The 70,961-nt window shown below is 35.5% G+C and overlaps 9 protein-coding genes and 1 long non-coding RNA gene across 13 annotated transcripts in view; 5 read left to right on the top strand and 5 right to left on the bottom strand.

Moving 5' to 3' along the window:
• The window catches only part of LOC129579548 (uncharacterized), a 4,352-nt gene extending 3,996 nt beyond the window's left edge, over positions 1-356 (bottom strand). Inside the window, exon 1 of the mRNA XM_055469698.1 lies at positions 1-356. This exon is cut by the window's left edge and continues 473 nt beyond it. Coding sequence (XP_055325673.1) covers positions 1-23 — 23 coding nt within the window. The 5' untranslated portion in view covers positions 24-356.
• A 1,906-nt stretch (positions 357-2,262) lies between these two features.
• LOC129579557 (cytochrome P450 4d2-like) lies at positions 2,263-4,101 on the bottom strand. The gene is made up of 5 exons (XM_055469707.1): positions 4,095-4,101; positions 3,504-3,963; positions 3,037-3,358; positions 2,727-2,967; positions 2,263-2,603 (listed from the first exon to the last, which is right to left on the bottom strand). The coding sequence occupies exons 1-5, from the start codon at positions 4,099-4,101 to the stop codon at positions 2,263-2,265; spliced, it is 1,371 nt and encodes a 456-aa protein (XP_055325682.1).
• A 4,115-nt stretch (positions 4,102-8,216) lies between these two features.
• LOC129579552 (uncharacterized) lies at positions 8,217-11,052 on the bottom strand. The gene is made up of 2 exons (XM_055469702.1): positions 9,140-11,052; positions 8,217-9,044 (listed from the first exon to the last, which is right to left on the bottom strand). The coding sequence occupies exons 1-2, from the start codon at positions 10,466-10,468 to the stop codon at positions 8,808-8,810; spliced, it is 1,566 nt and encodes a 521-aa protein (XP_055325677.1). The 5' UTR covers positions 10,469-11,052; the 3' UTR covers positions 8,217-8,807.
• Positions 11,053-24,376: 13,324 nt separating this feature from the next.
• On the top strand, positions 24,377-26,220 carry LOC129579554 (uncharacterized). Its single transcript, XM_055469705.1, has 5 exons — positions 24,377-24,530; positions 24,602-24,718; positions 24,829-24,956; positions 25,082-25,151; positions 25,730-26,220. Exons 1-5 carry the CDS (start codon positions 24,498-24,500, stop codon positions 25,799-25,801), a joined length of 420 nt encoding a protein of 139 aa, XP_055325680.1. The 5' UTR covers positions 24,377-24,497; the 3' UTR covers positions 25,802-26,220.
• A 3,473-nt stretch (positions 26,221-29,693) lies between these two features.
• Positions 29,694-32,158, bottom strand: LOC129579553 (cytochrome P450 4d2-like). Its single transcript, XM_055469704.1, has 5 exons — positions 31,964-32,158; positions 31,150-31,603; positions 30,675-30,990; positions 30,322-30,562; positions 29,694-30,246 (listed from the first exon to the last, which is right to left on the bottom strand). The coding sequence occupies exons 1-5, from the start codon at positions 32,115-32,117 to the stop codon at positions 29,906-29,908; spliced, it is 1,506 nt and encodes a 501-aa protein (XP_055325679.1). The 5' UTR covers positions 32,118-32,158; the 3' UTR covers positions 29,694-29,905.
• A 720-nt stretch (positions 32,159-32,878) lies between these two features.
• Positions 32,879-34,720, top strand: LOC129579556 (uncharacterized). The gene is made up of 2 exons (XM_055469706.1): positions 32,879-34,463; positions 34,549-34,720. Exons 1-2 carry the CDS (start codon positions 32,968-32,970, stop codon positions 34,601-34,603), a joined length of 1,551 nt encoding a protein of 516 aa, XP_055325681.1. The 5' UTR covers positions 32,879-32,967; the 3' UTR covers positions 34,604-34,720.
• A 2,569-nt stretch (positions 34,721-37,289) lies between these two features.
• LOC129579549 (uncharacterized) lies at positions 37,290-39,067 on the top strand. The gene has a single exon (XM_055469699.1). The coding sequence runs from the start codon at positions 37,431-37,433 to the stop codon at positions 39,006-39,008; it is 1,578 nt and encodes a 525-aa protein (XP_055325674.1). The 5' UTR covers positions 37,290-37,430; the 3' UTR covers positions 39,009-39,067.
• Positions 39,068-39,854: 787 nt separating this feature from the next.
• LOC129579559 (uncharacterized) lies at positions 39,855-41,715 on the top strand. The gene is made up of 2 exons (XM_055469709.1): positions 39,855-39,905; positions 39,975-41,715. The coding sequence occupies exon 2, from the start codon at positions 40,039-40,041 to the stop codon at positions 41,413-41,415; it is 1,377 nt and encodes a 458-aa protein (XP_055325684.1). The 5' UTR covers positions 39,855-39,905; positions 39,975-40,038; the 3' UTR covers positions 41,416-41,715.
• A 10,299-nt stretch (positions 41,716-52,014) lies between these two features.
• LOC129579555 (uncharacterized) lies at positions 52,015-59,494 on the top strand. 3 transcript variants are annotated; one of them, XR_008689259.1, is made up of 3 exons: positions 52,024-56,659; positions 56,746-56,916; positions 57,720-59,494. It is a non-coding gene; the product is annotated as an uncharacterized LOC129579555 (long non-coding RNA). The 3 variants fall into 3 exon arrangements; XR_008689258.1 differs by lacking the exon at positions 57,720-59,494 and having other exon boundaries at positions 52,037-55,032; positions 56,513-56,659; positions 56,746-57,315; XR_008689257.1 differs by lacking the exon at positions 57,720-59,494 and having other exon boundaries at positions 52,015-56,659; positions 56,746-57,315.
• A 5,948-nt stretch (positions 59,495-65,442) lies between these two features.
• On the bottom strand, positions 65,443-68,020 carry LOC129579551 (uncharacterized). Of its 2 annotated transcripts, XM_055469701.1 has the most exons (3): positions 67,988-68,020; positions 67,053-67,916; positions 65,443-66,982 (listed from the first exon to the last, which is right to left on the bottom strand). In XM_055469701.1, the coding sequence occupies exons 2-3, from the start codon at positions 67,899-67,901 to the stop codon at positions 65,936-65,938; spliced, it is 1,896 nt and encodes a 631-aa protein (XP_055325676.1). In that variant the 5' UTR covers positions 67,902-67,916; positions 67,988-68,020; the 3' UTR covers positions 65,443-65,935. The 2 variants fall into 2 exon arrangements, with proteins under 2 accessions (XP_055325676.1, XP_055325675.1); XM_055469700.1 differs by having other exon boundaries at positions 67,053-68,020.
• Between the last annotated feature and the right edge of the window lie 2,941 nt (positions 68,021-70,961).

Below are 70,961 nucleotides of genomic sequence, written 5' to 3' on the forward strand. Positions count from 1 at the left end.
CCCATCGTACTATGCTTGCGCATACAATTATTTTCACACCGAAGAAAACCATCAAAACACTCGTTTTGAATTATCAAACAATTGGTTCTCGTTTATCCTTCAATGAATACGCTTCTCTCGTTTATCGGCCGTCAATAAATTTATGGCCTTTTGTTCGAGCAACACCGTCTTTGTAATAAAATGGATTTGGATTTATTTTGATCGAATTTTTTTGCTCTGTACTGAACAACAAATAATTGTGGTTTCTCCGATCTGATGTGAAACTTCATTGATACACTTTATTTTGGCGGTCGAAATGTCAACAAAATATGCGCTTCACACAAGCGTTCTCACTGAATACAAACAAAACCAACATTGTTGTTGTTGTTGCCGAAGCAACAGGTTTTTACATCTGTATTTTGTGACGTTTGGCGCTGTTGTAGAGGGTTTCTGCTTGGAATGAACATAAATAGCGCACAGTTTGAATTTTTTTTTCAATATTATTTTCATTGAATGGACAATGGACATTTTTATTGAAATGTATAGACTTAAGCTCAGAAGATCAATACAATAAAAGAAATTGATTGATATGGATGGCAATTGCTAAAAAAAAAAATCAAACAACAGAAATCAGAGTTTTAAATTGACTTCCCTTTCATTTTTAAATCCCACGGAGAACAGCTGCTTTAGATAATAAATGTCAAGTTTTATTGCTCGTGTTTACTTTGCAAACAAATAAACTTGTAATTAAGCGATTAACTCTAAAGTAAACTCGGTTTATCGCAATCGTGAGTCACGATTCCGGGTTTTGTTGATTAAATTCGTGAAAAAATTATCGTGTTTATTTAAGAAAAGAAATTTATCACATTACCTCAGAAATTTTACTCAATTTTATTTCATGTGAAACTAAACAAGTTCTTATCTTTAGTTTGCACATCGCAATTTGTTTGCTCACCTGTTCCCAAGATGTCAATCATTTTTACCAAAGTAGAAAATAAACATGATCGCAAGCCGGGTTTTATCCACGGTGCTGCCGGTATCGTTCGAGCCAAAAAAGATCCAAAGACCACAAGTCAGTTGGCTCTTCCAAGTGATTATAAATATTTGTCGTGTTTGTTGCCACGAAGGAGTGTCGATTGGTTCGAACGTTTACAAAGTTTCAAAGTTCGTCCCGAAGACGTTTGAATCATTGGATTTATCGAAACTGGTAGGAAAATTTCTATAAAATTTTGAAATCATCAAACGAAAAATAAAAATTTACGACAGATTTTGTTCATGAGGTGAAGAGTGAAGGCAAAGAATTTACAAGAAAAAATGACGAATTTTGTGAATGAATGTTCTGGCGCAAATCAATTTTCTAAATTAAAGGTATGGACAAAGGTGTTGTTGCATTAGATGCGTTACCGTCTCCGCGTATGATAAAGTCACACTTGCCGGCCTATTTGCTTCCAAATGAGATATGGACGGTTCAAGCGAAAATCATTTGCATGAGTCGAGATCTCAAGGACGTAGCAATTTAAATGTTACACATGGCACAAAATCATATAAACCCGTTCCTCGGCGACGCACATGAATTCTTCTATGGATTTTATAACGATTATGTTGTTTTTGGTCCATTTTACGCACACAATCAAAGCTATTTTCAACTCCGTAATTTGGATCATCTTTTGTTTATAAGTTATGAAGAAATGTCGGCTGATACGCTGACCGTCGTGAAACGGGTGACTGAGTTTCTAGGGTGTTCGTACGGCGATGTAGATTTACAGTGATTGATTCAATACGCTATATTCGAAAAAATGCGAGAAAAAATCGATTTGGATCAAACGAAGCTATAGGTTACAAATAAGTATACGCACGATGTCTATAGGCTTGTTTTGTATAAGGTAAGGTTGATTGGTTGGGTTATCTTAACGTCAATCGATTCCATAGGTTCTGTCGCAAAGGGACTGTTGGCAGCTATCGAGATGAAATGAGTGAAGAGGACATAACCAATTTCAATGAATGGACGATAAGAAAAAAGAAAGACTGGATGATGGTTTAAAGTAAATTATGGTTATGAAATGGAATGGAATCGATACAAATGTCTATGAATAAAATTAACCAATCGAGTATGGAAATTATAACAGTAAACTTTCTTTTCTAAGTAAATTTAGATTATGTTTTATTCTTTTTATTACGAAAATTGATAAAGATTATAATTCTAGGAGTAACAATTGAAAATGCACATATATAAAAAAAAACACTTAATTAAAAACGGATTATTGCCATTCTATTCAACTCGCCTTAACATTGCACATCGTCCCTGAGCTTGAATGCCATTTGAAATCCATTGACCGACCGAGAGACGAGTCCATTTTGAATAATTGGATCTTCACCCATTTCGACCAATTCATACTGTTGCAACACACGTGCGAGGACCGTTTTCATGCTGAACATGGCAAATTTCTTGCCAATACAGTCTCTTTTCCCCGCACTGAATGGAGCATAGGTGAAGTGGTTAAAGTTCGTCGAAGCAAATCTCTCCGGGCAAAAAGCATCCGGATTAGTGAAATATTTCGGGTTTCGCATCATCATGCCAAGGTATAATCGAACGTCTACGCCAGCGGGAATTATACGGCCGTCATCTGAAAATGTAAACGAATCGTAGAGATTAAAGGTCAAGATCAATTACAAGATAAAAAAAAGTACCAATAAAAGTAAAAACCGAAACTTAAAACGGTTTCATTCATCAAGATAAAATTGCATACCTAATTTCAAGTCACGATCTATATTTCTTCCAATTATTGTTACTGCTGGATATAAACGCAACGTTTCTTTCAGGACCAATTCCATGTATTTCAGTTCAAGTAGTTGCTCATAAGTTATCGGGCTGTTTTTTTCACCGCCAAAAACATCTTTTATTTCACCGTAGACTTGGTCTTGGACATGCTTGTGTCGCGATAATAAGAACAGCGCTATCGAAATCGTGAATGCAGTCGTATCTTGACCCTTCAATAAAAATGACACATTCCATGAGTTTTCGATAATCATCTCGGAAAATAATATTTGAACACCTACCCCAATCATTAAGGTGTGCATCTGATCCAAAATGTCTTCATTTGAAAGTGGCTCACCGTCGATAGCCGACTGTAAAAGTGTATCAACAAAACACATCGCCTTCGCCTTTCCGCCATCCTCTTGATCCACGCTATCACTATTATTGGCCGTGTTCTGTTGTAACAAGAATTTGCGCCGATTTTCGATGACTTGCATTGCAAAATCGCGTGCAATCGCCATATTTTCGTCATGAAGTCGTTTCTCGCGCACAGCAAATGTTGAGAATAGAATATCGAACCGTTTCCAATAGCTGCTGATACGTTTGACGCACAAACGCGTTAATCTGCAAATGTATGTAGAAAAAAGTGTTATCAAATTTACACGCAAAACTACAATTTTAAAAAGACAATCACTTATTCGATAAACTAAAAAGCATTTCTATCTACAATCTAATGAAGAATAATAAAATTCGATTCACCATCACATACGTATTATTAGCTTGAATGTATGCACTATTGTGTGTGACTTGATCGTTGGACTGTAAACCCATTGACGTCTCCATGAGTATATCACCGGCGAGCCGTTCTATCGAATGATTGATATCAATCAATTGGCCATCGCATCGATCTTTCATCAATCCAACGAATATCTGTGACTTTTTATCGAATATGTCAACAAATCCTTTGAACATATTCATGGCGGTGAACGCTGGCTGTATGATTTTCCGTTGACCACGCCATTTATTCACCGGACTGCAAATCAAACCGTTGCCAGCCACTGCCCGAAGAATTGAATAATGGGTCGCTTTCTCCAAGTAGCTCGTTGAATTACCCAAAATTTTCTCGCACACCTTCGGGTCCATCGTAGCCACAATATATTTTGCAAGCCCTTTCAATTGAAACGTTTCTCCGTATTTTTCGAATGCTTCCACTTCACGACGCTTCATTTCTGAATGGAAAACGGGAAAGAAGTTCATGTAAATCAATAAAAAAATCTTTTTATAAATTATCAACTCAATTTGAATAGTATTTTTAATTCAAATGAGCTTCTGAGCATCTTAAAAAATTCAAATTTCAAACCTTCCATATCCGTAGTGAAGAAATTGAAAATATTCCCGACAATTGGACTGGGCTTAGGGCCTGGGAAACTCTGAAAGGGAATCGCCTTTCCTTTTTTTTCCTTCGGAATCCAATACTTCACCAACCACAAATATATCGCAAAGACCACCACGTAGAAGAAGATCATTTTCACTAACTCTCTGTAAGACTTTTACTTTCTTCAATTCTTTCAACTCTGTAATGAATTCATCTGCCGACTTGCTCCTTTTTATATACATTTTATCGGAACACATTCATAAAATGTTTTTTATCTGGTCGTATACTACTATCATCATAGTGAGGCTGCAATGCGTAGCTTCTCAGGAAAAGAGATTAAATTTAAAAACATCATAAACATTTTATGAACCGAATTCTTTTGCGTATGTTCACTCAAAGCAGACGTACTCGCTGTAAGGAGACAGTTGAATGTTGTGCTTGATAAGTACCCAGACACTAATGACGCGAAGGCGTAATTTTGTTATTGGAATCATTGTGTTATGTGCGACCACACAATATGGCCCATTATTTACCTAAGTCAAAATGCTTACCAAATTCTGTGTTTATCGTAATTTCTGGAAAATGGATATAACTGAAATGATTTTTTGAAATAGCAGCTAGAACTGTACTTCAGTTACTTGGGAAAAAATCAAACACCCTGAAAATGTTTATATACTCAATACAACCTCCCCTCCCCTCGAGAACAAAATCGAGATTTACAGCTTTATAGCAAATCAGATTTATTTATTTATCTACGCAAAAATCACGATTTCAAACCGTGCGCACGTTTCGCTGTGAGTATATGTGGTGGCTTATTTATTATTGCTGTAGCAGGCACCTAAACATGTGTATTCAGTGAATAAATAAATCTGATTTGTTATAAAGCTGTTAAAATAAATATAAAACTTTACCATGTGCGGTAATTGCGTAAGTTGTTCTACAAAACAAATCATAATTATTTTTCGGCTACTGACGCAAGAGAGACTCATATCATAGCGTCACTTATACGATAACAATATTTGTGCAAGAAATTTTCCCACAAGAAAATATGTCTAATTTTAGATATGAAACAAACAGTTGATATTTGTTCAAATACGTAGGAATGTGAACAAAACACGTGCGAGGACCGTTTTCATGCTGAACATGGCAAAGTAGTTTGATCAATAATCGACTATATTGGAGTCATTTTTGTGGCGTCTTCACTCGCATTTAACGTCCATTGTAGAAGCTTACTGGTCAAAGTTCAAACATCAATGCAAACATATGGACGTGGAGGAAATGACACCAAGCTGCACGAGGTTATTTCTTGCCAAATGTTTACGCCAGTAAACAAAATTGAAATAGCAAAACATAACATATTGTTATTTAACACTATGACTGTTCTTCGTATTTGCAACATCCCAATGAACCATTTACGTGCTTAAATGTGCCTATACATGGTATACAAATTATGCCTAATTTTTACACGTTTTAAAACAAATAAAAAAATATATAGTTAGCTTTTTGTTAAATTGTGTAAAATTTAACTAAAATTTTGACATAAAATGTGCATAATCTAGCATGCACGCAGTATGCACATATATTGCACACAGTTTGGACATATGTTCAAATATAAGCACAATTTTGACACATAATTTGAAATTCTCCTCTATTTAAACAAAGACGATTTACGCACACCTTATGCACGTAAATTACACACTATTTTTACATAATCTACCTATATGCAATCTTTCAAATCTATGCATAATCAGTGTGACGCTCTAGTACATATTTTCTTTCACTTGGCTCATTGGGATATTACTGTTCTTGGGGGACTCCAGGGCCCCCAAGATATTTCATATGAAATCTGGACTGTGATAAGAGATAACAAATTAGTGTCTGAAGCAAAGTTGTAATACTCAAAGTTTGCTATAATTTTGGTGCAACAAATATTGCTTATCTTTTATCAGTTCCGCGAAAAACGCGAAAAAACGCGAAAATCGCAAAATTTCCCGACATTGTTTTAGTGAAGCTGATAAGAAGTAAGAGACTTGCCTCTTCGACAGAAATGTAGAGCAGGTGGAATACTACAACTTTGCCACAGACACCAAGTCGTTATCTCTTATCAGTTATGCGAAAAAATGATAAGGAAAAATTCGCGGTTTTCGCGGTTTCCGCGTAACTGATAAGAGATAACGACTTGATGTCTATGGCGAAGTTGTAGTACTCAAGCTGCTCTACAACTTTGCCGAAAACCATCTTGTTATCTACTATCAGTTTCGCGGAATACGCGAGAAACCGCTGAAAACCGCGAAAAAAACGCGTTTTTTCTTATCATTTTTCACGGAACTGATAAGAGATAACGAGATGGTGTCTATGGCAAAGTTGTAGCTCTGGTCGAGTACTATGATTTGCCACAGACCCCAAGTCGTTATCTCGTATCAGTTACGCGAAAAAATGATAAGAAAACATTCGCGTTTTTCACGGTTTTCTGCGGTTTCTCGCATATTCCGCGAAACTGATAGGAGATAACGAGATGGTGTCTATACCAAAGTTGTAAAGCAGCTTAAGTGCTACAACTTCGCTACAGACCCCAAGTCGTTATCTCTTATCAGTTACGTGAAAACCGTGAAAAACGCGAATTTTTTCTTATCATTTTTTCGGGTAACTGATAAGAGATAACGACTTGGTGTCTGTAGTGAAGTTGTAGTACTTGACCAGAACTACAACTTTGCCATAGATACTATTTCGCTATCTCTTATCAGTTTTGCGGAATACGCGAAAAACCGCAGAAAACCGTGAAAAACGCGATTTTTTTCTTATCATTTTTTCGCGTAACTGATAAGAGATAACGACTTAGTGTCGTAGTAAAGTTGTAGTACTCGACCAGAGCTACAACTTTGCCATAGACACCATCTCATTATCTCTTATCAGTTCCTTGAAAAGTGAGAAACTATGAATTCGCGTTTTTCACGTTTTCGCGGCTTTTCGCGTAACTGATAAGAGATAACGACTTGATGTCTACGGCGAAGTTGTAGAGCAGCTTGAGTACTACAACTTCGTCATAGACACCAAGTCGATATCTCTTATCATAGTCCAGCTATAATATAAAATAGCCATGGGGCCCTGTGGTCCCCCAAGAACAACAGCGTAACATGTTTTGCGGCAGGCTGTATTTTACACATACTCACACATATGCATATGTTTTTTTTTTCATTCGTGTAGAGAAATGTTCAATCTATACAATGAGACTTAACTCCGGTTGGTTTATACACTGTTTAGTACTTTTATTCAACTTTAAAGTTCGCTGGGGGCCCTGGGTGCCCCAAGAACAATCATAGTGTTAAATAAGCTTCGAATTTATAAAACATAAAATAGCAAAAACATCGAACATTGTTAGTCAAATCACCTCCTCAATTGCAAACAAAAAATTCATTTCCGTATATGTATTCATATTATTTCCGTATATCTTTTGGTATATAAACTCAAAGTACAAAGTCAATAAAGTTAGTAATGAAACACACTCGAAACCCAACGAATGTCTTTTGTTATTCCTCAAAATCTATCTTTTTAAAAGGTTCCAATTTGGAAACTTTTCATCAACACAATCTCTTTTTATATAAAAATATGAAAGTGTTATATTTTCAAAGAAAGCTAGGAAGTGAGAATTGACATTCAATTTGGATTATGACGTCTTTTAAATTTCTCTTCACATTCATTATCATTCTGAAAACAGGTGCATGATTTCCGCAATTGTGGATAGAAATTTACTATATTTTTATCTGAATTTGATACCCTTGATACTGCTTTTTAATAGATCAAAAAATCTGGGGTGAACGCTATTCTTCTTTTTTGCGTACACCTTACAGCGTACAGTGTGTCATGCACAAACCCTACGACCATAAAATTATGCTGGATTTCGCGATTTTCAGAGCTCGAAAAAAAACTGATTTTAAGGGGGACAAAAAATCGTGGCGATCCTAATACTTTTCTTACTCGACTTTCCATGGTCGTGTGGAAAAGTAAAAAATCACGTAATACATTCTATTTGTATTGTGTGCAGTTTAATGTTTGTATTCTCTTTTTAACAAAATTTTCCGTAATCTATGTAATAAAAATGAAGCCGGCTTGCGTTCTGCTTGTGCTAAAGAAGCAATGGGTTTTTATTCATTTTTGTTATAAAGCAACCAAAAGATCGATTGATAAATATAACGCATTTCAGTTTAAAAGCACGACAAGACTGTGAGATACATGATAAAATTTAAGGAGAAATTTTTTTATTTTGAATCAGGTCGAAATTTATTGAAAAAACATTTGACGTTCATATGATGAGTAATTTTTCTGCTTGATAGAAAGTTCTCATTTTTTCTTTTTTTACATCTATTCGGAAGATGAATAAAAGTGAGAAAATTGTTTTAATGATAACACAAATGTTCTGGATTACAATCAATGCAATTTTCGATGTTTGTAAATTGGTAGCTTATTTAAAGATGGAAGATATTAAAATGCCGATAATAACAACTATTAAAAGAAACATGGCTTTGTAGCTTAAATGGGTTCCATTGCTTTTTTGTAACTGATTCACTAAAATCGTTTTCGACGAACAATCAAAGTTGACGGATTTCGAACAATTTGTACTTTTTTTGTGTAAATTCAACCAGCCTCTGATCAAACGTTTTCCACAAACGTCACATTGTTCCACGGGAACAACACCACTCTCTACGAAAATGCCGATTTGAATTTCGCTGTGTTCCCCAAATGATGCACAAATCGTTGATCATCGATAATGTCTTTGGCACCACAAATTCGGCAATTGTACAGCTTCATAATGAAATCACTCAAGTTTGGTTCGATTTGTTGACATTGGTTGCCATTGGGCAGTGAACTGGCGGATCCATTTTGATGTGTTGAAACAATTTTGCACCCGTTCCATTCGATCCTTTCGTGACCTAGGAGCTGTAAAAAATTTAGAATATTTTCTAAATGACGCTATTTGGGCTAAATAATTTTTGTTGTTACAATTTTAATAAAATGACTTCTTCCAATCATACCTTCTCCAATCCTGTAGCAGATATACGACTGTTGTTCCCCTCCGGAATGTTGTTGTTCTTCGTTGAACCGAGATCTTCTGTCGGAAATTTTGTTTTTTCGCAGGACGTGTAACGCAAAAAAGTGTATCGTTCGACGTCTCCATTTTTTGTCGCCCTTACCGGTGTCGACGGATGGAATTGTTCGATGTGCTCCTTCAATTCTTTTCCACTGACATTTTCCTCACAAACTGAACATTCACCATCCAGCCTAATGGCGACAAATCGGAAAATATCGGTTGTCTTTGGAATATTTGTGTGCCACTTTGAATGATGTTCCTCTAGACAATATTCGGTGATGCTACTACAGCCGCAAATCGTACAAATGTACATTTTTGTGTTCGGGTTTTCCAGTTCTTGATCGGCGGTTGCCTTTTGTTTAGCTTTATAAACATGCTTGAGGTAGTAACGCTTCTCGTGATATTTGGCTACCTTAATTTGGTCAACCAAAAACTGCTCTTTACATCTACCGCACACATTCCGAGCTACAAAATCAGCACTTTGATTTGATGATTTGCACTGCTTGAAAATGCTGTCTTTGACGTATTTTCCACCGCAAAAATCGCATTCGCACCGCTTGAGGTAAATGATTTCTTCGATAATTTCAGTACTCGGACACACTATGACTTTGGACATTTTTTCCATATGACATTGTTTCACATGTCTCTCAAGTCGACCATCACCAAAATGAAACTTACAAAACGGGCATTGTATGCGTGCTTCAATTTCAAAGCTAGCAAATAATGTGTCTTCAATCGGAATATCACTGTGTTTATTCGCGTAGTGACTTCTCAACGAGTCTTTTGACACATCTTGTGTTCCGCAAACAGTGCATTTGTATCGCTTTACTTCCACCCATTTGGTTGGCAAATTCGGATTATGAAGAACATTTTTATGGACATCGAAATGTTGTGCTGACATCGTTTTGTTACAGGTTAGACAAAGAATAGAATCTTTAGATTGTACGTATGAATTCACAGTGAGAGACAGCGTGCTATGCTCATCTGAATGTTGTTCCAAATCACAGCCGTCCACTTTATCGCCACAATCATAACACGTGTAGCTATGATTTTTTATCACTTTATACTTTGCGACATCACGATTCGGCTTCCTTATCTGTATGGGCCTTGTAGGTGGTTCAGACATAGTTTGTTTATTGACATCGCTATTTCTTATCTCAGAATAATCCGCATTGCTTTTTAGCATTTCTTCTACAGCCGTTGTCGCGGCTGCCTCCGCCGCTGTCGCTGAAACCGCCTGGCTGAAACCGTCGATGTGTACAACTTTCTTCATTATTGTTGGTTTGAAAATATTTTGATCAATTGGAATGTTTCTATGTCGCTTCAAATGATGTTTATTTGTATCTTTTTCCGTGGCGAATACACCGTTATACTCAGTATAATTGAGTACTGCTATCTCGGCGATACAATCTTGTTGGGTGAGTTTGAAAATGTTTTGTTTGAAGGGAATCTCACTGTGCCGCCTCTTGTGATGATTTTTTGTGTCTCTTTCGTTGATGTTGTTGGCATTGCACACGACACACTGAAAAATCTATATTCGGACTTTTTGTGGTTTGACGTTTGCTTGCCGAGTGGCACTTTTGCCGCCAATATCATCCATTCTAATATTTTGGTTTACACAAACTAGCTCAGTTCAGAAGATAACTCTCGGAATGTTATTAAAAAAATGTTTTCAGTTTTTGCTTGGATTAAAAATTGTGTATGTTATGAATCGAAAGCGTGTTCTTAGGCTCCAAACCATTCGAAAATACAAACACTATATTTGTTGCTGTACATTGAAAAGTCAACAGAGCGCTGATTTACATACAAGAGAGCCGGTTGTTCCACTGCAACCACTGTACTGTATACATGTTCAACGGATTTTGACATTTCCATTATAGGAACCGTAGTTCCAGTGCTGTTGTAATGATTTTTATTATTCCACTTGGAATGATGTTGGAAGCGGACTTGGAAACAACATTTAAATTTGCTTGCATTTGTATGGTTTTTTTTTGTACTCGGTAAGGTTCGTTGTATTTTTGAAAATAAAATAATCAGTTGGTATTGAGTGTGATTATGAATGTTGTTTAAAATTTGAAAAAAAAAATGTCGATACTCTTTGTGAATTGTGAAATGTTACAAAGAAGTGTTCCTATTAAGAAAAATTTTTTCGGAAAAAATATCGAGTTTCGTAGTCAACTCACTTGAAGTAAATCATCTATTCTTCTATATAAAAAGAAACATTTACCAAGAAAATAACTAGGTTTATTGGTAGCAATTATTTTTGTGTAGAGAAATCGATTTAGACCTATCTCAATCCTGTCTGATGGGTCTAAAAGGTCGAAAGATGGCTATATTCCAGCTTATGTTTTCATATTCTGGATTCCATCGTAAGGAACTTTTATTCTTTAGCGAAACGAACAAAAATAAACAAATTTCTCTACCATTTTGGCCTCAATTCAGCGATACGAATACATGTCTCGCTCGCTTCTTCTTTCAACTCTTTTCGTTCTATGTATTTGTATGTATATCAGTTGTGTTGTCGTTCGTGCTATATTCATGCATTACACTGAACACAACGCGTGAAAAATATCGGATATTTTTATGCGATATTTCTATCCCATTTGAATAGAAATATCCCATAGTATTCTCTGGTTTGATGTTTGAACAAGGTTACCGGCTTCGTTTTATATACATGTATTTGTTAATGTATATGTCGCTGAATTACTCGCAGTCTCAAAGAAGACTTAGATGATTTTTTGGAATGAGCATCAATGTTATATGTACTCTCACAATTCGAATTAGGCAAACCGTCAGAAGTAGTACGGCAAAATAACAAATTGCCGAAGTAATTTTTTCATTGGAGGTAAAATGTTGAATTACCACCAATGATTTTATTCGGTGTGCGGAAACACGATTGTGCATGAAACATTCAGTGTGATGACAACCGATTGTCAAAAACTGTAAACAAAATCAGAAATCGTTGCAAATCGTATCGTGTAATAGCCGAAGAAGGCTAAACAACAAATTCAATTAACCTTTTTTCGTGTTGCAAAGATGATTCGAGATGATTGTTTTAAAGAATTCAATGTTTTGTGCCATTTGGAATTTAGATTCAATTCACTGTTCACTGCTGCAATACACTTGATTAAAATTTGAAAAAAAAAAACAATCAAAAAGATTTATTTCTCACTAATTATTCGTGTTTGGTGTGTTTAATCACACTTCAAATGCCCTGTTAGCGGTTTTTTTCCACTGAATTCAAATTTACCTACCGAATAAAAACATTGGTGGTAATTCAACATTTTACCTCCAATGAAAAAATTACTTCGGCAATTTGTTATTTTGCCGTACTACTTCTGACGGTTTGCCTACTTCGAATTGTGAGAGTAGTACACGCCGACTATCCGCAATACGATTATTCGCAAATTTCTTGTCGGGATACGCTGGCATTGGTACAAATTGACTTATTATCTGAAAAAAAAGCACATAACCGAATGTCATACGAAACCATAGCCCTATTTGGTAACATTTTCCATAGAGATATAAGAAAAAGTTTCTTAACTATTTTGAAATTCCAATTAACGTATCAAGTTGATTGCAATGATTTTGGCATGATCTTGAAGAACTTGAATTTTAAATTATTATCGTAGAAGATGTAAAAATTTTCACATCCAAATAGCCACTTCACATAGTAACACACACTCAGCACTACAAGAGTGAAAACATTTGCTTGAATTTGCAATTCAATGTGATCTACATGCGTTATTTTTCAAACCATAGGGAAGGTGATGAAGGAATGAACGCAAACATCTGGTATTTTCGATGCGATATATTTGATATGAAACGAAAAATTACGCAGAATTCCACCAATTGACGTCAATTGTTCTAAAAAAAATCTTTAAAAAAATGTGTGCGATAATGTTTTGTGCATTCGAATTAGAACAAGGCATTATGTACCAAACAGCCAACTATTTGTAAATAGCTCAGCTCAATATGCAGCCATACGGAATGTCTGCAATAATTTTTTCTTCAGAGAATGCGTCAATTTGTAGCAATGCCAGTGTATCCACCATAATGAGTGATGTAAAGCAAATATGATTACGTATATCCTTCCGTAGGTATCGAGCAAAACAACGCAACCATGGTACATGAGCCCAAATGTAATTTTAAGGTATATAGTAGTTTGGAGCGAAAATGTCATACAGAAATGTTGCACGGAAAAATGTCAAAAATAGAGAAATTATCAAATAGAGAAGTTTCTTCTTGTCATTCATATTCATATTTTCCGTAAAAAAACAACGATCCATCTGTGGTTGTTTTTTAACTTTGGGACGACTTTGAAGCGGAATGTGTTTTGTGCATACCGCGAAGATGAAAAATTTTCATATTCAAATATCCACGTCAAATAAACACCACTCAACGTTTAATTTCAATATAGACCAGTTTTCCACGCGAAATTGCAAATTTGGTTCAAAATCATTTGAATTTGAATACCAATACCAAGTTAAATTTCTTTTACAAATGAGGCTGTGAGAATGAAAATGGCAATACAGGAATAAATATTCTGAAGATCATCAAGAAAAAAAAATTCGCAAAAGTGAATTATGAACCTCCTATGCTGCCCATGTAAATTCATGTTTCACTTTTGCATATTCAGAACTCATGATTCATTTTTGCGAATTTTTTTTCTTGATGCGTTTCAGAATGTTTATTCCTGTATTGCCATTTTCATTCTAACAGCCTCAAATGAGTTATATCACGATTCCAAAAGCTGATCCTTAAAATGATGGATACGATCCCAAAAAAGCAAAACAAAAAGAATTACATTCGTAATCCCGAACTTTTCCGTACCGTTGTCCGTCCTTTTGGTTTGTTCTGTGAATTTTCTTGAAATAAAAGCATCGAAAAATCGGCCAATTATAGTCAAAATTTCGACAATTTTTCATGGAAGGTACCCATAAATCGACTCCGATTGGCTCAAAACTTTCAGAATCTTATTTTCCTCCCAAAAAATGAAACTCCAGAAAGTTGGAATTTCCAACTTGGAAAACATTCGGGGTCGATTTACGGGTACCTCCCATACAAAATTGTCATTTTTCGAGTTTTTTCTTTGGGCAAGTACCCCAGGATAAAATCGAAAATGGCTCATCTTCGAACTTAAACTAAGTTTTTCGGATACAAAACTTTTGGCGTTTCCAGATTTGGATTATCTCAATTATTTTTCGAGTTATCGTGTTAACAAACACCAACGACGACGACGACAACGACGACGGCACACGAACGGAAAAGTGTCTCAAAAAGTGGTGTTCTACGCGTTTCATGAGTTTTTATGATGATCTAAGCTAATTTTGCGAAAAAGGTTTTCGGGACCAATTCCTTTACTTTCCCTTGACACGGTGTGTACGGAAAAGTAAAAAAGGTTACAAAGTTGAAATGTGAAATACTTTTAAATGGGAATAAGGTCCAAACATTGTTTTTGAGATAAAATGTTGAATGATCGCAATCAAATGTACGAACCGAAAAAGTCGTGATGCAACGATGCGTCAGAAACATTTTTCTTCACTTGAATATAAATGCAATTGACTTTTTGTTCGAATTGATTTTTAAATATTATCCCACGCCCAGCAGATGTAGTCGATTCGTGAGTTGCCGAAGCATCATATATACAGTGCATTCGATATTTAACGTGAAAACCTATATTCGGTACATCGAAAATGGCCGAGGTATGATTTCGTTTGCGCGTCGCGCGTAAGCAATTCACTTGAGATATATAGTACATAGGGATTCACGTTATATCGTAAGTGAATTGCTTACGCGACGCGCAAACGAAATCATAATAAGCCAAAGCAAGTGAAATGCTAAATCCACGAGTGTGCCGACAAGTCCGCTGCTTCATTGAGTAAAACCACCGTATGGCGGCAGAGTTTGGAATTTGTCTCTAATCCAATCAACATTCTGGTAATACGTTATTTTACTCAGGATTTCGATCATATTGGTAACGGTCAATGTTGCGATAATAGTGTTGATTGCGAGTATAATCCAATAATGCGTTGAAATACGATTGCAATATTTTCAAATTTTAAGTTTATCAGTCGATCGGTACATTTTACGATAAAAATACGAACGATTTTTGCATCGATGACAAACTGAAATATGACTTTGTACGATCACAAAATTATTCCAACTCATTTGAATATATTAAATTGAGAATTTCGAAGAAATATCCCTGCTTGAATATTCAAATTGGATATTTTTTCAGGCAACGACAACTGTTTTTCGCTCAAGACACTTACACCTATAGGTATATAGATATGATTTTGTAGAATGTATAATACTAAATAAAGGGTGTTTCAACAAGCACGCAACAAGTTTTTGTTAACCCTGAACTGCATGAATTTTTCCCAGAGTTGGGCAAAAAAATGGTTTATTTTGATGAATAATTAACGAAAAAAAATATTGGTTTTTCCGAAAAATGAAGAAAAATGTGAAAATTTGGTGGAAAACTGTTGCCCGCCAAAAGGCGGTTTCATACAGGAAAGACATAAATCGAAATTTTGTTTCTAATTTTTCAATGAAAATATCAAACTTGATTTAGAAAATGAATGAAAAAAGAACAAAAACTGAATGGAAACGATCGAAATCATTCAAGATTGCATTGATTGGGTATGAAAATCGTGGAAGGATGATGAGGTTGAGGTTTATTTAACATTGTGTACATCACCTTGTGTTTCAGAAATTGCATGTATTTTTGCCGTCCCAATCTAAAAAAAGACACCAATGGCCCATTGCCCCAAATTGTCAAACCGAACTTTACCTTTTAGTAGGTTCGTTTTCTTCTGAGGTTTTCGCGAAATTGGCTCCAGCCTGGACACTTCAGAGCGTCTATTCCCATACAACACATAACTTTGATGGTCATTGCAAGCAATGACAATTTGGCACTGTAAATGCGTTGTAATAACGCTTCAGGCGCCTGAGTTAGCAAATTCAGCTCAGCTTAGGTCAGGAAGCAGTGAAAGCACTCTCTGATTGAATGTGTTTCGTCGAATCATGATTGAGCTATGAAAAATTGTATGCATATCGAATATTACCACTGCAATTCGAGTTCTAAAAATTTTCAATCTTTGAAAAAAATACGTCTTTCCTACATGAAACCGCCTTTGGGCGGGCTTCAAAAAATGAGGGAAAACCCTCGTGAAAATGGAAAATTCTGGGAAATTTTGGTTGATTCGTGGAGAAAAAACTCAAATTTTATAATAAAAAAAATTCCCGGCGCCAGGAAATAACAAAAAGAGGGTATCTCACTCACCGGCGTTGGCGTTACTCAAACAAAATAATTAATTTCGGAAAAACCGCTTTTCCGAGCCACTCAAACGACCCTAGATCACTACCCGCACGACTCACACTGATCAAGTATGTATCACACGATAGCGTACGACCATACGAATCAAACGATACCAGGCATGTGGATTTGTAGCGTCGGGTTCATATTTTATAGCTAATTTTGTATAGCCCGCCAAAAGGCGGGCTCATGCAGTTGAGGGTTTAATAAAACACCGAGTTTCGATTGGAATTGCTCAAACACATCCATGTGTTAGTTCAGTCCATTACAAATATGTTTTAAAGTGAATATTATGCAAACGGCCTGTATGGCGCATTATAATTGTAGCCTCTTAAGAGGCCAAATTTCACCAAAAAATGTTGAAAAATGTCATATTTAATAATGATATAAAACGAATTACATACGTAATCCAAACTTTTCCGCTCCGCAGCAATTTAGTTTACCTCCCGCTTAATGTTTCCAAAACTTCAATGGACCCTTTTTTCATAGCATTTTTGGCCTTAAAATATAACTATTTCGACCATTTTCCATACAAAAGTGTCATTTTCGAACAAAATTTCAAAAAATTCAAGAAATGTTGATTTCGGACCAAATTTATGGGCAAGTAGGTGTTCGGTTGTTTGAAGGCTCCCATTATTTTTGCAAAAAAACATCAGTTTGCCTTGACCAAAACCCTAAAAAATAGCTTTCTGTGTGATTTTTCATACAAAAGTCTATTTTTCAAGGAAAATTTCAAGAAATGTTGATTTCTGGGCAAGTAGGTGTTCGGTTGTTTGAAGGCTCCCATTATTTTTGCAAAAAAATGGCAGTTTGCCTTGATCGAAGCCCTGAAAAATGCTTTTCTCGACATGCCAAAACTTTTGGCTTTTACAAATCTCAATTATCTTGTCAACTTTTTGAGATAATCGGCGGACAAAAAACTTGGACGCGAACGACGCCATACGCACATCGCTATTTTGCACATTTTTCATAGTAAACAACATGTTTTTGGAGGCAGATAGGTCTTGATCGATAGGATTTCATTCCATCTACATTGCCTAGTGTACAGATATGTGCTTTTTGAAGTTTGGCGTGACGTTATAGTGGTCCGAAAGAGGAGATGTCATGAAATTTTGGCTAGTAAAACCAATACTTTTCCATACAAACAAAGTTTGCGGAAAAGTAATAAAAATGCAACAAATATGGACTTACTAACCTGAAAACACAGCTACGGCACTCGCGATAAACTAATGTATAGCCAAATAGCCAAAATAATGGTCGAATTTTGGAAAATTTGTGAATTGAGTGACCATGTGACCAACCTATGAATTTGGCGCACAAATTTGCTGACATTTTTGAAGCTCAAAGTAGAACTGTAAACATGACAACAATTCATATGCGTGTGCTGTCAAAGTCACTTTGTCATACGTCATTCACATTAATGCTTTGACTGATTGTGGTGAACAGTGGTGAGATTGGAAACGCCATACATTTTATATACATTATTTGTTTGGGAATTATATTCATTTATTTTCTTTTATTGTTGATATTCGGGCTCTGCTAAGCCTAGGCTTCATCCACGATTTGTTTTCCAAAGAAATATTTCGAAAAAATCGTGAGTTTGCACTGTCAACACTTGTGTGGTTTTTCATATGATTTTGAAGTCATCGAATATTGCCACCCGTTCACACATTCAATGAACTTGCTACACCAAGTGATAGTTTAGTTCATCGGTGGCGTTTTTCAATCCGCCATACGTTCTTTTATGTGTGTGTACATCGAAATGTCAAAGTTGTAAAGAATGCAACCGTTCTCCTCGTTCTTTGATTGAGTTTTCATTTGACAATTTTTCAAGAACTTTTCATTGTTGAATCGACCTGGCTATACAATCAGTGTCCCCACCTGTCATTTAAAAGTATCAAACTCAATAATTATCAAAGCCATTTTCGTGAAATTGGCCAAAGTCGGCCATGATGGCCAAAAACGGCCTATTGGCTATATCTAAAAAACGGTGCGGAATTTGGCTTTTGTCATTGAGGCGAATTTTCGGCTCAAGCTAAGATAAAAAATTTCAAGAATAAATAAAAAGAGAAAAATTTGTTTTTAAGGGGTAAAAAGCCAAATTTTAACATGACATGTTGATTTTTTGGAAATTGAAAAATGGACCTATTTTCGTGGTGAGATTTCACGATTTGAACGCGCTGATATTTTGTTAATGTTACCGTGGTAAAATTTGTCATAGATTGGGGCTTTCAAATGATGGTTAAACTTGACAGTTCTGAGCAGCCATCATGGAATCCCTATCGGAAAACTTTTTGCCTGCTTCTTGAAACACCCTTTACTTGGACGTTTTCCCCTATAAATACCGTCGAATCCAGAAGGAACCGTACAGTTCAACATTTGCTTTTGAGTGGTGTAAACAAGCATTTCACCCGAAAAAGATGAAACTTCTATTCTTCTTGGCACTTTTTGCATTGGTGTTGGCCGTTCAGGTAAATACACTTTTGACAACACTTTCTCGAAGATGCCAGAAAAAAATTTCTTTTCCCAATTGACTTATATCTTTTTCCTTTCATTTCACCAGTTCATCAATGGCAGTCCAACTAGAGACGAAAACCAGATGAGTGTGCTGCAAAAAATTGGATTCGGACGGACGACAGAGCAGAAATTGAAGAAATTGTCAATAAAAATGTATAACTTAGAGGCAGAAAGTCATAAGGATATTGCAAGAACACAATTTACAGCTAAATATTTAATTGCTGCTGTAAATGAATCAACTGATAAGAAAAAAAAAGCACTACAAAAGGAGATAGACGATCTGAATAATACTAAAAAATAAAAATACAAGCAAAGAAGATAAAAACATGTGTTCCCTTGTGCATAAGGGAAAGATGTGTTATTGATGAAGTCGCAAAATAAAAATCGCTTCATATTCATACGAAAATTTTGTTTTGCTTTGGAAATACTTCAAAACTTGGAACACTTGGTCGATGCAACTTTGTAACCATTTACCTTCTATTTCTTACAATGACTTCTATTTCAAGGCCATTTCTCTAGGTAAGCTTTTATCTATATTTTTCACATAGAAGCCCTTTATTCATTTCTCTCAATTGAACAAAATAAACTTAAAATTTCTATGTTTTTGCAAGAAAGTTTTTTTTGCAAAATATTTCAACAAAGTAATTTTGAACGGAAAAAATGTAAACCCTTTGGCTTTTCAATAAAGAAGTGCTTCTTTCTTGAAGTGAATTGTCATTTAGGGGTTCCCTGCCCATGCTTTCCGACTCACCATAACAGATTTGCCATATGGTTTATCTGATTCATTTTGATTGCTTTTAGTCGCGGACGCAGAGCCTTTATTCTATGCGGCACCACTATTGATTCTTGCGACTTGGCCTTTTACAAATGCCTTCTGCGCAGCTTTTGCCGGCGCTGGAGCATTTGCTCCTGCTTTCACGGTCTTAGAATCCGGGTTCATCATAACAGGTGCGCCATAAGTTTTTGGCGAATCTCGTTTGGGTGCAAGTAGAAATTCTCTACTCACATCCACGATTAAGAACTGTGGAAAATAAATAATTGCATATCATTATAATGGGAGCAATGGATGAGGTTGTAATGGTTTTCAACTATTCGAATAAAAGTTTCCGAGGGACATTTTATTTGGAATGGAATATTTCTTCATTTTTTCAATTGAAAAACTTCAAAATGAAAATTTTTTGGCAATGAAATTAGTTTAGAAAAATTAACTTAAATTTTCGACTAAAAGGATCAAAGTATACAGTACGCCCCGCAAATTAGAAATGAAATGTCCCGAGACCATTTCCAATTTGCGGGGTTTTCTAATTTCTGAGGTTTTTTCAATTTCATCCAAAAACGGTGTATCAAATGAAAAACTGATAGGGGGAATGATTTGCTTCATTGAAAACAATATATTGAACACTGTTCAATCAAGTATTGTATGTAAATAAATGCTTATAAGCAGTTATTTTAGTGATTATAAATATATAGTAAGTCTGTTAGTTTATTTTACTGGATAAACTACTCCTCGGAACAAACCGAAATAAATGATGACCGGCTGTTCTTATTATATCAAAACGTTAGCATTCTATATACAATTTTGTATATGCAAATTCTCTTATGTAACAAATCGGTTTCGATTTGTTAATGATTGATGATTGATGATTGACGCAGACAATATGGAACAGATTACTTCTTGACTTAATTTTTAACTTCATGGTAAACGTCGAAAATCTCAAGCTGATCTGCTAATATAGTTATTCAACGAAATGGAAAAGACTTTCATTACGTTCTTACATTAAAAATGAAGTAAATTTCCCTTTGTCTTGAATGAAATGATTCGAAAACCCCGTAAATTAGAAATGAACCCCGGAAATTAGAAATTTTCCATACAAATTTTCAAACCTGAATTTCATTTCTAATTTCTGAGGTTTTCTAATTCTCGGGTTTCTAATTTGCGGGGGCGTACTGTAGAAGAAATCGATGCCTAATTCGCAAGTGAAAAATGGCAAACAACATTAGAATTACAAAAAATTCGACTGAAATGATGTCGACTTACCATGGATACCACCAACTCAATGAGCAGCAGTGTGAAAAATCTTAGAGTCAGCATTTTTCTAGCGTTGAAAAGTTTACTGTAAACGTATCAATTGATGAACTATTTGATGGACATTCGAATTGAACGCGGCGTTTTATACAGTTTTCAAGTATGGTCAAATCAGTAAGCAACACATTAACGGTATAATTTATCCACGCGCAATGACAATTCTAATTTAAATGCACAAAATATAATGGCACATTTGAATTTTAATTTTTGGAGAGAAAAATTCAAAATAATTGACGTGAATTGGTGGAATTGCAATTCGGCCTGTGCACGTGCACATAATTTTACGCTTAACATCAAATGGATCGAATCGAAATTACCAGATGTTCAACTTTATTTCTTCGTCACCTTCCGTATGGTTTGAAAAATAACGCTTGTGGATCACATTGAATTGCAAATTTCAGCAAATATTTTTCACTCTTGAAGTGCTGTGTGGTGTTTAATTGACGTAATCATATGAATATGGAAATGTTCACATCTTAACGGTTTGCACAGAAGACATTCCGTTTCAAAGTCGTTTCAAAGTTAGAAAAAACATCCAGGTAGATTACCGATTCATACGGTAAATATGGATATGAATATGGATGATTAAACGACATGACGTACTCCTATGCGTTAGACTCAGGCTCACGTACCATGATTGCGTTGTTTTGCTCGATAGCTACAGTGTTAGTTAATGCAAGAATATATGGAATCATTGATGCTTCACTCAATATTGTGAATACCCGACGAGAAATTTGCGGTGAAATAGGTGTCCGCCGACACTCCGTCGCATATCCGTTCTAGAGTGCGGATACTCGCAATGCAAATAGGAATCCACAATAAAAGTTGCCGCAAAATGTTATCGCTGAATATCAGCCAGGTGACGTGAAGAAACTTGCAAAAAGCGCCGGTGTACTTCGTAGTGAAAAAAAAATGAAGCTTGCTTGTCACCAATATTGATGTTCACGGACATCAAATTGTTTATGCGTTATTTCGCCCACTTTATGCACTAAAAATATTAAATTCCTTGATTGGTATCAAATTTCACATATGAATTCATCATAACATCAGGAAAACACAATTTTTTTTTTAAATAAAAAGCAAAAGCAAGATGATTTTTTCGTTGATGGTTCGATCCTGAATCTTTTGTGATTCATTAATGATTTGCAACACATACATTTTTTTGTCGATAGTCCAACTGAATACGATGTTTTATTGATTAAATAATTATATTTATATATGACAAATGCACGAAATTCTCGAAGAATGGCCGTAATAAGTGTTCTTTTTCAATTCAAACTCAATCAATTTCAAGAGATTATGAATAGAAAGAAAATAATCATCTCCGGCGTGATTAATTTAAAATTGAAACTCGATTTTTAACTAAAAACACAATGTAAGTTATAAAATTGTTCCACTTCACTGAAATGACAGTTGACTTCACACAAATTGCATTCAGCTTGTGATACGTGTTTGATGTGTTTTATCACTCTTCAAATGCCCTGTTAGCGGCTTTTTTCCACTGAATTCAAATTTACCTACCGAATAAAAACATTGGTGTTAATCCAAAATTTTACCTCCAATGAAAAAATTACTTTGGCAATTTGTTATTTTGCCGTACTACTTCTGACGGTTTGCCTACTTCGAATTGTGGGAGTATGACAAAAAATGGATGCTTTTTTTCTTTTAATATTAAAATAAAATCGCATTGAAAATGAACGTTAGTACTTGGAACCCATATGAACCATTTGCGGAGAAATTCAGTGTACAGTGGAGCTGTGCGGAGTTCGGCGGAGATGCCATACATAAGCTATATCTGAAGCAGTGCGTTCATGGCTACTTAGATGTGTATTGAACAGTGCACTGTATTTCTCCGTAAATGGTTCATTTGTGAAAACTTAAAAAAAATGTCAACGTAGAAGGGTCAGTGTTTTTATGATATAGTTGATATTTACATATCCCATCAAACGCTTTAATAACCCATCAATTTCATGTTATAAGCAAAACAGCTCTTTTGAATTGCTGTATATTATTATCATTAACTAATGTAGAATAATTGGATTATTTACCAATTTCCTAAGCTAGCCACGTATCGTTCGAAGCAGTCCGAGTCAGCTTGTAAAAACAAACACATAGATAATCATGTTATGCCCGTTTCTTTGTTGACATCAAATATTTTCAGGAATTTTCTTAAAGCAAATTACTCGGAACCAATTCCCCATTTTTATCGCTTGAGAATTGAATAATTTGAACGTACGCATCGGTAAAATGACAGTCTATATACGTAGTCATAGATATAAATGACGGCCTGAGAAGAAGAACCTTTCCTACAAAACGTGTGCGCAAAACACAAACACAGAAATTTTTTAGTCAAAAGGCGAACAGCAAATTTGCGAGCGCAAAAACCTAATATATTAACAGCGAGCGCAAAAGTACAACAAGCCTACTAGCATGCAAAATCCGTATAAGTAGGCCTGTTATGCTTTTGCGCTCGCTGTAAATATATTAGGTTTTTGCGCTCGCAAATTTGCTGTTCGCCTTTCGACTAAAAAACTTCTGTGTTTGTGTTTTGCGCACACGTTTTGTAGGAAAGGTTTTTCTTCTCAGGCCGTCAAATATAATATAATTTCCTAGAACTTAGTTACTAAATTTTTTCCCATATATGAACTATAGATTCATTTTCTCCTTTGGGAACTACTCAAAGCTAATCTGAAGGATACAAGTTAAAAGTCCTTTATAATAATACCACAATCAAAAATTTCTTATCATTAAGGTTATCTCAGAAATTACGAGGATCCAATGATGGTTACTATGAACTACAGTTGAGCCGCGATTGTTTCAACCATTTCGATGCGTGGCCAAATCGAGTTCTCATTACCTAAACAATATTTAAAAAAAGCTTAAAAATTGTCGATCGTATCAAAAAGTTTTACGCACGCGTGTGTTTTGACAAACAATGACTCACAACATCGAATCTACTTGGATGGGATTTGTTTTCTTCAACTAATTCGATTTGACCGATTGACCGTTTGAGTTTTTTTTGTTAAAATCAAAATGCTTTGTCTGATCTAATCTATAAATTGATAAGAAATATTCATTTCGTAATAAATATGTTTTCTAAATGCTTATCTTTTCGGTCATTTGTTCTCGATTCATATCGTAAGCGATTATCAAGTGATTGCTTCCGATCTGTTTTGTTGTTTACTTGTTTCATTTTCGTAGTAAAATCGTATAAATACCGCGGTAAATCAGCGTACTCCAACAAAAGCTATCGCAGTTTCTACCATTCGTAACGGTCTTCTTTCTCGTTGGATATTCTTTCATTTGCGTGCATTATTTCAAACTTAAATTATTTTAACGACACGTTTTTTTTAGAGTTAAGAAATTGTTTGACTCAAAATGAAGCTATTTTTGGTTTTTTGCGTTGCAATGGTATATATTTCTGTTTTCAAAGTGAATTTTTCGAATTTAATTTATTGTTATACTTTACTCGTTCGATTCAGGTTTCCAGTGTCGTTGGATTACTCACACATACAGAGCATGTGTCCAATCTTCAGGAGTTCGGTATTAATGCCATATTATCGAACCGAGGCATTGAAGATAGGTTCAATTGTCTTAAAGTAAGATTAATTTAAATGTTAGAAATGACGTGGTTTTTTCTGACAAAATTCAATTATTATCATCAAGCACTTTGAGATCAAATAATCAAGCATTGCATGTTTCTAAATAGGATGGAAGCCAAACGATTTTTAACGACAATTCCGATTTGCATTGGTGGTTCGATGAAGCTAGCAAGACAGCACTGAAATTGATTGAAGCCTTTGAAAAATGCGAATCACTCTCAGGAATAGCACATGCGTGAGTAAAGTCGCCTATGTCAAAGTAGACTAAAAATCAAGAATTATTATTTAAAAAAAAATTACGAAAAGCATTTGAATCTGTTGCGAAATGTAATTTAATTTGATGTTGGGTTTCGATTACAGGAGATGCACATTGAAGCTTCAAGCTACTGCGGTACAGGAAATACGTCAATTGCTCAAAAAATTGCCAGATGTAAGTTTGGCATGTCTTAAAATTCTAAAAAAAAAATCGGTATAGATTGACAGAGTCCAAATGTTGAACAATTATCAGTGAACATAGAAAAATCGGTTTGAATATTTCTTTTTGATCTGCCTTAATACTTGGATTGCTAAGAAAAGGATCACATGACTTTTTGATTTTGACCTAATCAAAAAAGACCGTATTTAAACCTTGGGGCGTGACATGAATTTTTGTAGAGTCTAATTACATTTATTTGATATATTTTTGACGATAACTCTCCAATCTGTCTATTTTCGGTGCAAACATGCAAATATGCTGCTAATATTTCTGGTTAAATCGGTTGCCGAAGATATCACACTGACAATATAATGCTTGTGGAATTCTGTAAACAGAATTTCCAAAAGCGTTTGCATTGACAACACAATCTTTATGAACAAACAAAATTCAGTAATTTCTTCTATTTTTCTATTATCGTCGACTAATGTTCTAATTTAACTTAATCAAGTACCGTGTCTCCCCTAGATTCAAAGTTATAATTAAATTATTTTTGATAAACTTACAGATTTTCTGTCTTTACGTTTCATTTTCAGGACAAAAAGGAATTCCCAAGTGAAGTTAAAGATTTTGTGAAAAATTGCTTAGCAGACAGCATCATTGTGTAGAAATCCTAGCACAAAATAATGCCTACAAACATAGAAACTTAAGTTCAGTTCTATATTAAAGGGAATGACAATGCTCAAGAGATACCAACGAAAAAATCATTATAATTAACGTTTGAATCTAATCAGTTGACGACTTGAAAAAGAAGAAATCGAAACAATTTTTTTGTTGGGTAAAATGTAAAACCACTGCCCCAAGTCAATAATTTACGTACCGAAAACATATATTATAAGCATTATACAGGTGTGTCGAAATTGTTTCAATTATTTCGATGCTATAATTTCAACTTATTTATACGTGGGGTTTTCATTATTGATGACTGAAACAATCAAGATTCACCTGAATTTTTTTTCCAAATATTTTCTTTTGCTTTTAGTTTATTTTGAAAGTGGTTAGATGTCATTTAATAAAGAAAGGGTTATAAAATCTTAAACCTTGGCCTTTTATCGTAAAATCTGTGGAAAAAATCAATACAAATTCAATGGAAATTAGTTTACGCTAATTTGATACAAACTTTGTAGCATGAATTGTTTCGTTTCATTCGTTGAATATGACTACAACTACTATGTCTGAAATATGCTATATGAGCTTAAAATAATTTAATGGGCTCGAATAGATTAATCGTCATTTGATTTCATCACATTTTCGATTTCTTTATCTTGTTTCAGCATCGTTACCTTTTCTACGCATAACGTGCTTAGATCAAGCGATGTGATCAATAAAACCAATCGCGAGTGTAACAATTGTTACGATACGATAATAAAATGCGTATTTACTAGGCATTGAAACGTAATATTTCTACCTATTATTTGTGATTGATTGCTGTTATCAGAGACAATGTGACATCAGATTTGTAAATAAAAACTTAGATTCCAATGCGATTGCGATTGTTTAATTTGAAAGGAAATCGTTGATTTACTGAATGATAAAAATTGACATATTCGCGTGTTTGTGTCAACTGTGAGAAGATATGGAATTTTACGCGTACGTACGAATATGCAGAAATGTGTAAAACAATTTATGAAATTGGAAGAAGAATGTTGGGAACATTTTCTCCAAAAGATCCTTGAAAAATTGTATATTGAGTCGATGCAGCAATTGTAGTTTTACATCTTACAAATTCTTCAACTTATGCTAAGATAAATTATAATTTACTAATTAGTAAAAAAATATGCGCCCAATCGTTGATGTTTTGCATGCTGTTGGAATTTCCCGAATTAAGCGAAACATTCTTTTCTCTCTCACCCTTGAAAACTTTGACACGAATTTTCAAAGAGCAAAATAAGTCATGAGCTAACGATCGTGATGCATAGTTGGCCAGGTAAAACTGAACGGCGTATCAAGATTTGGGCGTCAACAACTTTGTTTGAGTGAAATAGCTGACTTAAGGTAGAACAAAGTGAAAATGAAGAACCAATCTTTTCTAACGTAATCCGACTGGTTTCACCGAAAAACACACCTGAACTGGTTGTGGTGCACAAGTATTGATCATGGTCACTAACTTAAGTCAAGGCATGTAAACGAAACTGTGTAATGAGCAGCAAGCATTCTGTAGAATTTCTAGGAAGAACCTCAATTTGTGAAGAAAAAAAGTCCAGACACCAGAGCCAAACGAACCTACATCGAAAGGTGCAACTGGTCACGGGTCCTTAATCCTTTTTTGAAATATAAACAAAGGCACATGCCATTCTAAATCAGTTCTGGTGTTGCATTCAACAAAGCAAACCGAGTGGCTCTTGAGAGAAGTCGAAGAATAAATCATCCAATTTCATCTACGTTGAAAATATTCCGAAAACCAAAGTGATTTGTTGAATTGTTGAAAGATACAATAGGAATCTAAATATGGAAACGTCAATTACTTCAAAATTCTCCGATGATTTTCTCAACACAATCATGGGTGAGTGGGTAGTATTGAATTTGAGTGACGATGACTGTGGTGAAAGCGAAACATCATCAACGAATAAAGAAGACACTTCATCAAGAGCACCATCAACTAACATTGCTAATGACTATGACGAAGTCATTCATTGTCACTACCGCTGTGGAATATGTAGCGAGACTATTTTGGACTATTGTTTACCGAAGCATCACTACCTTGAACATCCTGATGTGCCATTTAACATGCAAATGTACGTGACAATCGAAGACGAAAAGCGGATCCAATGCATCCTATGCAATATGGAAATATTGGCCGGTGAGTTTGACCGCCATCAAAACGTGTGCCAAGTTGAAAATTGGTTGAGTTTGGCCAATAATGAATTCATGGGACTTTCAGAAGCGAGTTCAGAGTGTAGCAGCACAAAATCTGAACATAAAATACCCAGTGCAATCCTTTCACACATTTTTCAGTGTGAAGCCTGCGGTGCATTGGTTTTTGAAGAAAATTTAGATGAACATCATGAAAGCATTCATCCAGATATTCCACAGTATGTTAATTTGTTTGAATTATACAAGGTTGCCAAACAGGAACAATGCGATATTTGCGACCAATGGGTTGAAAATTTCGTAAAACATCGGGTTGATTGTCATGAAGACAAGCAGCAAGACTCAATGGGCAAAGGACTCCGGACCGTTTGCATAAGTGAAGCGGAGTTTGAGCGACTACGCCACCGAATTGATGAAGTCAACGGACGGTTCTTTCTTCGCGATTCCGAATGAGTTTGTGACATTGTAATAAATGTTTAGAGATAATTTGATATTTTGTACGAAAAGAAGTGGTCATGAAATTAAAGATTCAATTTCAGGAATAGAGCATAGAAATGAGAACTAGAATGTATCGACGAATGATTGACTAATAAAAATTCTAGTGAAAATTTAGTTGAAATGCAATTTTTTATTTGAAATTTTCGTATCATCTATCGCATTTTCGCATTTATATGCATTTATACGCATTTCTTTCCTTAAAGTTAGTTAATAATGAGCCAAATCATATTCAGTACAGAGTACACACTTTTTCACTACTAATTTTGTTGAAAGTGTGACCGCCGTTATATAGAAAATGAATTGTGACTGTAGATCACGTTGAAATGTTAAAATTTTGTTTTGAATGGTAAAATACACGGTCACACCGAACGTGATACAAACAAAACATTCTAAAGGTTGTTTCATAAATTATAATGACTCTTAAACTAAATAAGTGATTCCAGATTTAGACAATTTGTTTATGGCGACGCCTCTCACATCTATATCAGTTGAAAAATGCGGCAAAGGGATGCAAAGAAGTTTTAAAGTGTTTCTATTTCTTGCCACTATACGCAAATCAAATGTGATTCAATGGCGTTAGTTCCCACAGAGAAGCGCACAAAAAGATGTTATTGTCACAATAACGTAACGAGTGGTGTGTCAGTCGTACGCATATACAGCATTGCGTGCGACTGATCAATTAGCCATTGCACCGTTATGTGAGACGACTCGTGCGGATGAGTGTAAGAACGAGCGAGTGACACACCATTCGTTACCTTATTGTTACAATAACATCTTATTGTGCGCTTCTCTGTGGGTTTCTACCTTAGAGGATTTCATATCGACGTATTTGAGATCTTCTTTGATTTTGGAAACAAAAATGGTGGGTAAAATTTCGGTCATCGATAACTGAAAAAAGACACCAATGGCTTTTTCAAATTCAACATTCTATCTATTGTAAATCTTCTCTGTAATTTATGGTAATCCATTGGCTCCAGACGATCGTAAAATTATTGAAGGTATGATTTTTGTAATTTTGTACGATTTAATGAGTTGCGACCACTAAATGAAAACGAATAATTTTGTATCCGAACTCAATTGAGTTGCAGCCAACAAACTCAGACGTTATCATAATAAAGGAGCTCTGCTCACAATAGCATACATTTAAAACTGATTCTGAAGGTGAGAGTAATTATGTGCCTATTAACCTGACCAGTTTACATAGCATTCTTTTATTAGATTTGATGTTTTGACATATTTTGACATACATTTCTTCTAATTACGCAAAATGGCTACACTTCAATTTTTTTGCGGAGAAAAAATTTGTAACTGTCCAACACAGTGGAACTAGAGCATACATTCGCATTGATTATTATACTAAAAAAATATATTCTTTGCTTGTTGCTCTTAAAACATTTGCCAAATTAGTTCTTCTGCGTAGTTCGTAACTTCAGGGCCATTTGAAAACCATTGATAGATCGAGAAATGATTTCTTTTTGAATAATTGGCTCTTGGCCCATTGCCAGCAACTCGTAATGCTGTAGCACACGGGTGAGAGCAATTTTTATACTGAATATTGCATATTTTTTGCCAACACAGTCTCTTTTCCCCGCACTGAATGGTGAATAGGTAAACGGATTGGTTTCCTCACATGCAAATCGATCAGGATTAAAATCGATGGGATTTTGGAAATATTTTGGACTTTTCATCGTTGCACCGAAGCATAATCGAACTTCAACTCCAGCTGGAATAGTGCGACCATCGTCTGAAAATTAAGGATCACGATTCACGAAATTATATGAAATCGATAAGAAAAAATCGGTTAAAATGTGTTTCTCACCCAATATCAAATCATGGTCAATATTACGTCCGATCATTTGTATAGCTGGAAAAATGCGCAACGATTCCTTGATCACCATGTCCATGTATTTAAGGTCGGCCAACTGTTGATGAGTTATCGTGTTCTCTTTGTCATTTCCAAATACTTCGTCGATTTCAGCGTAGAGCTTATCTTGAACCGGCTTGTGTCGTGACAATAGAAATAAAGTCCCTGAAATTGCTTGCGTGACCGTGTCTTGGCCCTGCGATGAAATTTAATGCCGTTATACGAGCTAACATTCGGTTTTTTAAGTTTTGTAATAAAATGATGAATTTAAGTTCGTTTTCTTTTTGAATTTAGCTTCAAAAACTTACAGCAGCCATAAACAATTGTACTTCGTCCAACATTTCCTCATTAGAGAGTGGTAATCCATCAATAAGTGATTGCAGAAGGACGTCAAGGAAGCACATTCTAATATTTTTATTTGGATTATTTTCATCGCTTGATTTTTCAGTGTCCATTTTTTCTAGCAAAATCTTCCGACGCGACTCAATCACCTCGACGGCAAACTGTTTCACAAACTGTTTTCTATCCTCGAATATTCGTTTATCAGAATATCCAAAAGTCGAAAACAAAATGTCAAATCGCCTCCAATAACTCATCATTCGTTTGGAACACACGTGTTTTAATCTAAAAAACGAATAACGATTGTAAGAACAAGAATTTTTCACAAGATGAATTAGAATTGAATTTTAAGCCAAAATATTTAAGTAATATTGAGAATTGGTTTTTTCGTAGTCATCAGTATAAATTCTTATAAGATATTCAAATCGTTTCGACGATACTCACATTGACATAGAATGCGCATATTCGGAACCATTGTTCACTTGTGTATTGGATTTTAAGCCCATAGACGTTTCAATTATCATATCGCAAGCGAATGGTTCCACATATTTGCTCACATCTATCAAACCATTACAATGGCTTTTCAATCGTTCAACCAATATTTTCGACTGTTGCTCAAATATTTCGATAAATTGCTTCAAAATGTTGACATTGAATGCGGGCTGGATAATTTTTCGATGACTGTACCATTGATAGCCAGCACTCGTTATCAAACCATTACCAAGAACGGTCTTCATGATATCGTAGTCACTGGTTTTATCCAAATAATTGGTCGTATTACTCAAAATTTTCTCATGCAATTTTGGATCTGAAGTCGATATGACATAGCTTCGAATCTTTTTCACACGGAATGTTTCGCCATATTTCCTGAACGCTTCACACTCACGACGTTTCATCTCTGTGGTAAATATATTCGATTAAATACTGTGTGTTTCTAAGTGTGTTTCGTTAGTTCTGAACATTTTTTATGTGATATTCAGAAGACTTTTGGTAAGACGTAGAACATCGTATGTTTTTCCTATACATTTTTTTCAGTTGTCGATTATGTATAACTAAAGAGACTACCTCATACGTTCATTATAAAAATCATACGTTCTTCTACGTATCACTTTTTCTTTCGGTTCAATTAATTGTAGCTGCCTCCTTTTGAAATTATCGCCAATTAAAATTGATAGGCATTTCTATAGAGAGACCTCTGAATATAGATGTAATTGAATAAATAATTGAAATATAAAAATGGTAATAATAACTCATAAACCTTGAAGATCACTCGTGAAGTAATTGAAAACATTCCCGAAGATTGGATGCATTACCGGCCCGGGAAATTGTTCCATCAGCTTTTCGATCCTTTTATCTCTCATATGAATCCAGTAAATGAAACAAAATACCATGAATATGATGAAAACAATCATTTTAAATACAGGACCTGGCCACTATTCACTCAAGACTAATCAATTGTCGACGATGTGGCCACTTTTTATCAAAATTACGTTACTAGAATCGTAAATAAATAAAACGTGATTCAAACTCACGCTTGAAAGAAAACGTGCTGGTCTTGTTTTTTCCTAATTTTAATAAGTATCGTCTGAGAACGTGTTCTTGTCATAAAAATATGATTTTGTGAGATTGAATTTTCGTGTGATTTTTGTCGGTATTATGCTAGGGGTGACACAAGAACTCAAGTAGAGTTTAATTACATTAAACTTTGCCTATTTCTAAGAATAAACTTCTAATTTGCCTAACTTTGGTGCAAAAAATAAAAATAAATATTCTTGTGATATTTCTAAAATTGGTTGTTGTTTCGTACGGTGGGTCTGATTTGCCTTGATTGATATACAAGACGACTCGTTAGCTTTCCTTCACAGGATTTTTTTTTGTTGCTCAGGGAGTTTTCTCCCCTAGGTTGCACAATGCGCATCTAATTATTTTAAAGAATTAATCCTTAATCGTCAGTTTGGTTCTTCCAAAAGTCTTAATAGAAATCGATCCAGTTAGTCGTGAAGGAAAAACGTTTTGAAGACGATTTCAAACATTCGATGAACATCGTACTTGAATCGATGACACCTAATTTAAAAAAGGATAGCTGAATCGAAGCAAGCGATTTTTTTTTTCTTTTTTTTTCCACTTTGACACCCGGCGTTTGTGATATTTCAGTATTAATGCTCACGCACAACTGAATAAGTTGAAATCACAAGCTCTGGTTCGCTGTCGCATTCGCTCACCACACCCAACTTCAGTCTCCATTGGAATAGATTTCGAATCATGCAAAAGCGTCTCACCGAGAAATATTCCACAGAAGTGGCGAAATATCATCGAATCTACCGCGATTTGAGCAATTCGAAAGTGCACTCTAACACCGATGTGCGGGCAAACTCTGTGCTGCGCAAAAATATTGAAAGAAGTTCAAGATATTTAAGCCAATTGAACACATTACTTTTCAATGTGGACAATAAAGTGGTTCGTGTTCAAACCAAGGGGTTTACCCGGCGTCTTTCGTCATTACTTGCTGAACAGGATGAAATGGACAATGAAATGAACGATATCAAGAAAAGGATCAATCATTTGAAATCACAAATTGAGCGTGTCGATGTTAAACTGGAAAAGTATTCAGCTGTTGACAATCATTTTGATGCCGAAAAAAAGATCGAAACGTTGGAAAATCGACTTTTGCGAAACAATCAAAAAGTAAATGGCTTACGATTGCACGGCATAAAACTGAAGGATATCGTGAGTGAGTTGTTGTTCATGCGCCGTCGATTTCAAAAGTCACGCGATGATATCACTGCCATGTTGATGGTAAAGAAGCAAGAAATCACCGAATTGGTCGATCACTATGCGATTGGTTTTGCGAATGGGATGAAAAATTGCCGTAATCTTGAAGCGTGTCATATTCGATCGACCAGAGAACTCAAAGCTCATTTACAAGAAATGCGTCAACTGATCCGATCTGCCGAATCGAATAATATTTTACGTGAATTCATGATAACAAAAGCAACGCCTATTGAACTAAGCTCGGATGCTATTCCGCCACGTGAAATTCTCAAGTCAAACTATCGCAAATTGACGCAAGCCGACGAAGAATTGTTGAGTAAAATTGGTGAATTCGCATCGGGTGTAACGGCGTCTGGTCTGAAATCGAAGGTTCGCGAGGCTTATTCGCTGTATTTGTACTCGAATGACATCACAAAAATGATCGATAATTCAGCAAAAATGCTTGAAACCTTGGAAAAACAATCGGAACTGGCCGAGATTCGATTACTAGATCGCCAGCAGAATGAACATCGCGAAAAGGAGCTGGAAAATCAATGGACTGAAGAAGCCACCGAAACACAACGTCATAGTACCAATTTAGCAGATAATGAATCAATGCTGGTCAAATGCTACAAAGACGTTCGCGAGATATTTGAAACGTTGCAGTGTGAGGATAGTCTTTTGTATGAAGTCGGCCAAAGTATCGATGGATACAATGTTCATGCAGTGCTTCGGGTGATTGAGACTCGATTACGCCATGTCATGTACACCGTTTCCTGTTGGCAAGAAAAAAATAATGTCCCTGAAGAAGAACGCCTGGTTCATGGCATTGAAATTGTCAAGGCACATGGTTTACCGCTGATGGAAATGGTTCACCCATGCCCCGAATGCTCACAAATTGAAGCTCGTGCAAATCCCGATGTTGAAGCCATTTTGGATAAGAAAACGAAATCCCAGAAAATCAAGAGCAACATCAAAATGCACAATATGAGGGCTAAAATGCACAAGTAAGTAACTAATGTCGAATCCGATTACTATAAATAAAAAAATTTCACGTATTTTTTTTACCAAGGATTTCTCATTTCCTTCCAGCATCCAAGACTGTCCGAAGCCTGGTTCCAAATCTGTCTTGTCCAAAACAATTTGAATGGCACACATCAACACAATTATTTATCACGAATTTATGTTTTTTCGCCGAGATTTTACATTCACATTCCAATGAAATTTTAAAATGATTTCATAAAATACATTTGAATGATGAATATATTGATTGAAAAGGAATATTTATTGAATTTTTTAGCGATTTATTTGTCATATTTTTATTTCTCGTGACAATTTCTTGCAGTCTTTATATGTAAGATTCAAGTTTTTATCTGGGTCTTTGTTTGGCTTTCAAACATCTGTTGAAAAAAAAATACATTTTTTAAAATTGGTGCAATTTTCGAAACATTTACGATTCGTAATCCGAAAAATTCCATCATTTCGAATTGCTATCAACTTCATATCGTACGACAGAGCTCCACTTTGACACTCACGATACATCAAACGCCATCACTCATCACATTTTACTGCGCAACAGCATTCCCATTGCTTTGTTAACACTCTCGTTCTGCCGACGATATAATATTTGTAAGATAAATCCAATGGCCAAACTGAAAATTTTTAGGTTTTTTCTACAAATAAAATCTATTGATAGATTTTTCATTGTTTTTTACAGACGATAGTTGACTTTGAATTACATTTGGAAAGTCAGTTTAATTCGGCCAATGTGACCGCATTTCGTGACAACTTGAACTCTCTTCATGGACGTGGCGTTTTTCAACGATTGCACTGGTATAGCAATGTGGTTCCTGATGAAATAACTTCATTGAATGCGCTGGAAATATTATCAGTTAATGAATGGCGTGCTAAAGATTGTGCTACCAATTCACCACTCTTGGTTAACATCAAGGATCTGAACATTGATGAAGTCGCTGATAATTCACACATGGAAACAACAGCTCGTAATCTGGTGAATCTCGAACGTGTTTATCTCGGTACACCAACATCCGAAGCAATTGCGTCGTTCCTTCGTCACTCAGCAAAATTGACGAAAATCAAAGTTTGTAAAAAATCCAAAGAAGCTCTTCACCTTATGGCATGGAACAAGGCGCGTAAAAAGTTGGCTGGAGCACCAAAAGTCACAATCTATGTTCCGAAAGACGTTTACTTGGCAAAAAAGTGGGCAACCAACAAAACTGACTACGATTCGATCGAGTTGAAGCGAAAAAGCTCATACGAATGGGAATGGAGTGCTGATTTCCTCTTTTAATAATAATTTACGAATAAGTGAATAGAAACTTTGACGAAAGTTATTTCACAAATACCGACCGTAATTCAACCGTTTGTTCAATTTGAAACATGATTATGCGCTATACATAATTCTCCAATTAAATGTATTCTCTTGTCGTTTCTAATATCTATAATAATTTGCGAAGGCTCAATTTATATAATACTGCAATCAGTTTCGTTTCAAGAACAAAAAGTAATGATCGCTATCTATTTCCATTCAATTTATTGACTTGTGAAACAATTTCACTTTACATAAATGTACAAAATAAATACAAAATGTATTGATGATCTGCTGCGTTTTATTTTTAGTTTTTTATTTTTATTTAACTCCGCCAAGCTCTGACTGAATATAAGGTTTGGCCGAAAAAGAGTGCAAGACATCAATTTAACAATTTACAGTGATTAGAAGTAACTATCAGGTTCTTGACTCATTAAAAACCTGGCTATTTTTGTAATTTCTCAGCATTTACACAAGTAGGACATGAAAACAATTTATACAAGTGGATAAATTGAGTGACGACTTTTGAAGTCTTTTCTGCTTCATTCACCTGTATTTAGTGATGGCTTCGAACGTTCGTTCGTTCGTTCGTTCGACAATTCGAAAAAATATTTTTTTGTTCGTTCGTTCGTTCGATATTCATTTTGTTCGATGTTAGGTCCGAACAAAGTTTTTTTTATTTCAAAATCTCCCGAATAAAATTGGTATTACTATGAAAAATTATAATAAAAGCTAATAAAAGCATGAGCTGTAACGATTACATTATAAAATTGATCAATACATCGAATTTTCTAATGTAAAAATTTTTTCACATTGAACAAAATGAATGTCGAACGAACGAACGAACAAAACCTCTTTTTAAAACCATGTCGAACGAACGAACAAGCGTTCGAAAGTGTTCGAAGGCCAACACTACCTGTATTCCGGGGCTATTGCTATTTTTTTGTGGATAAATTCGAATGATTTTCATCCAATCTATTGTTGCATTGATGGTGCGAAGAAGGAAGATCATTTTGGTCTAGGATAATAAAGTTATGTTTATCATCTGATTTGAAGTCATTAAATGTATCATCATCGATGGCACAATCGCCATTGACAACGTCAGCAAAAATATAAATTGGTGCGACACCAGTAAGGCCAAGTTTGACAAAAAATCCAACATTGTTTGCAATCAAACGATAGTTTTCAATTGCAACGACAAATCTTTTCAAGCCTTCAGTTTTTCTCATATCAGATACGCCGGAGTGACTGGTGTTTTTTCCCCAATTCCCCGGTTGGCAAATGTGTGCTTTGCTGATACGATAATTTGTAATAGATTTGTTTTTTGCTTCAAGTTTTTTTATGGAGATTTTCATCTTTTTACAGACAATTATTGCACATCTCTTACCAATATGACGTAAATAAAGGGACTGCTAGGAGATCAAAAAAGTTTTAAGTCATTTAAATGATTATTCAATCAATTCCTAAAACAAATGCTTCTCAGAATCGAATATATTCAATCAAAGTAGTCACAAGAAATAAAAATCCAAATTCCACATTTTCAAATTCAAGTTCGAATCCAAATCAGAAGGAAATCAATATCGAAATCATTCCAAAATTTGTTCAGAAATTGATCGTTTTATTTTGAATTAAGATTTCCTTGTCCATGGCCCATTCAAAATTAGTCAAATCATCGAGAAAAAATCCACTAAATTCTAGTGATTTAAACAAGCATCGTCGAGCGTATCGTGATTTGAACACATTGAAAATTATCGACAACACCAATGTGCTGGCATTGCAAGTGCTGCAGAAAAAAATCAACCAAAGTAAGAAGCAATTGAAGCAATTGAACATTCAAATTCGCAATGTGGACAATAAAGTGGTGCGCGGCGAAAACAAAAACTTCATTCAACGTCTAACATCGTTGTTAATTGAGCAAGATCATTTGGACGAAGAGATATCGTCATGCAAGACGAAAATTGGCCATTTAAAATCGCAAATTGAGCGTGTGGACATTGAGCTAGAAAAGTACTCTACGCTGGATGATCGTTTTAGTGCCGATAAAAGGATTGAAATATTGGAAAATCGACTGTTGCATAACAACCAAAAAGTGGGCATGTTAAAATTAGAGGGACTAAAAATGCGGGACATTGTTAGTGATTTGATGTTCATGCGTCGACAATTCCAAATCGATCGTGACGATGTTATCAACAAACTGAAGATAAAAAAGCACGACGTCATTGAATTGGTGGACCATTACGCGATTGCCTTTGCAAGTGGAATGAGAATTTGTCGTGATCTTGAAACGTGTCGTATCAAATCGACCAAACAACTAAAGGAACATTTACAAGAAATGCAACACTTGATTCGAGCGGCCGAAACCAATGACATTCTACGTGATTTCATGATAACTAAGGCCACGCCTATCACATTGGACTCCGATAGTGTACCGCAACGTGAAATCATAATGAAAAACTATGGAGAATTGTCGAAAATCTGCGACGGTCAATTGTCACAAATCGAAAAGTATGCGCCAAATGTTCAGACCGATGATTTGGAATACAAACGACGACAAACATTCTCACTGTACCTGTTTGAAAACGAAGTCACCGAAAATATTGAGGACATTGACAACAATTTGGATAGCGTAAAAGCCGGCATTTCGGCGGCACGAGATAAAATTGATGGACGCAGAGAGCGACGAGAATATTTGAATGAGCTGAACTCGACACTGAAAACGGGCGAATCGAAAATCAAAGGGCAGAGTGAAGAAGCGGCCAGATTGGAATCGATACTGGACAAGTATTTGGTTCAAGTTCACGAGCTTTTTACAGCGTTGGCCTGTGATGTCGACTTTGGATTCCAAGGTGGCGTTAAAGTTGACCGATTCAATCTTGATGAGGTTCTACAGATCATCGAAATTCGCCTACGAAGTGTCATGTATTCGGTTTACTGCTGGCAAGAGGAGAGAGGCAGAGCAGTCGAAAAAGAATTGGTTCATGGCTTGGAAATGGTTCGACCAACGGATATACCGGAAATTTGTTTGATCAATCCGTGTCCAGAATGTTCACAAGTTGAAGCCCGTGCAAATCCAGACATCGAAACGTTGATAGACAAAGAGGGTATAATCGCCCAGTTAAAAGAAGCCATGGCCAATCGAAACCTGGTGTCGAGAATGCATCACATTGAAGACTGCCCGAAGCCTGGAAGCAAAGCCGTACTATCAAAAGATATTAAAAATTAAAGATTGAAATTGTGCATTCAAGACCGAACAAAATGATGAATAAACAAAATTTAACAATTTCGTAGAAAATTATTGTGTCGCTCTCATGGTGAACTCGTACAGACTCTATGACAGACTTACTTTCCAAATATTCTTGTCTGAAAACCAACAAATCAATTCTCCAAAATGTAGATTGTACAACAGCTTCACGTTCTTCATTTCAATTAAAATTAATTCTAAACAAAAAAATACTGTAAGAGAATCGGTTTTGCTCCAATGGATCTGATTAAATGGCAAATCATTCTATTGTGATTCAAACACATCATTTATTATTGCAAAATGAAAATATACTTTATCAAAATCTGCAGACATTTGTAGCTTGAAATAATCATTGTTTGAAAATCATATGTGCTGAAAATTCAATGAGGTTGACATAGTAAAAATGTAAAAAAATTGCAACTTCGTGGAGACTATGCGGTATTCCAACTAAGCAGAGTTCTTCAGAACGAACTCTCCATCGTGGCCATAAACTCGATTTTGTGGCAACTCCAAACTACTTATGGAAATTGTATAAAACGCTTGTTTTCCACTATGAGTCCTGATTCTATTGACTATCTCGGCGTCCTCACCTCTTGATAATTATCTATTTATAATGAAAGTTTATTTTTGCGTTGAGATTTCACAATAACATTTCATGAAATACATTTAAATAGCAGTTATCTGTTGGAACATTCAAACGTGGTACGATTTTCGAATGAATGCGATTCGAAATACGAAAAATTTCAACATTTCGAAGTGCTGTCAACTTCAGTTCGTAAAGCAGAACTAAGGATATAACAAACGTCATTACTCAATACATTTACTGCGCAACAGCGTTCCCACTGCTTTGTTTCCCGTTTTGCTGACGATATATTATTTGTAAGTTAAATCTAATGGAAATATTTCCACAAAAAATATCGATTGATACAGTTTTCATTGTTTCTACAGACGATATTCGACTTTGAATTACATTTGGGAAGTCACAGTATAACCACACCTAGTAAACGTCAAAATGGCTACACGAAAGTCACCTCGCCTGAATGGACCACCGGCTAAAGCAAGAAAAGTGGACGATCAACAAAACGCTGTTGCCATTGCCGCCAACGCTGCCGTCGAGGAAGCAACACCACCCATTTTCAACCTCGTTGACGATTGCTGCTATGCCATTTTGGATTGGCTGCCACGTAAAGACCTCAACGCATTCGGCCAAACGTGCAAATGGGCTCAACAAGTTGCTGCCAACTTCTACCAAATGAACCACACAGCAGCAGAGTATATCGTCAAATCATCACGCCATATTTCTGTTCCTGATGTCTTTGATATCGAAAACACGCAAAAAATATGCATCGACGGCATAAACTTGGATCCATATCGCCAAATTAAATCATACCGCAACGAACCGATCAAGCAAATTCGCTTGGGAGGAACCACATTATCAGTCGCGAAAGTCAATTGTCTCAAAAAGCTACTACGCACAGTCAAATGTGTGAAATTGGAAAGGTACTCAATCAAAGGCGATTTGTACGAAAAATTCCTCAAATTTTGTACCAACATCAAGACGCTTTCTGTTGGATATTGCTATATGCGTAATGGGAATCACAATGATGGATGGTTGACCCGAAAATATCCAACACTCCAACATTTGGAAGTAACTGGTGGTATCGCTCGAAAATTCGATGAGCTGAAGACATTTTTCGAACAAAACCCAAACGTACGTAGCTTCGCTATCAAGTCTTCTCTTCTTGAGAAGAATTGGGACATGTTTAGAACGACCAACATCAAATTGGATGTGTTGGCGATTTGGTTTGATTCGGCCAATGTGACCACATTTCGTGACAACTTGAACTCACTACATGGACGTGGTGTTTTCCAACGGTTGCACTGGTATAGCAGAGAGATATCTGCTGAAGAAGCTTCATTGAATGCTTTGGAAAAATTGTCAGTTTGTCCTTGGAATCTTGGTGAATGTACTACCATTTCACCACTTTTGGTTAACATCAAAGAATTGATCATCAGATTCTATCTCAATGGCTCAACAACTATGGAGACAACAGCTCGTAATCTGGTGAACCTCGAACGTGTTTATCTCGGTCAACCAACATCCGAAGCAATTGCGTCATTCATTCGTCATTCAGCCAAGTTGAAGAAAATCAAGGTCGCCCATTACATTCGAATGCCGATGCCGAACAGCGCTAACAATGGCCTTGATCTTGCGGCGTTAAACAAGGAGCGTGAAAAATTGGCTGGAGCACAAAAGGTCACAATCTATGTTCCAGAAGACATTTACTTGGCAAAAAAGTGGGCAACAGACAAAACGGACTACGGTTTGATCGAGTTGAAGCGAGGAAGCTCATACGATTGGGACAGAAATTTCAACTCATTATATTAATAATTTAGATTAAGTGAATAGAACGTGTTCCATTGGCAAAAATTGTTTCACAAATTGCGATACTCTAAACGTACATTATGATACAAAAAGCAAGAAATTCCAATTTAGATCATTCGTTTAGGAAAAAATGTTTAATTTTTTCTTTTACGCAAATATCCAAATCTTGAACAACTATTCAAATGGTTTAGTCACCGTTTATCTATTTTAAGATCCTTAAAATTATTCGGCTTGATTCTTAATTATATGCTATATGCAATATTCCAAATAAATATGTGCCCAATCATTCAATAAAAAAAATAAATGGACCGTTCTTTTGAATTATGGCGTTTTTCCATTTTTTTCTTAATTGAAAACTTATTTATGTCATCCGTTTATTAAATTTAGTTTGAAAATTGTTATGCAGATCGCATTTGTACGGACCCTATGATAGACTTACTTTTTGTATGTTGTTTTCTGGAAGCTAACAAATCATTTCTGCAAAATATACAACAACATTCCAGACAAAAAAAAAACTGTAAAAGAATCTGTGTTGCTCCAATGGATCTGATCAAATGGTAGATAAATCTATTGTGATTCAAACACATTACTTATCATTCAAAAATGAAAAAGATACTTCATCAAAATCTGTAGACATTTGTAGCTTGAAAATTCGAAGAGGTTGAACCATTGTAAAAATGTAAAGAAATTCAAACTGCATGAAAAATGTGTATTCCAACTAAGCAGAGTCCTTTAGAATGAACTCTCCATCGTGGCCATTAGTTCGATTTCATTGTGACAACCTTCGTGATTCCAAATGGCTGACTGAGATTGTGTAAAATGCTTGATTTTTATTCGGAGTCCCGTTTCCGCTGACTTACCGGGCATCGTTGTATTCTTCGTGATTCGCGTTCGATTTGCTTATTCACAATCGTTGCCATTTGGGCTACTTCGTCCTTCTTCTGGTGATCCAACGGTGGCATCGAGGCTGTGACTGAACAATGGTTTTGGTGCCGAACGATGGAATCAAATAATGTGGATTGTGGATGTATGCGTTGGATGTGTTCCATAAAGTTTTTTTGATGAACTTTTTTCTTGCAGTGTGTGCAGTATGCACTCAACCTGTGCTGCATCTTTGTTGCTCGACCAATTTTCCAACTTCACATCGCGCGTAATGGTCACACTGTCAAACAAACCCATGCATTTTTTGAAGATTCGATGATTTTTTTCTTGATACTCCACCCGGTCCGGGGCTGGAATTCTAAGTCATTCCACCAAAATCGTTCGGAATTATTTTTTTCGTACATAAGCCATATTGGAGTGAAAGAGAGAGATTCCACTATTTTTCAGCATTCCACCGGAATTATTCCGATAACTCAAGGAAGAGTGGAATGTGTGAGAAATAATTCCGGTGGAACGCTGAAAAATAGTGGAATATCTCTCTTTCACTCCAATATGGTCTTATGTACGAAAAAAATAATTCCGAATGATTTTGGTGGAATGACTTAGAATTCCAGCCCGGACCATCGATTATGCTTTAACACACCTTGCATCAATGCAATTGCCAATTGGAGGTGAGTTTGCACCGTTCTGGCTAATGTTAATTGACCGTTGCGATGCCATTTCATGTGATGTTTATGTTAATTAATATTTTCTTTGGTTGCATGTTTGAGAGGCGAAGGCCTAAGCTATGGAAAGTGTATATTGTATTGAAATCAGTGATGAAAAATCAATATTACAATTTTGCATTAGTAAATCAGCGCGCTCGTTTCAAACGCAATGTGTTTGTGTTTGAATGCTAAATTAGCTAATGAAGCATGTAGAGATTTAATCTGTTTGGCAATTCTAATAAATTACTTTAAACAAATTGAATTTTTATGGAATAAAAAGTCGTTTTTCATATAAAATTAGCGTTTCGTGTCAATCACGGTCAGTTCATTTGTACCTTTTGTCTGAACTAAAACTCCGTTAAAATGAATTGTAGTCGCTTTTCATCGACTTTTTTCAATCCGATCAAATCTAAATGGCAAATCATAAATCATTTCTTTCTCACATTTTTAAAATGTTGTCGTGCATTTTTGAATCGTTTTTTGTTTGAAAAATTGTCAAAAATTTACCGATATTTGGAACAAAATACTTTTCTCGTGAAATTCTGCGAAGAAACCAATCTCCATGGATTCAACCACATTGCGAACAGAAATTATACATCGCTTGAAAGGTTTTACTTTACATTTCTTTCCATTTCTGCATGGAGAATGCAAATTTCCTATTTCGTTGCAGAATCGGCTGGCTCACACTGGTCCTATTGTTCACTTACTTTGTGTTTTCGATTTGTGTTGATCAAGTATCACGATTTTTAGACGATCCATTCATTCTTAATCTGGAAACCAATTATAATGACTGGACATATGATATTCCAGCATATACAATTTGTTCCGATTATAGAAACAAAAGTTTCATTGACGAGTATCATCAACGCTCCGAAAATATTACTTCGATTAATAACGACTCGAGAGCCTATCGTGACTACAGTCATTGTATGAAAATAATTGGTTCGTTTAATGCAGAAAATATCCATTTGATCGATGAATTTGACAACACTGACTTATTCAAACGTCTCAGCGGAGAAGAAATATTCGATATTGCACTGAACGTATGAACATTTGCGGTAATGTACTCGTTAAACTACTTATATCGCATCTATTCAATGTTTCAACAGCTAAAAGGGCGTCCAGGAAATCAGAGAATCTTCCGTGTCGTAGTAACCGAAGCGGGAATATGTTGGTCAACTATGAAGTTGTTCAAATATTTCAGAGCAATACAAAATGAGTATGATACGAACGAACTGAGTTTTCATCACTTTTCCATGTTTGGGCCACACAGTAAGAGCATAAAAATTCAAATAAAATGTTCAAAAATTGGTTTTACATACACACTACCATATACGTATGTTGAAATTTGTGCAGATTCTGTGGGTAGCCTGTGAAGTGGTACTTCTCTGTGGCTCAAATACTTGCAAAGTGATAATTTTTTTTCCATTATTATCTTTAACATCATTCATGTAATCTCACAGTTCTGATCAAGAATCAACAGCTTATTCAATAATGACAGGACGCAAGTGTGGATCAATTAAAAAATGTTCACTATCCGTAGGTTATGACGAACTAGCTGAAAATGGAATAATCGTAAGTAGAATCCCACTTGTCTGCCAATAGAGGTATTCAATGTAATAGTGTAGAGAAGCGGCGCTGTTTCACCGCATTTTAAGAACTATCAGCTGTTTTTGTTATCAATTTCGTAACCATCGCTGCCATTGTGTAACATTCCATTTTATGCATAGGGTGATCAGATCTATTTGATTTATTCATTTTTTTTTTGAAAAGTATTTTCATGGTTTAAATGACACCTTGAATATGAGGAGATCACCGAAATTTGAATGGAATTTCGCTTTTACTGGTATGATCGATTTTAACATATTCTACAATGAAGTGGTTACGAGTGACCGAGCGAAAATGTTCGGAATTGAGAGCCGCAAGTGCAGATTTGGCACAGAACTCACTTCCGACCGAAGCTATCCGTTGGGATTGTATACACAAAATCTGTGCTTAATGGAATGCAGCGTCGATGCAGCAATCGATCTTTGTGGATGTCGACCATTTTTCTATAAAATTGGTGATTGCTCCCATCTTGACCACATCAAATGGTACAGAAAACTGATTATGGTTGATTTCAGGTCCTGGCCCAGTATGCAACATAACTGGAATGTAACAAATCATTACAATTACCAACTGAATAAATATGTGCTGAAATATTTTTACAATATCATAGAATTTGCTTGTCGAAAAGTCGTTGGAATGAAAAACGAAGCAATTGTTTCTGTTTTCCCCAATGTAATTCAGTCGACTATACATTAACATGGACTACTTATCCTGGACGATCAAAATCACTTACCATTGTTACAAGACCTCGCACTTCACAAACAAGGCTTAAACGAGATATCAAATTTGGTATTCATTACTTGGTTGGTGTGTTCCATCTTCCCTTTTCATCGTATTTTTTTTTGTTCTTCCAAATAATACTCCTAACATCCAAATATTTCTCATTCTCAATACACAAAAAACAAGTATCGATCGGTGGAGCTGCGGCACTATTTTTTGGATGTAGTTTTATAAGCATTGCTGAGCTCATCTTTTTCGCTACAGAGCGTTTGTGTGGGGGGAATTGGTGTCAGATGAAGCTATGCTCAAAATCGAGCAATCACAACCGAATTACAACCAGTCCCACTCGATATATGATCATGGTCACTAAATTCACAAATCGATTCTATTATTTTGTAAACAACAGTGGCCTACATGGCGTCCGATATTTGGATCGTCGATATGGAATGATTGATTGGTAAATCATTTCATGATAATTGAAAATAATTAATGAAAATCAATCATGATAATTGTTGACAAATCGCCTACAGATAACTATTTTTTTTCTAATTGAAGCACCTATTGGATTTGCGTCATAATTGCATCGATCATTGCAATGATTGTGGTATTTGTCTACACATTAAATGACTACATGGATAGTCCGGTTGTTATCAATGTGGATCCAACTATCTCAAAAAACAACAGTGTTTTTCCAGCTATGTCTATATGTTTTACGAAGTTTGACTTTGTAGAAGCAAGTACCGAGAAAGCTGAACAATATGTTGAACAAATTTACAGAGATTATAACATTATTGGAAAGCGTAAACAGTAGGTTGATTACCGATAAAATTAATTTCGAATAGAAAAATCATCGCATGATATTTTCAGACGAATATTCTACGATCGACTGGTGAGCTATGCCTTTGCAGGTCATTCACGTTCTAGCCTCGATTTTGATGCATGCAATGGAACCAACAGCACTTGTGGCGTGGATATCGAAGCTTTAAAACAACTGGTTTGCCATCATTCCATCATCCGCTTATATCAATTCATTTTTCGATCATCACTATTAATCTTCCGTAGTTATTCCCGAATTGCAATGAATTTGTCTACAATATCCATTTCAACGGCAGACGGTACCAAGACTGCAGCAGGTTATTCAAGCGAAAAATAGTTTACGGTGCGGGAGTGTGTTTCATGGCCAATTCTGCCCATTTCTAGTAAATATGGAAGAAAAATTTATGGATGCTCTCAGAGCGCAAAGTGAAATTCAAATCTATTTCTAGTAATTCAGATTGGAACAAGCTACCATTGACTTACGACAAATATCAAGGAAGCAGTCAATTTACTTTTGATTTTTTCCACCAATTGAGATACGAAGCTATTGTGAGCTACAGTTTTTGTTCCATTCGATTTTACATTTATTCTCAAACTTCATTTTAATACTGACTTTTCTGCGTGCTTCACTACGCTTCTTTTTTCTATTTGATTTCATATGTTTGTTTTTATATAGCGGTAATTGTAGCATACATAGTATTCCATTTCTACTTGAAAATTCTCCTTATCATGTTCATCTAGTGAATTGGTCATTTATTCGCTAATTTTTTTAACATATTTGGCTCATAACATACTATTTCAAGTATGATTAAAGTACAGATTAACCGTAGCACTAACAATCTGTGCCATTTTTCATAAGGCGTCTCCACTCGTATTAAGTTTGTATTATGAATGTTAACCCTTTGACGACCAATGGGACACATATGTCCCATTTTGTTTTTCATCTGTAATAACTACATTTTTTAACCAATTTTAGTAAAATTGGTTTCGTTTGAAAGAGAATTAATGTAGCTATCAGAAAGTACCATATTGGATATTTATTGTAAACGCAATTGGATAGAACACTCTAAAGTCAAAAAATCTTAACTTTTTTTTCAACTTTCGCCAAATGCTATATAATTTTAACGGTGGAAGTTTTAAAGCTGAAAATTTGGAATAATGTGCGAAATGTCCATTACTTTCCAAAAATCATCGACTTTATTTAGAAAAAACGTTTTTTCCACTTTTTATTGCGTTTGACGCGATGGGACATATGTGTCCCATTGATCGGTAAAGGTAAATAAATACCCCGTATTTCCCTGTATTTTGGCCATTATTCGCGAATTTTCAAACACAAAAATATCATTAAATTCGTGATTAAATGGGCACAACAAAGCACAATTCAAACCATTTTCGGTTCAAAACAATTCTGAATATTTTAAAAACGAAAAAGATTTTACATGTAGTTCTTATGGGAGACATATTTTTTTTTCCATACAAAGGTAGTTACCGTTACCGACCAATGGGACATATATGTCCCATCATTTTTTTCATATTTCTAGTTAAAAAAAATTAATTTTTGATAACATTTTTATTATGGTTTTTGGGGTCGCTGAGCACGAATCTGCAATCAGAATTGCAAAATTCCCATCCGTTCAATCTTGGTCGTCAAAGGGTTAAGGTGCGTGCAACGCCCTTCAATGTAAAAACAATACTTGAGTGGAGGATGATACACGGAATTTATCTGGACTTTTTAAAACAATTAAATTAGTACTAAACTAAATGGCTACACAGTAAACACAATGATTCTAGCAATGTTGAGATTTGACACTTAACTTTGTTTCAGTATTATTTGCTCTAGAAAAAGTTCAAAAGTTCTATAATAAATACATGAAGCTTTGATTTTTGATTTAGTACTTTTTTTGGTACAAATGGTACTCAAATGGATTTTAGTGCCAAATTTCATACTGCGGTTCTGAAAGTTAGAACCATCGTGTTTACTGTGTATACAGTCTATAGTCTGATTGTCATCCAACCGAATTTTCAATGGTGACTCAAACCGAAAAATGGATTAACCTTTATATGATCCCCAAGAAGAGTAACATTTAGACAGATTTTTACTTTACAGATGTATTTTCATAGTCCAGAAGAGTTACCGGGTTCTAATATTTGGAATAGAGGCCTAGCTTCTAGATATAAGGATTCGGCATTCATATTTCGCGTAATTCAGTTTTGGAAACAATTGAATCAGTAGTATTTCGCTACGATTTAATAAATTATGTTTTTTTTTCTCCAGACAACACAAGTTGAGAACGATGTGGATGTACGGGACTTATCAATTGAGAAACGACAATGTCGATTTCCAGACGAGCGTTGGCCTTTAAATTCATCTCTTCCTTACAGCTTCGCCACGTGTAAAATTTATACTCGAGTTCAAATGGAATTGGAGCACTGCAATTGTACACTGCCCTTTGCACCAGCCGAATGTAATAACCTTGTTCGTTAGAATGTGGAAATGGAACTCATTAAATTAAGTCAATCAATTTTATTGCTCAATTCGTTTTCATCCAACAGACGAAAGTCGGTATTGTAATGTCACACAGATGAATTGCATTGAAGAAAAACGCATCGCAGAATCGATGCTTAGTGATCGCCTGGATATGAAACCATGCCTTTCTACCTGTACGGAAATGCACATTGATCAAGTTGGGTATGAAGATTGAGCAAAACCATCAAACCACTTGAAATTATTTATGAACACACAATTTTCTATTCAAATTTATTTCATCCTTGCAGATATTATCGAAATTTTGAAGTCAATTATAATCAAAACAAAGCGATTACGGCAGTGACTATTCAAATAAACAGCCAGCCAAAGCAATTGACTCGATCAGCACGCCTCACAGACCTTGATTTAGTCATCATCATCGGTTCTATTGTCGGTCTATTTTTCGGTGCATCACTTCTCACTTTGGTCGAAATTGTTCACCTTTGGATTTTGCATCGATTCTAATTCATTTTGTATTAGTTTCTTTGGTCGCATGTTTGACAGACCAAGGCTTAGCTATGTGCAGCGTATATTGTATTGAAATTAGTGGTGAAAACAATCATAATTATTGTGCATTAGTAAATTAGTTTAAAGCACAATGTGTGTGAGTGCTTAATAAGCACTGCTTAATTAGATGCTAAAGCATGCGAGTAGAGGACATAATGCCCCGGACAGACAGCGTGCTTTTGTGTTTCTATTACATTAGAGTATGCTGTCCGCCCGGGGCGTTATGAACGCTACTCCATGCTTGAGTTGCACCTATTTTATTTTTTTTTTTGTCATTTTGATAATGTTACTTTCATTAAATTAAATTTTTATCGATTGAAAAAGGTTTTTATATGAATGTTCGTGTCTATCGTGGTCAATTTGTTTTTAACTTTTGCCTGAAGCAAAACTCCGTTAAAATGAACTCCACTTTTGAACAATGGATTTTATTGTTCGCTGATTTATGTCCATCGCATTTCCTTGTTGAGAAATATGTTTTATATAAATTGTGAATTTGTGATAAGGCTAATTGCTGTTTGTGACTAATTCATGACCATATTAGGTCATATTGAATGTTCTAGAGTAAACACAAAACTGTAAGGTAATGTTCCCTTAAACGGGACGCTCCCTTAAACGGGACAGTCAAGTATTTTTGACTTCTGAGTTTGACAGCGAGCTGTCATTTATACCAAACGATTAGCTCAACGAACGCTCACTTTTGGTAGTATTCCGAAGAGAATAGACGTACCGCGTGTGTGAGAAAAAATTGTGTCGTGAAATTTGCGTACAACAAAACTTTTTTGATCAATTCGCCTACACCCACAGTTTGAAGTGTTTTTAACATTTGTTGAAGGTAAATATATTGAATAGTTAGTAAATTGTGTCTATTTCAAAGCTGCAAAGTCCATTTTTCGATATCGCGTCACAAAATTTTTTTTTTGGTGACTCGCAAAAATGTCGGCTTTTTCCTTAAATGGGACAGCGATGTTCCCTTAAACGGGACACTCTGCATTTTTAAGTTAAGCAAGATGGGGGCAAGATGGGGCAAAATGGTCTACAGCAAATTTGTTCGTCGTGAGTCGCTCTACAACTTTCACCAACACACTTTAACGATAAATCCACCCATTGGCCCAGAAAACGGGGATAAAATTACTTTTTTGACCCGAAAATTTAATTTTTTTCTTGTACCGGTTTTTCAAACATAATGTAAATAAATGTAAATGTAATGTATACCGTTGGATAGATATTCACGAGTACTACAATTTTGACCCAAGGAGCAGTGCCCTCCCTCCCATGGCTAGGGAGATATGACCTTTGGTGTCAATACCCTGATTTTCATGGTCGCCCTTTTTTGGATACACAGTGGGGTGCGGAAAAAATTGGCATATATTTGGAACATACTCGACCCCAGCTACACCATAGAAAAATAAATCAATTTTGGCTACTGTCAATAAAGTGTAGGTGTGCCCAAATGAGCTTAACTATAAAATGAAGTCGTAGATCAAGAAAGCGACGAATAAACATCATTACTCATTACTTTTGTCACTTATTTTAATCCGAAAGTCGATTAAATGAATAAACAATAAATAAACATTTAAAATATGATCTTATTGTTTCATTTTCACGCTTATTTTTCAGTTTTTCGGAGTGTCCCATTTAAGGGGACAAAATTTTTTTTTCCGATTTTCGTCATGGTCGGAAATTTTGCGATAAATTTTTTTTTTGTAATGTAAATAAAAAACTGTCTGAGGCAAAAAGGTTCCTTTGCTCATCCTCTTTCCAACGGTATATCACATTCTCGAAAATATTTCCACTAGTCAAAGATAAAAAACCATGTCGAAGTGCGTCCCGTTTAAGGGAACATTACCTTATAAATAGCAAGTAAGAAGCTCAATAAAGTTTAGTTTATTTTATTAAACTCAACAGGTTATGGGCCCAGACCACAAGTTGAGAATAGACCTCTGGATTTAAATCTGACTCGTCTATTTCTCATAACCAAAAAAAAGTAGAAGAAAATATAGATCTCTGGACTCGTCTGTATTTTTTGTATCTAAAGTGACTGAACGCAGTTAAAGAAAAAGTAAAACATTTAATATTGAGATTTTGACTGTGGTGAAGTCAAAAGGACTAAGAATATGTTCAACATAGAGATAGATTGACATAATGCTAAAAGCTGGAGTTTGTAAGCAAAGCAGCTGTAAGAGAATCAATAGATGCATCCGGTGGAACGAAACAAACGAACTTGTTGAAGAAGTACTAGAAGAAGGTGCTGCTCAAAATGAAGAAGTATATACGTTGGAAAGGCAGTTACTTAGAAGAAGCTCATAAAGAAGCAGAAAATAAAAACTAGTACAAGAGTTGCAGATTTTACGAGAATTACAGTTAGCACGAGAATAGAAGTCAGAACGAGAGTAGCTGTGTACGAGAGAAGCTGTACGAAAGAAGCTGTACGAAAGAGGCTGTACGAGAGAAGCTGAAACAGAAATAAAAATTCAATTCGAACGTGAGAAGCTGTTTGAAGGGAAGCTTTAAAATCGATTTATGGGTCTGGACAAACGAGAGAAGTCTGTATAAATTGCTACAGTCGAGAAAAGAGACTAGAGAATCAGAAACTGCGCTCCCGAATTCTTCACCAAAGAAATAGAAGCTGCTGCTCCAGAAGAGATGGCAGATACCAAGAGCAACTTCTGTAATGAAAAGCAAGCAAAACTAACAAAAGATACACCACCAAGTTCGTCCATATCAAACGATTCGAGTAACGACTCCGATTCAACCGTTGAGTTAAACTTTGAGGAATTCAAAAGAAATGTTCCAAAGACGGAAGTAAATGAAAGAACATAAAGTAGTCAAAATCGATCCACCCTATTCACGAAATTATCAACGGTTACGTAAAATATTTAATCGAAGTCAAAAGATGAAGTAAATAATTATGAATATATGAAGAGAGTGAAAAGGATTGTGAAATCGATAAAGAATCAGCTAAACCGATTGCATGAAGCTATTTCTATCGTAGGGCAACCGCAAGCAATTAAAATATGTTATTTGTGATGTTTGTACCAAAGTGGAGTACTATATATGGCCGTAAGTAAGTAATGAACAGAAACAAGCACAAAAAAAAACGCTCTGAGAATGGCGGTAGGCGATAACCGGCATTTATTACGATGATAAGAATTCAAATGTAGCAGTTTACAAAAACAAGCGCAAAAAGTGAAAGTAAGTTAAAGTTCTGTTGAGAAAAGTCCGCATGAAAGATCGCTCAGTAAAGAAAGAGAGAATGTATGGAAGAAAAATAGTAACATTTCTCTCGAATTTCATCGCATTGCGCAATAATAAGCAAAAGAATGTTTTAGTGCAAGTAAAATGGTGGTCGTTGAATAAGAAAGAAAGAAGATACGGTCAACGGAGGCAAAACAATGTGACGTTCTACGGAAGAAAAATGCACGCAGAGGAAATAGTGAGAAGCACTAAGATTATGACAACGGATCGATTCAAATAAAAGGTTAGAGCGATTGAGAGAAAGAAGAATGAACGATCACATAAAAAAATGAGGACTGTGTGTTCTGTGAGAATTTTAACAAGATAAATGTAATAAAATCAAATGAAATAATGTTTTAGGAGAGTAAATATGGATAATGAAATTGTATACAGTTTATGCCGTTTTAGGAAATGAGAAAATAAGAAATTCAAGTAGCTTATGGGAATTAAAATATGTACAGTCAGAATTTGTGAACAAAGATAAGAAAAGTGATTCTGTGAATCGGGACAAACAAGTTATAAGCAAGCGAATGGTTATGTTATCAGCGACAGGGGTTATCAATTCGGGATGATTAATGCTATTAATAATTATATATATAATTAGATGCGTTGGGATGCGATCGCTCAGTCTTTATTGAGTACTGTTAATCAAAACAATGGTTATCATCCGAGGAGTTCTGATTCTATTAATTATACTGACCAATTATTATATAGGAATCATGTGTTCATTCATTATAACAAAATATGATGATCAAAATAAGATCGAAAAACTTCCATCATCAAAAAATTGTCCTACTAATCCAGATTTTTGTGAAATCAAGACAGAAGCACCTTTGGAGAGAAAGTGCTTTGAAATATGTCACAATTCGGGATATAATTGGTATATATGGAACATCTTTAATTGTTGTTGTTGTTATAATCGATAAACGAAATATGCAGACAATTATTTGTTGACATTATTCAAGTTCATGAAGTAAAGTTAAAATCAATGATATTGTAACGAATAAAATACATTCGGAGAGAGTGTTGGAATTAGAATTTGCATAATTTCGAGTGAATGTAATGTTGTAATGAAATTAAATGAGCTGAAAGTAGAATTCAATATAAAATTAAAACAACTGAAACAAGCCAGAAAGTGATCAAGATAGTAAAAGCCATTAAAACAGTGAGAGAAGCTGAAAGAGCTACAGAATTAATTAGGACTACACAAACTGTCTGAAACAACTTTCCACACTCACAGATTTTGATAATCCTAAATTAATGAAAACTATGGCACAAACGATTGGGACATCCCAGTTTCGAGAAGATGAAGAAGGTCAAAGACAAAATTGGTGAATTTGAAGAGCCCACGTGTAAAATAGAGAGAGAGATAGCTGTATATTTGGCAAATATACAGTAGTAAGAAAACGAGCGATAAGCGTGATGTGATGAACAAATAAAAATCACCTATGCTAAAAGAGCTGAGACCATAGACATTCGGATAAAATTCAAGTAAGAATGAATTCTCAATTTATTTAAAAAGGGAGAGTGTTGAGAAATAAGTTTTAAATAAATTGTGAATTTGTGATAAGGCTAATTGCTGTTTGTAACTAATTCATGACCATATTAGGTCACATTGAATGTTCTAGAGTAAACACAAAACTGTATAAATAGCAAGTAAGAAGCTCAATAAAGTTTAGTTTTTTTTATTAAACTCAACATTCCTGACTAAACCACGATGAATCTAGGACTATAATTTTTTTTTAATTATCCATGACCAAAAATTAACCAAGTGCCAGTACTCCCAGCCCTTGGAAAAATTAATGCACTAAGTTAAGTAAAATTCCAAAAATTTCAAGTGTACAATTAATTTTGACTTTATTTTATTTTATTTTATTTAACACCGCCAAGCTCCGGCTGAATATATTATAAAAGAATAGAGGTGTGGCCGGAAAAGAGTGCAAGACTGTTACATCAATTTTTGTTTCAGTTATTTAAGTATAAATCGAGGAATGACAATGATAATAGGTAATGTCACATTATGATTAAAATGGATAAGAATCGTTTACTTGGGCTCTAGAATTCTCGACTATGTTTGCTTAGAAAATATTTTTGTATGTTACAATATTTTAGTTATGTTTCAGGGCTACTAAATTATTTTTTTAATGTTTTAAATTGGTCGTGGGTCTTTTTCCCAACAATTATTATTTTATTTAAGAATGAATGATAATTGAGAATGTCACTATGGGTTGTATGGAGTAAAGTGGGGAATCTACATATAAAGATCCGTCGCGTAGGTTGAACCCTTTTAAAAACAACTCACGATCTTCATGTTGGCTTAAGTGGGCCAAATGAAGTAAAAATATTGCGTTCCAATTTACTGTGCATATCTCCGCCCAGGGGCCAACACAACACTATAAAATGAGTAAGGACCGTACGGGAAGAAATAAGAGAGGTGAAGCAGGAAGCATAAATGTCATTGACCCGTTGAATTAGCGGTTCAAAACAACACTTCGTTCTGTTTTATCAATTTTCACACTTTTCCATTTGTTCCCGAAGCGGCTCAATAAATCATCCATTTCGCATTGAGGATGTAAGCAGAAACCAAAGCTTTTCAATAATGGCAGCTCGTCAATCAAAGTAAATATTTGTTCAGTTTCGACAAAACTATTCAAAACAATTTTGCTAATCGTTCGATGATTGCCAATGAATCGGAGTAATTCAGGGAATGGTATAGACACAGTGAGCTCTTCAAGTTGATCAAACGTCATCGGGATTTTTGATTCTGCGTTTAAAACATTTAATTGAATCGATAATCTCTTCACACTTGCTAAGTGTATTCTACCAGCATCGAAGTCGAGATCTCTATTTTCACCACGCCAAATGATTTTCAATGAATCTAACTCTGGTAAATCGCGAATAATTTCAAAAATCTCTGCATCCCAACAGTTATAAATAAAAATCTTCCGTAACTGTGGATTCAAACGAAGAACCGCTGCAATATTTTCGGCTTGAAAACTTGTTGATGATGCGCCAATCGATAACACCCTCAAATTGGGAAAATGTTGTCCGATACCCTTGGGATCAGATACTTTACAGTCTTCCAATCCTAGAAAGCGCAATTTGGGGAACAGCTCATTAAATTGTGTCAACTTGTTCTGCAATTCACAGTTGCATATTGCCACTGCTTCAATATTTGGGAATGTCTTTTCCATGTGTTCTTCACATCATTCAAAAGGGCAACTCCACATAAGGTTGCGGCACAATAATCGCTTACGTATCTATAAAGCTCGCTGTGACAAATTGTAGAAATTTTCTGATGGTCGATCACCAGATTCGAAATTATGTGGCCAAAAATGCGCAGTAATTGAAAACACATCTTCGAATGTTCAACCGCTATTTTTCCGCTAATTCTATATATGAAATGAATAGATGTATCTCGGAGAAACACACATGTGTTCCCATATTTCAGCTTGTAAAACCGTTCTGCTTCTGCTTTCAACGATTTACATGTGTCGGCCATGTTCAGTAGATCACCTAATTTCAAGTATTCGAATATTTTCTCAAGAAAATCAAATCCAAGGTCAACGAGAGTCACTGTACCACTTCCATCTTCATCATCGTCAGTTCGTGCTCTTTTTGCTGGTGGAGTTTGGTTGCTGTCTTCGTTAATTTGATCAGACATTTTGGGTGTTTGTGCAAGTCAAAAGGCTTTGAATATGATTTCAAAACGTTTTTTATAAGTCGAACTGTATTTCACAAAAATAATGTTTACCTTTCAAAATGTGAGTTATTTTTTATGAACTTTTCGAAACAAGATTTATCGTTCTTGTTGTAAAATTGAAGGCTTTCACTCCGGAATATTGTTCGAAAATCCCTTATGCTTTCTCTTTGAATCTAACAATAATGTTTTCTTCTGCTTTCAATATTTGAATAAATCACCAGAGATAATTTAAGCAACACGCGTTTCACCTTCAATAATCTGTTCACTACTGTGTTCAATGTACATTTTTCTGGTTATTTATAATGACAAAAAAAACCAAACAAACGACTTACAAAGCAAGAAAAATCCAAGCATTCTCAAATACTGATACCTGAATGTTTCTCGTTATTCAAGTAGATTATATCAGCCTACGTATGCCGTGGTTAGTTCAAAAGATCAGATTAATAGAAGATAGAAGTCATTTCCTGGTATACTTGAATTACTATATTTTGACTCATTAGTTGAGTAGATTCACGCCAAACCAAATATAATCCAGACAAAAATGTCATTTTTCGTCGAATCGAATCAGTATTTTCACACTCTAAACTACAATAAGTAACAATTTTTTCTAGCGGACTGTTCTTTCACAGAATTTTGTGATTATAATCCAACATACAATTGCCATCGATGACATGGACTACGTTCAACTGGAACGTCGGAACAACCACTATGACTGACGTCTCAACAACTTACCGCAATTGCTAAATCCACAGCGAAACTTTCAATTTCAAAACCAATCAGGAGGCAACGAAAGAACCAATGTAATTTCAATAGCAAACCAATTCACAATAATTCAATAACAAAGCCTATAGTATAGGTATAGGCCCTATACCCAAATCTAAAAAAAACGAGCTACTTTATCAGCAAAGAGTAGCGCATAATTTGTCCAGGACTCCAAAAGTGTCCAAAGTTTCAATCAAAAGCTCAGTGCTCCCAATCGATTTGAATGGAAGACGAAAATACAATTAGTAGAAAAACAAATAAAAATCACGTGAAAATATGGTTTTAATTTGAAATAGACGAAAATATGAAACAAATATGACAAAGTATTACTTATTGCGAATGTATATTAATGATTCTTCATTCACATTCACATTTCATGAAATACATTGTATTATTGACATTTATTGTGAATAAAGATAGCAAGAACATATATCGAACTTTCTAGCGATTTGTTTTTTCTATATATATTTTTGTTTCTTATGACAATTCGCAGCAATTTGCATGTAAGATAAAAAATTTTTTATTTGGGTTCAGCTTCTATAAAATAGATTTTTCAAACGGCTGTTGATGGCGCAGTTTTCAAATGAACGCGATTCGAAATCCGAAAAATCCAACCATTTTGAACTGCTATCGACTTCATTGTGTACGAAGGGGCACTAATAACATAGATACATCAAACGTCATTAGTCATCACATTTTAATGCGCAATAGCATTCCCATTGTTTTGTCAACACTCTCGTTCTGCTGACGACTAATTTGTTGTGAGGTTATTATTAATGATTAAATTCTAATTTCAAGAGTTTTTTTTTACAAAAATTACTCGTCGAATTTTTTCCTGCAGATGACGATATTGGACTTTGAATTACATTTGGAAAGTCACAGTATAACCAGCCCGAGCAAACGTCAAAATGGCTACACGAAAGTCACCTCGTATGAATGAGCCACCAGCCGAAGAAGGAAAAGTGAACGATCATCCAAACGCTGGCGCTGTTGCCGAAGACGTTGCCATCGAAGAACCAAAACCTCCCATTTTCAACCTCGTCAACGATTGCTGCTATGCAATTTTGGATTTCCTGTCATTGACAGATCTACGCTCATTTGGTCATACGTGCAAATGGGCCCAACAAATTGCTGCCAACTTCTACCAAATGAACCATTCAGCGATTGTAAATATGTACGGTTTCATCACTAAATGGCCCTGATGTCTTTTATCTCGAAAACACGCAAAAAATACGCATTTGGGGAAAGGACTTAGATCAATATCGCAACGCTAAATCATACTGCAATGAACCGATCAAGCAAATCCACTTGGGAGAAACCACAACATCATTTGCGAATGTCAATTGTCTCAAAAAGTTTCTACGCATAGTCGAACGTGTGAAACTGGATAATTGTACAATCAATGGCGATTTCTACAGAAATTTTCTCAAATTTTGTACCAACATGAAGGTACTTTGTGTTGCTTATGGATATCGTCGCAATCCGATTGGGGATCACATTTTGATTGGTGCCAACAATGGATGGTTGACTCGAAAATACCCGAACCTCAAACATTCGGAAGTTACTCGTGGTATCGCTCGAAAAGTCGATGAGCTGAAGACATTTTTCGAACAAAATCCAAACAAACGTAGCTTTGCCACTGACTCTACATTCTTTGAAGAGAATCGGGACTTGTTTAGAACGACAAACATCAAATTGGATACGTTGGCGTTTCGGTTTGATGGGTATTATTTCTCGGCCATTCATGACAACTTGAACTCACTCCATGGACAATTGGACATGGTGTTTTCCAACGATTGCACTGGTATAACAATGAGGTATCTTCTGATTATGTCGCGTCATTGAATGGGTTAGAAAAATTGTCAGTTGGTTATTGGCGTGCTAAAGATTGTGCTACCATTTCACCACTTTTGGTCAACATCAAAGAATTGAGAATCCGTTACCGTATTGGAGGGTCAACTATAGAAGCTACAGCTCGAATTCTGGTGAACCTCGAACATGTTTATCTCGGTGTACCAAATTCCGAAGTAATTGTGTCGCTCATTCGTCACTCAGCCAAATTGGAGAAAATCAAGGTCGAATATAGTGATCAATTACCAAATAGCACTAAAGACGGCCTTGATCTCGCGGCATGGAATAAGGAGCGTGAAAAATTGTCTGGAGCACGAAAAGTGACGATTTATGTTCCGGAAAACGTATACTTGGCAACAAAGTGGACAACGAGAGAAACGGACTACACTCTCATCCAGTTGAAACGAGGAAAGTCATACGATTGGAGCGAAAATTTCTTCGTTTTGTGATAATTTAGAAATAAATGGAGGTGTTCCAATAACAAAACCAATTTCACGAACTTCGATACTTCAAACTTCAATTTTTGCAGACATTCTTTGACAAAAGCGAGAACTTCCAATTTGGATCATTTATTTAGGAAATAATGTTCGTCATTTTCTATTACACAAATATTCAAAACCTATATAACGATTCAAATGATTTAATAACCACTTGTTCAGTTTGACTTTGTAAAACGTGTTCGGCTTGGAACATAATTATGTGCGTAATACATTTGTCATAATACATTTACGTTATATACGTAATATTCCGAATAAATGTGCTCAATTGTCTAGTGTTTACTTGATGTGTTCTTTTTCTTTTTGTTTACGATTGACTTTTTATCTCTTTGCGACATGTGATGTCATGTCGGATGTTTGCTTTGGAATTGATGAAAAATTCGTTTACATGGAGAAATCGAGTTAACAGTAAGTTGTCAGAATATATATCATAAAATGTTCAATTTCTTTTCACAAGAAAACCGGACGCATTCAGGACCATTGAATAGATTTCGTGCTTGTGAATCTTTCTCGTCCAAATATTCATCCTCAAATTTACGAACCGATTCTATTTGAAAAATCTAAAAAAAAATTCGAATCCAAAACCAACTTCATTTTATTGAGAGATAACCTCAAAATAGCACTCATCAAAAATGTCACACCTCAGCTTATTTCGAAACAATATTTGCACAGTCAGCACTCTCTTAGCTGTTTAACGCCTATTGAGGGTAAAAATTATAGCCAACGACTTTGATCAATAGAAGATAATTATCTTCAGAAAATCGAATAGAACATGATTTCTTGCTTTTTCAATCTATAGTTTGAGTATAATTCAACTCCCATAGAACGAACTTGCTTTTAATTGCGCACTTAGCAAGTTATTTTCGCATCGCTGACATTGCATAGATTTAAGGTAAGAAATGAATTTTATTGAGAAAAAAAATTACAATTATCCATCATTTAGTTCGTAGAAGTCATTTGTATTTAAATAAATCCAATAACTTTATTTTTCTGCTTTTTTCTAAACGTTCGACTCAGTTCCGACCAAGCTGACACAAGCAAACTACAAAATGGCTTCACCTCGCCTGAATGAACCACCAGCCAAAGCAAGAAAAGTAGGCGATCTACAAAATTCATTTGCCGTTCCCGCCGACGTTGCCATCGAAGAACCAAAACCGCCCATTTTCAACCTTATAAACGATTGCTGCTATGCAATTTTGGACTGGTTGCCACTGACAGATCTACGCTCATTTGCTCTAACGTGCAAATGGGCACAACAAGTTGCTGCCAACTTCTACCGAATGAACTACTTAGGAATGTATTGTGCGGTCAATTCAATAGGCCATATTTCTGGTCCCGCTATTTTTGATCTCGAACATACGCAAAAGCTACGCATTTGGGGAACAAACTTGGATCCATATCGCCACGTCAAATCATACTGCAATGAACCGATCAAGCAAATCCATTTGGAACAGACAACAATATCAGCCGCGATGGTCAATTGTCTCAAGAAGGTCCTACGCACTGTTGAACGCGTGACAGTGGCAGATTGTACAATCGACGGTGATTTCTATGAAAATTTTCTCAAATTTTGTACCAACTTGAGGGTACTTAGCGTTCGCTATAGCTGTCTTCGTAATTCAGTGTGGGATTATATTTTGATTGGAGCCAATAATAGATGGTTGACACAAAAATATCCAATGCTCGAATGTTTGGAAGTGATCGATCAAAATACACAAATCGTAAGGGAAATCGATGAGCTGAAGATATTTTTCGAACAAAATCCAAACGTTCGTAGCTTCACTACTAACTCTGTATTTCTTGAAGAGAATTGGGATATGTTCAGGACGACAAACATCAAATTGCATACTTTGGCAATTAAGTTGGATGGGGTTAGTGTGGCTTCATTTCGTGACAACTTGAACTCTCTGCATGAACGTGGTGTATTTCAACGCTTCCACTGGTATACTTATGTATCTGGTAAAGTATCTCCATTGAATGCGCTGGAGAAATTGGTCGTTACGTCTTGGAGTGCTGATATGTATTTTAACATTTCGACACCTTTGGTCAACATCAAAGAATTGAGCATCAGTAACTTTTATAAAGGATCCAATATGGAAGCTTCAGTTCGTAATCTGGTGAACCTTGAACGTATTTATTTTGGCTATCCAACATCCGGAACAATCGTGTTGTTCATTCGTCACGCACCAAAATTGAAAAAAATCAAAGTTGGCCATTGCTTCCATCTATGTAAAAACCCCAAAGGGGCTCTTCACCTTTTGACATGGAACAAAGAGCGTGAAAAGTTGGTCGAAGCACGAAAAGTGACGATTTATGTTGAGGAAGATGTTTACTTGGCAACAAAGTGGGCAACGAACAAAACGGACCATAATTTGATCGAGTTGAAGCGAGGAAGCTCATACAATTGGGACGAAGATTTTAAAACTAAATAAACTTAACATATTTCATACATCATACGACGATTCTTGGCAAGAATTTCTTGCAGACATTTGAAACGAAAACGGAAACTTCCAATTCAGACCATTTGTTTAGGAGACATTTTTTGTAGCTTTTTTTTGTGCACAAATATCCAAAAATTAAATAGGATTTCAAGTGATTTAATCACAACTTGATTTTTTTACGCAATATATGACTACAGTGTTTATAAAATTAACTTGTTTCACGTATTAATCTATGAATGAAATTTTCATTGGAATTATTTTGTTTTTTCTTCATTTATTTTTTTTGCTTAACATAATTTACTTCTTCTACTTTGAAAGGAAACAATTGCTTGGCTATTGATATCATATTGAAAGAAAAAATATATTGAAAATTTATTATTCATCCATTTCGATTATGTTTAAAAAGAAAATTGGACACTTTCAGGACCGTTGGATAAATGTCATACTGCACTCTTCTCGCTGTTTTTTTTAGTTCAAGCAAAATATGTACGTCCTTTGTTTCAAAATTAATTACCAATTATCCTTAACTAAATTTCTAACAAAAGTATTTTTATTTTATAAAATGGATATACATTTTTGCGATACAAAAAATGTATTCAAGTATTTGTCGTTAATTTTATGACAAATTTTATTTTTCGAAAATACGAAATAATTGTTTCAATTTTAAAACCAACTTCAGTCTGTTGACAACTAACCAAAACTTAGGGCCAATTAAACTCGAAATGTCATGCTTCAGTTTATTTCGCAATAGCATTTGCACTTGAATCATCCCTGTCTCTCTTGGTTATCTAGTATTGCACATAGAAATCAAAGCAAATAACGAAATCTCACTCAGTTTGGCACTAATCTTTGCAAATCTCGTAATTATCTTCAGAAAATCGAATCGAACTTGATTATCGTGTACAATCTATAATTTAAATATAATTTCAAGTTTTCGTCGAACGAATCAAGCCTTAGCTTTTATTGCGCATTAGCATAAGAGGTGATACTAGGTTTTGACGTATTGGTGAAATTTCATCGATTGAAGGTAAGAAATAAGTAATAAAATGTCAAAATAATCTATCAATTAACTCGTAAACTAGTTTGTATTCAAACAATTCCAATAATTTCATTTTTCTGCTTCTTTTTGAACTTGCGACTTAATTCATCCTTGAATTATGTGTCAAAGTTCAAACATCAATTAGTTCCAACCAAGCTGACGCAAGCAATCATCACAAAATGGCTACACGAAAGTCACCTCGCCTAAATGGACCACCGGCTAAAGCAAGAAAAGTGGACGATCAACCAGATGCTGGTACTGTTGCCGCCGACACTGCCGTCAAAGAACCAACACCACCCATCTTCAACCTCATTGACGATTGCTGCTATGCAATTTTGGATTGGCTGTCATTGGCCGATCTACGTTCATTTGGTCATATGTGCAAATGGGCACAACCAAATGAACCACTCAGCAATGGATTTTGTGGTCAAATCATCACGCCATAAATCTGGCCCTGATGTCTTTGATATCGAAAACACGCAAAAAATACGCATCGAAGGCATAAACTTGGATCCATATCGGCACGTCGAATCATACCGCAACGAACCGATCAAGCAAATCCACTTGGAAGATACCACAATATCAGTCAAGATGGTCAGTTGTCTCAAAAAGCTTCTACGCACGGTCGAATGTGTGAAACTGGATGGATGCACAATCAACGGCGATTTCTACGGATATTTTCTCAAATTTTGTACCAACATCAAGGTGCTTTGTGTTGGTTTTTGCTATGGTCGTAATCCGAATGGGGATCACACTTTAATCGGTGCTGACAATGGATGGTTAACCCGAAAATATCCAACACTCCAACATTTGGAAGTAAATGGTGGTATCGCTCGAAAAGTCGATGAGTTGGAAACATTTTTCGAACAAAACCCAAACGTACGTAGCTTCGCTACTAAGTCTGCATTTCTCGAAGAGAATTGGGACTTGTTCAGAATGATAAACGTCAACTTGAATGTGTTGGCGATTTGGTGTGACTACATTTCGTGACAACTTGAACTCCCTTCATGAACGTGGTGTTTGCCAACGGTTGCACTGGTATTGCAATGAGTTATCTGCTGAAGAAGATTCATTGAATGCGTTGGAAAAATTATCAGTTGGTTATTGGCGTGCTAAAGATTGTGCTACCATTTCATCACTTTTGGTCAACATCAAAGAATTGATCATCAGATTCTATCTCAATGGATCAACAACTATGGAAACAACAGCTCGTAATCTGGTGAATCTCGAACGTGTTTATCTCAATGTACCAACATCCGAAGCAATTGCGTCGTTCATTCGTCATTCAGCCAAGTTGGAGAAAATCAAGGCCGGATTTTGGAGGAATAGCACTAAAGACGGCCTTGATCTCGCGGCATTAAACAAGGAACGTGCGAAATTGGCTGGAGCACGAAAAGTGACGATTTATGTTGAGGAAGATGTTTACTTGGCAACAAAGTGGGCAACGGACAAAACGGACTACAGTTTAATCGAATTGAAGCTCGGAAGTTCATACGATTGGGACAAGAATTTCAACTCATTATATTAATACATAAATTAGAAATAAGTGAATGGAATGCGTTCCACTGACAACATAATTTCACAAATTTCGATATTTCAAACGTCAATTTTGAACAATATTTCAAAGTTCCAATTTAAATCATTTATTTAGGAAAAAATGCTCAACTTTTTCTGTTACATAAATGTCAAACAATTATATAACAATTCAAACGATTTAATCACCACTTGTGTATTTAAAGCTCGGTAAAATAGCTTAGTTTGAAACTTAGTTATGAGCTATACGCCATAATCCGGATAAATGTGTTAAATTGTTTAGTATCTACTATAATTGACATGGAATTGTTCGCGTTATTCGTGGAACAAAAAAAATAAAGTTCTTTGGAATTTTGGTGTTTTCTATTATTCGTTTATTAAAATGATGTCATCCTATTTAGATTGAAAATTGTTCTGCACATCTAATTATTACGTCTATGATTTTTGTACATTCTTTTCTGAAATCTAACAAATCAATTCGTTTCAATTAAAATTCTATTGGAACTAAAAGCATATTTTAATAGAATCTGTTTTACTCCAGTGGTTCTGATCAAATGATAAATTATTCTAACGTGATTCGATCACGTTACTTATTATGCAAAAAACGAAAACGATATTTTATCAAAATCTGTGGATATTTGTGGCTTCAAGTAATCTTTGCTTGGCAAATATATCCGAATAATTTCTGGAAAATCAATGGGGTTGAGATAGTGAAAATTAAAAAAAAATAAACTGCATGAAGAACTAAGCAGAGTCCTTCAGGGTGAATTCTCCATCGTAGCCATAAATTTGACTTTGTTGCAACTTGCAACAGTCTCTGCAATTCAGAATGGCTTCCGTGAGCATTCTTCAGTAGCATTAATTCATTATTTTTTTAATAAATTTTTTGTCGTAACAAAGACTTTGAGAAATGATTTATTTTTAATATCTAGTAAAAGTTTCCGTAATTTTTTTAAAACAATTCCGATATTAAGGACTATATCAAGTGTATCAGTTTTGAAAAAATGAAGATAAAGTTAGTTTTCTTGTCCACTTGTAATACGGCCAATGGTGTCCACTGTCCATTCAACGACGGACACTATTGACAAAGAACATTCAAATTACCATATTCAATCACGATAAATCGGCCTCAAAACCATATTATGAGAAATTGTTCCAAAGCAATTAGCTAAATTTGCTAAAGAAAATAAAGAGGTACATCACTATTCTTTCAACACAATTTATTCGAAAGACGCAAAATTGTAACATGTATCATATTTTGGTTGAATTGTCATTCTTTGTGGAAAAGTTTCAACTTTTTAAATTTGTGTGAAATTTTGTCGCCAAAAATTGGTCAAGTCATTTATTTTGCTTTTAAATCTAAATATTTTTTTATTTTTTTTTAGATATCGGAAAAGAACTCTTAACTAAAATATGAAAAGAAATGGAAAATAGGTCATAAATTGTAAATAAATTGAATAATGGGTAGGATATTGAGTTTGAATTTTGTCTGTGATCGCTATTGCTACTTAGCATAATGCTCAGAAAATGATGAAAAAATGCCATATTTTTCTTCGATTTGGTATCGTGTCTGCACAGTTTTCTTATGCTTCTATGCGATGGGTTTATCAACGACGATAGCAATGGGTTCATTAGTTGCGATTTTGCCTTCAGATTGATGGTTCAACGGTCAGAATCGATTGCTGCTTGTTTCACCTCATTTGGAATTTCCTTCTCCATCAAAGTTCGCCGATTCCTTGACGTGCATCAAATGCACAAATTTCTTGTGTTTACGTTGAAAGTGTCTGAGGAATAGATTTTTGTTGAATTGATGTTTACATCGATGGCATTTCACTCTATGTGCGTCTTTATGGCCAACCCATTTTTGTTCGCCACGCTTTGGATCGTTGACCAACAAGAGGCTCTCAAACAAATCTTGACGTTCTTTAAACATCGGATGATAGGTTCGTTTATGCTCATCTTGCTTCTGCTCAGCGAGTATAACATCACACACTTTGCATTGAAACATTTTCTGGGTGGCCTTGGTGAAAATGTACATCCCGGGTCGATATGGAGTTTCCGGATGGAATTTTTCTTGGTGCTTTAGACGATGTCGTTCAGGAATTTCAGGCTTTTTGCAAAGAAGACAATCAAAAAACTTTCTGACGTCGTCCGGCTCTATTCCCTTGGCACCGTTGTCTTCATCTTCTGCTGGCTCATTTTTTTCGGGTTCGTCTTTTTCGTCTGTTCCCACCAAATTCAGCCTCTTGACCTCTTCAATCGGTATCATTCCAGCGTCGTCCTCCTTCTTTTGTGCGTCGATCGCCAAGGATTTTATGTAAGATTTCTTCAAACGTTTCGGATGATAGACTTGCATGTGCTTAACAAAGCTTTGGTGATGGACTTTGTTTTTGCAGCACACGCACTCGAACTCTGTTGCATCTTTGTTGTTTGACCAACTCTCCAGACCTGAACTTATATCGCGAGTTAAGTACAGAGTCTCAAACAAACCCGAAAACGATTTGAACATTGGATGATTTTTTTCTTGATGCAAATCTCGTTGTGAACCATCGACGATGTCAAGACAAATTTTGCATTGGTATTGATGTTGGATCGATTTAGCCAATGTGTATCGGTCCACTTGATACAGAATGCTTCGATGGAATTTCTTGTGATGGCGGACCAAATCTATTTCGGGAATTCCCATCGTTTTGCACATAGTACAATCGTAATAATTGGTTGAGCTTGAATCCTTTGCGGTTGCCTGAAATTAAAATCACAAAAATCCCATAATCATGGACTAAAAACTAACCTCAATTTCATTTTTAACTTACGAGACTTTGTTGAACGGCAAACATATTGTTGATGCCTTGCGGCTCCAAAACTGGTTGAACTGTACCCATGTGAGCATTGGCAATATTGTGTTCCTCTTTTGGCGTTTTAGTCGCAATCGGTGGCATGTTAGCTACTTCTTCTTTCTTTGGTTGGCGATAGAACGGCGGCATCGAATGAAACGGTGGCTGAGGAATGGGTGCGGTACTGAACGATGGCATCGAACAAAACAGTGGCTGAGCAATGGGTGTAGTATTGAATGGTGGCTGAGGAATGGGTACCGTACTGAACGATGGCATCGCACAAAACGGCAACTGGGCAATGGGTATACTATTGAATGGTGGCTGAGGAATGGGTGCGGTACTGAACGGTGGCATCGAACAAAACGGTGGCTGAGCAATGGGTGTAGTATTGAATGGTGGCTGAGCAATGGGTGCCGTACTGAACGATGGCATCAACCAATCTGGATGATTGCGTTGGATGTGTTCCATGAAGCCTTTTTGATGGACTTTTGTATTGCAGCGTGTACAATTTACCTCTTTATTATTGGACCAATTTTCCACACCCAACTTTAGATCGCGCGTAATATTCACACCATCGTACAAACCCGTGTGCGTTTTGAACATTGGGTGACTTTTCCGTTGATGCTCCTCTCGGTCCGGACCATCGATTATGCTTCGACACACTTTGCACTGGAAGTGATTTTGCATGGTTTTGGCCAATGTGAACTGGCCCATTTGATACGGAATGTTGCGATGCCATTTCATATGATGTTTGAGCAATCTTGATTGACTGATCCCTTTTCTGGTACACAGAGTACAGTCGTAGTAAGTGTTCAAACTTAGATCCATTGCACGAAACAAAAACTGAAAATACAAGGGAAACAAGCGAATAACAGGACTGATTTTACGTTCGGCTTACAAGGTTATGTTCATACAGTATGACTTGCTCATGTTGCGCCAGCTTTGACAGATATTGTTGACAGCTAAATTGTACCAAATTCAAAACAATGGTTTAGTACTGTACGCAATGTTTGAAAAATAGCGGAAAGATATACAAAGGTGGAATTTCTACCACAAAAAGATGAAGGAAATTCTGAATGGAAAATTGTTATTGTGAAAGGAGATTTCCCGAAAATAAAAATTGAATTCATGTTGAAAAAAATGATTGCGTGAAGTAGATCACTTTTTAGAAGAAAAAAACTCTGGTTTGGAAATTGCTATCGCATGATCTAATCGAAGCGGCTCTATAATTGAATTGATTAGTTAACTCAATTGATGATTAGTCATTGACTAATAGTCAATTTTCATTCCAAATTATGCTGTTGAGTTGAAACTTTAACCAGAAACCAGTAACCAATCCAAATGTCCAGTCATTGGATAAAGCCACTTACCTTATTGAATCAAAACCATCTCAGTTGAATTGGAGTCAATACGTTTTTCATCTACTTCATTTCAAAAGAAAATAAATTGTAACAAAATATGTTTCGGTCGAATGATTACATTCAATCAAACGTCGTGATTCAATCACATTATTTATTTTTTGTTCAAAATAACAAACATTTTACGAAAAATGTGGCGAAATTGGTTGTTCCAAAGAGACATGCTTGAAAAAATTTATGAATAGAAAAGTATGATTTGAACATGTTCAAAAATATGAAAAAAGAAATCCAAACTTCATGAAGTGAGTGTGTTTATTCCAACTATGCAGAATCCTTCAGAATTAACTCTCTATTATGACCATAAATTCGATTTTGTTGCAACAGTCGTTGTAATTCAGAATTGCTTACAGAGATTGTGAAAAATGCTTGCTTTTCATCCGGGGCCTGGTTTCCTTTGACTGCATCGACTTCCACACCTTTTGTTCCGATGTTTTCTTTCTGGTTTATGTTCGATTGTGCATAAGAACAATGCAACTTTTCCGGATGAAAAAGTTCAAAGTGTCGCAGAAAATGACTTCGGCATATGTTGATTCGGCAGTGTTTACACAGCGCTGTTTTTGCGTCCTTTGTGTGAGGCCACTTCTCTTCACCGCTAGTTGGTTTATAAGTAACATGGAGTAGCTCGAATAAATCACGAATGAAAACAAAGTTTGGATGATTTCGTTGACGGTGCTCTTCTCGATTCAATTCTTTGACTATGCTGCTGCAAATGTTGCATTGATATTCTTTTTTCACCGTCTTCTCCAAAATGTACACGTTGGATTGAAACGGATGATTTGGGTGTTCCTCTGTTTGGTGCTTGAGTAGATTTACATCAGCTATCAGCCGTTTATTTTTGCAAAGAATGCAATGGAAAAATGAAATGCCTTGACCCTGAGGCAACATTTGATCGGTGTTTGATGCGCTGGCACTGTTCATTGATTCGTCTTTTCTTTCTTTGGTCGGTAAACTTGGCCCATTGGCTTCTTCAATCGGTATTGTCCCAGTTTCCTCTTCGGTTTTGGTCGATCCGATATCATTTTTCTTCTTTTGTCGTCGTTTTTCCTTACGGTTTGACTTCTTGCCTGGGCAAGACAAAACTTCTGAACAATCCAGATGTTTGCGATTGTCCATTGGTTCATCTTTTTCTTCTTTAATCAATAATCTCAGCTCGTTGGCAGCTTCAACAGGCATCAATTCCGATTGTGGCTCTTCTTTAATAAATCCGATGTTCAAAATATCGAATGCGGTGTGTGGTTCTGCTGGACGCTCGTCATTGGCACAGCCATCGTTGATGGTATCATCTTTTTCCTTTTTGATATCCTCAAGTGGTATCATTTCAGTATCCTCTTTCTTCTGTCGTTTTCGTTTACGGCAGGCTTGTTCTTTTTTTGCCTCAGCTGATGTCAATTTCTGTGGATGTGTGCTTCGGAAGTGTTGAATGAAGCGGTTGTGTTGTACTCTGTTTTGGCAAAGAGGACACTTCACAGTCTCGTTTGAACATACGCTATTGGGCCACTTCTTCCACAGCATGGTAGCCAGATCTTCCATCATCCACACAGCCTTGTACAAAAACCGATGGTGCTTAAACATTGGATGCCGTCTGAGTCGATGATTTTCGCGTTCCGAGCGATTGATTATTTCACGACAAACATTACACTGGAATCCTTTTCGTCGGGTTTGAACCAATTTGTACAGGTCTTTTTGATATGGAATCGTTGGATGCCACTTTATATGATGTTTGAATAGACTTTTTTCAAAGATTGACTTTATTTTGCACAGAGTGCAATCGAAAAAATTCACCGTGTCGTTGTCCATTGTGACGAATCAATGAAACAATGTGCAATTTTGCGAGGTTATGTTGATCCGTATGTTTGGCACTATGTCGGTTTGACAAATGCTTGACAGATAATGTATGCCAACTGCAGAGCATTGTACTGAATAAAATGAACCGTTCATTTATGCGAAGAATGATTTAGTTGAATGGAAGAAAATTTTAGCAAATGAAAAATTGTGAAATAGATTTCAATTAATAAGGTATGAATGTAAAATACCTATGGCTAGAATAATTTCCATAGTTGAAGAAAAAAAACTATATGCACCAAAAAATAAAGAAATGTTTATACACATTTTTGTAATAATTATAGCCTTACAAAATAATAATGAGAAAAACATCTTCAAAAGTTCATATTTTTCAAGTATTAAAATAAATTGATTAAAATGAATACCATTTGAGTACGACTCAACAGTTTGAAATTCCTTTGAAAAGTAATTCTTCATTATAAAATAACAAATCGATTACCTCTTATTCAATTAATTTTTTTGAATTGAAACAATTGTTCTAGCAATAAGAAAATTGTGAAAAAACAATCCAATTGAAAAGGTATGAATGTAATAGGGGGTAAGTGACTGTTCTCCTCCGTTTTTGTCCGTCCGTCCGTCCGTTTGTCCGAATCAAACGGACATTTAGCAAACGGACAAACGGACGGAC

Source organism: Sitodiplosis mosellana, unplaced genomic scaffold (assembly GCF_009176505.1).
Source record: "Sitodiplosis mosellana isolate CC-2019 unplaced genomic scaffold, AAFC_SMos_1.0 Smas_scaffold_6242, whole genome shotgun sequence".
NCBI classification, from domain to species: domain Eukaryota; kingdom Metazoa; phylum Arthropoda; class Insecta; order Diptera; family Cecidomyiidae; genus Sitodiplosis; species Sitodiplosis mosellana.

What these genes read in the sequence shown, in the direction of transcription:
- LOC129579554 (XM_055469705.1), top strand. Translation starts at nt 24,498, where the DNA reads ATGAAGCTATTTTTGGTTTTTTGCGTTGCAATG. An exon ending in CTCTCAGGAATAGCACATGC is followed by an intron (nt 24,957 to 25,081) that starts GTGAGTAAAGTC and finishes TTTCGATTACAG; the next exon opens with GAGATGCACATTGAAGCTTC. An exon ending in TGCTCAAAAAATTGCCAGAT is followed by an intron (nt 25,152 to 25,729) that starts GTAAGTTTGGCA and finishes TTTCATTTTCAG; the next exon opens with GACAAAAAGGAATTCCCAAG.
- LOC129579552 (XM_055469702.1), bottom strand. Translation starts at nt 10,468, where the DNA reads ATGAAGAAAGTTGTACACATCGACGGTTTCAGCCAGGCGGTTTCAGCG. An exon ending in CTGCTACAGGATTGGAGAAG is followed by an intron (nt 9,045 to 9,139) that starts GTATGATTGGAA and finishes AATTTTTTACAG; the next exon opens with CTCCTAGGTCACGAAAGGAT.
- LOC129579559 (XM_055469709.1), top strand. Translation starts at nt 40,039, where the DNA reads ATGGCTACACGAAAGTCACCTCGCCTGAATGGACCACCGGCTAAAGCA.
- LOC129579551 (XM_055469701.1), bottom strand. Translation starts at nt 67,901, where the DNA reads ATGGATCTAAGTTTGAACACTTACTACGACTGTACTCTGTGTACCAGA. An exon ending in TTGCCGTTCAACAAAGTCTC is followed by an intron (nt 66,983 to 67,052) that starts GTAAGTTAAAAA and finishes TTTTAATTTCAG; the next exon opens with GCAACCGCAAAGGATTCAAG.
- LOC129579549 (XM_055469699.1), top strand. Translation starts at nt 37,431, where the DNA reads ATGGCCCATTCAAAATTAGTCAAATCATCGAGAAAAAATCCACTAAAT.
- LOC129579553 (XM_055469704.1), bottom strand. Translation starts at nt 32,117, where the DNA reads ATGATTGTTTTCATCATATTCATGGTATTTTGTTTCATTTACTGGATT. An exon ending in CTTCACGAGTGATCTTCAAG is followed by an intron (nt 31,604 to 31,963) that starts GTTTATGAGTTA and finishes TATTTACCACAG; the next exon opens with AGATGAAACGTCGTGAGTGT. An exon ending in TATGCGCATTCTATGTCAAT is followed by an intron (nt 30,991 to 31,149) that starts GTGAGTATCGTC and finishes TTCGTTTTTTAG; the next exon opens with ATTAAAACACGTGTGTTCCA.
- LOC129579556 (XM_055469706.1), top strand. Translation starts at nt 32,968, where the DNA reads ATGCAAAAGCGTCTCACCGAGAAATATTCCACAGAAGTGGCGAAATAT. An exon ending in ATGAGGGCTAAAATGCACAA is followed by an intron (nt 34,464 to 34,548) that starts GTAAGTAACTAA and finishes ATTTCCTTCCAG; the next exon opens with CATCCAAGACTGTCCGAAGC.
- LOC129579557 (XM_055469707.1), bottom strand. An exon ending in TACATTCAAGCTAATAATAC is followed by an intron (nt 3,359 to 3,503) that starts GTATGTGATGGT and finishes ATACATTTGCAG; the next exon opens with ATTAACGCGTTTGTGCGTCA. An exon ending in AGATCGTGACTTGAAATTAG is followed by an intron (nt 2,604 to 2,726) that starts GTATGCAATTTT and finishes TTACATTTTCAG; the next exon opens with ATGACGGCCGTATAATTCCC.